General features: G+C 44.4%; 1 protein-coding gene and 1 long non-coding RNA gene across 2 annotated transcripts; both read right to left on the reverse strand.

Moving 5' to 3' along the window:
• Positions 1-15,713: 15,713 nt before the first annotated feature.
• LOC309857762 lies at positions 15,714-25,915 on the reverse strand. Its single transcript, XR_014307897.1, has 3 exons — positions 25,771-25,915; positions 22,707-22,871; positions 15,714-17,306 (listed from the first exon to the last, which is right to left on the reverse strand). It is a non-coding gene; the product is annotated as an uncharacterized lncRNA (long non-coding RNA).
• A 19,636-nt stretch (positions 25,916-45,551) lies between these two features.
• Positions 45,552-58,950, reverse strand: LOC309857763 (KIF-binding protein; the record flags this gene model as incomplete). Its single annotated transcript, XM_082750516.1, has 5 exons — positions 45,552-46,968; positions 51,207-51,322; positions 55,679-55,763; positions 58,374-58,557; positions 58,871-58,950. Coding segments are annotated over 5 exons (1,341 nt in total), but the record flags the coding sequence as incomplete, so codon positions are not given.
• Positions 58,951-61,140: the final 2,190 nt, after the last annotated feature.

Here is a 61,140-nt window from a genome sequence, read left to right on the forward strand (position 1 = left end):
CCAGGTTCTATCTTTTTTAACCGTTCTCAATGACCGTTTTTTGTTGTTGTTGTTTTTTTTTCTTTACCTTTTGCGTAATACTTCCCAAACCTTCCCAAACCGACAGTTGGCTGCTTGCAGCTGTTCCGAACCTGAGCTAAGGCCAGAGCAGCCAAGAGGGGCCCTCTTGGGACGCAGTTCCCACAAAAAGGGAAGATGGTTAAATGCTCATCCGATGAAGCCTTCTGCCTCTTTTACCACATTTTTTCCTCCTGACTAAAGGCCAGGCTCTTACCCCTCTTTTCCTCAGAAACCACAGAAGCCAAATGGTTTTGCTTTTGGTTTTTAAAGGTCTCTATCATAAGAATAATTAACTTATTCATCCCAGAAAGATGCTGCAATGCCCATCTTCTTTGTGACTTTACCGTTATTGCTGTTAGTACCATTAGTACTATTGGTACTACTGAGGGCACTTAGGGACAGAGGAGGCAGGACACCAGAGCGCGGTCAGAGGGTCACTGTCTTCTTTTACAGTCAAGGCCACTAAGGCCCAGGGAGTATACCGCTCATGCAAGGCCGTGTCCCAGCAGTGAAAGAGCCAAGGTCAGAGCTGATTTCCGTTGGCCCGGAGGTTTGGGCAGAGCCGGGTCTCCAGGTCGGATAAACCACCCCACCCAACGGAGCCACCACCATGTGACTAGCACAGGCGCACAAGCCCTCCTTCTTCCCCTTGGCCCCTTTCAGACTTATCTTCCGAGCGGCCCCTTCCTGATGTTTGTTTCTTTGAGATTTTAGCTATTCTGCTGCCTGAAACACTCTATTCCCAGATACCCCAATGACTAAATCTCTCATCTTTTCAAGTCTTGACTCAACTCTGATTTTTTTTTTTTTTTTAAAGATTTTATTTATTTATTTGAGAGAGAGACAGTGAGAGAGAGCATGAGTGAGGAGAGGTCAGAGAGAGAAGCAGATTCCCCGTGGAGCTGGGAGCCCGACGTGGGACTCGATCTTGAGACTCTGGGATCACGATCTCAGCTGAAGGCAGTCGTCCAACTAACTGAGCCACCCAGGCGTCCCTGATTTTTTTTTTTTTTAAGTAAACCCTACACTCAACGTGGGGCTTGAACTCATGACCCCAAGATCAAGAGTTGCATGCTCTTACTGACTGAGCCAGCCAGGTGCCCCAAATATGACCTTAGGAAGGCTAACCCTGACCCCCATTTCATGCGGCAGCCACCTCCCACACACCCCCTACCCCAGCCCACTTCCTTTTCTTTTTTTTTCTATAGCATTTATCAACTCGTGGTCTGCCTGCCCCATTAGAATATAAGCTCCTGAAGATAGCGGTCTTTTGTTTGCTGATGTACACCAAGCCCATAGAAGACTCCCAGGTCACAGCAGGTGCTCTATAAACACTGGTTGAAACGGAAAATGTTGAAAGCTGCTCTCCATGTTCACCAGCTCAGACTGAAAGAATCTCAGGGCAAGGATTGTGTCCCTGCCACAGGCCCCAGCCGTGCCAAGCATACCTGGTAGGCCCTCCCTCAGGTTCAAAGTCAAGTCTAATCCGTATAAAAAGGTCAGGAGAGGAGATCTTGGGGATTATTTTATTCCCCTACTTCTTTACACTTTTATTTCATTTCTAACTGTTCTAGAATATGAAAAATAACAAATTAAGGTAAAATAAAACCCTGAGGAAGGAGAGAGCCTGGAAATCTCTGAATAGGTTTCTTGCGGCTGGGGACCAGAAACCGATCTAGTGGGAAGGGGCCAGGTCCCTCTTGCTTCAGGGAACAGGGTCAGAGAGGTTTTGAGACCTCACAAGACTCTTCTCCAGCACCTGAAAGAATTGACTGATGAGCAGTTTCCCATCTCTACAGGTAACCGAGCCAGAGAAAATGTGCCTCTTTCTGAGTAGAAGCGAGTTTAGCGAAATTTAGCAAGAATGCCTTCCCTAGGAGATGCAACAGAACAGAACAGAACCAGGGAAAATTTGAGACGTCCAACTTGAAAGTCATCTTTTGATTTTTTTAAAAAAGCAAACAAATAAACTCTGACATTCACAGGCCTAAGTCTGTGTTCCTTCTCCCAATTCTCCTGTGGATTCTAAACATTAGGGTCGTGCGGTAGCAGAAAAATGGATGGTTGGAAGTCTGGGCTGGAGACCCTTCCTAGCCATGATGTCAGGCGTGTGGGTTAACCACACATGCCTCAGTTTTTCCATCATTAAATGGGGTGAGGATTGCAAACTCCTGGGAACACTGGGGATCAAACAAGGGTATCCATGTGAAGACTTGCAGGTGACAATAAGGAACAGAGTCAGCACCCAGTAAATAGGCACCCTTACCATTGAGTATAGTTGGAAGTCCCTAGGAGTATACGTGATTTCCCAGAGGCAGAGGGCTGGAAGAGGGACCGAAAGGATTATTTTAGTAGAGACAAAAGCTACAAGGAGAGATACTAGATGTGGGAACTGAAGAAACACGCTGCTCTAAGCACCTTTCACATATGAACACAGTTAATCCTTTGAGACTTGCCCCGAAGAGGAAGCTGAGACTAGAAGTTGATCGGGGGAGGCCATGCTCCAGAGATGCTGAACAGAGCTGACCTCTCCATTCCAGGGCAGGCCTCCAGAACTCAGGCCAAGGTGGGCTCCCATGGTGCTGACCCTTGGGGGGGCCGTAGGGGATGTGGAGGGAGTCCACACTCCTCTCCACCAATCCTGTCACCACTCAGCAGCCAGCTGGCTTGTTACAACCCAAGTCATATCAGATCACAGCCTGCCAGGCCCTCCAAAGCCAGGGCCACCTATGAGGCACGATTCCTTCCCAGCCAAAATGTAATCCTGGCCTCAATATCTCCTTGGGAGGAGCTTCTCTAATACGATCCACTGGCGGCCATCTCTTCTTCTATGGTCTGTCTCCTAGGAAGTACTCATGTTTGCTGCCTGTTAATTAGCATTACTACAGTAAGCTGCCAGATCCTGGGCAAATCACATTTTCTGAGCCTTGGCTTTTGTCCCCATAAAGTAGGAGTGTTCCCTGCCTCAGAGTGGTTGGAGGACTGAGGGTCTACTGTGTGTGGGCAGGGTCCTTAGCGCACAGCTTAGAAAACAACGGGGAAGAAATCAACCATCCGCTGTGCTGGGTTCATGCTCTCAGGGTCTTGCTAGTTGAGGGAGCAACTGGCTGGATAGTTTACTTAATATTAGTAGTCCAGGGAGACTCTCTGGAAAAAAAATAGAATTGCTCTGGGCATCCTTTGCTACAGGCACACCATGAGTATTTTCTTTGCTGTATCTTGGGTGAATCCTTTCACTGCCCATGCCCCCATCCCCCATCCAATAGGGACACCCCACAGCTCCCAGGTACAACATCTCCCAATGTAATCTGGTGGTTAATTATCCTGGAGCTGAGTCACCTTGTCGTTCTTCTTCCCCGGAGAAATGGCTCAGAGTCTCCCTTTCCAAATCCGTGCCTGACCAGGAGCTTTCAAAACCTTACCCTCAAGGAGGAACTAGTGGTTGTATTTTAGATGTGGGGTGGTTAGTGAGGGAATGTTCTAAGGCAGGACCTTCAGTTAGCAAAGGCCAGACCAAACCAAAAACACCCTACTCGTTCTCTGTCTACAAGTCAAGTCCTCCCGTGTGCTGACAAAAAGGCCTCGGTGACAATGACCGAGTCTGACCCTATGCACCAGGACCCCCGGAAGGGAATGGTGGCAGCAAGTGCCCTGCCTCCCAGCTCCACAGAGGCCTCTACTTGGAGCAAGACAGAGGTCAAAGGGAAGACCGAGGGGGAAGTCAATGAGGGAACCACTTCTCCCTGAAGGCAGGTCTTTACCACCCTCACAGGACCCCGAGCCTAGAAAGGGATCCCCATGTGGACAAGGATTTTCTCTCTTTTTTATGTGATTTTATTCACACCCACGAAAAGCTGAAGATCAAAAAAAAAAAAAAAAAAAGTGAAATTTTTTTTTGATTACGTGTGTACTTAAACCACTTTAACTGAAAGGAACAAACTTACATGAACTCAAGACAAAAGTCACGGTATTTAAACTTCCCTTTGGTTGGTAGTTTGTGGATCAGATGTTTTTCTTCTCCCAAGTCCTTCTGCAGTCAAACTACCTCTGGGCGCCTGGAGAAAAAAACCTCAGCCTTTGTTTCGAACTTTCCGCTGAGTCACGAGCTGAAGGAGTATTTACTCACCACCTACTGTGCACCCTGGGGTGAGGCGTGAACAAATGGAATGTGGCCCTTGAGAAGCTCTGTCTGGCCCCGTCAAGTTAAAGGACTTCCAGCCAGCCTCACCCCAGTCAGGCCTATCACGAACACCACCGCTAAAGTGTGGTTTTTATATTATAATAATGTTGCAACAGTTAAATTTTTAAGAAAAACCTTCCCTGGTCACCGCCCATAATCTCACACCATTTGTCTTTCCTTCCTGTGTCATTTGTATTTTTCTGTATTCCTGCCTAGCCTTCAGAATTAGCTTTTCCAAAAGGCTACGTGCTGTTCTATCCTGATGCCCATGCCGGACTCAGTCACTATCCCCTACTGTTGGACTTTCAAGTTTCTGTGGGGTTTTTGGAGTTTTGGAAGATGGCGCTGGGTTCACTGACTTAGCAATAATGTCTGCGGAGGGTCCGAGGTCCTATGTGGACAGCATCGAGGCCCAAGGGGCCACCGGCCAGCCACCGTCCTCACAGAGCTTGCTCAAGGTCCCATTGGCCCTTCAAGTCCTTGGAGGAATACCAGCCAACTATTTCAATAAAAGGTAAAGACTGCTTGGAGGACAGACAAAGGGCATCATGCTAAAAGCCCCACCAGAAGGGACCAGAAGCTGAGGGGCTCTGCATTTTCACAATGACCAAGTGTTTGAGGAAGTCCCAGCAGCTCCCAAGGTTCAGGCCCCCGCAGACCTAAAAGCCCCACAACAGAAACTGTGCTTTGAGATGGCAACTCCTGATTTCACTGGCAGCTGAGGGAAATCCCACCTGTATTTCAGAAGGAATTCCCGAGCCCTGTGGACGGGCCAGGAAAGCCCAGATCCCCTCCTTCACAGCGGAGAGGGAATTCAGGACCGAGTCCAGCCTGCGGGGCTTACTGCACGGTCTGGCCTATCTATGGACCTTTCTTCCTCTCCTGCACTTCTCACTCCTAGCAGGGCGGGGAAGGAACCTAGAAGGAGACCCATGGCTTGGTTCCCGCCCCACCCCCCCACCGACTGACTTTCCCACTCTTTCCTTAGAAATAAACTTTCTAAGAACTTTCACTTATTCTACCCCACCAAGTCCCATAAAATCCCACTCTCGGGTCCCCACCCTGCCCTAGCTGCCAGAAACTGAGGCAGGAAAAAAACTGAAGGTACACGGGTGGGCTGGAAACTCCAGGCTTGAGGCAAACTAGGGTTCAGTTCATATGCTTATAGGTTCCTCCTTTTCTCAAGACCACCATGGAGTGGTGTAGGAGGAGGCATGGTTACTGGTCAAATTTGCCCTTCTGGAAGCTTCTGCCCAGCAGAACTCCTGAGCCTATCTCCACAGTGCTTGGCAAATGTCAGGGGATTTGGCAGATCACTTTCCACACGGGTTTATGCTGTGTTGTGAAGGGCAGTCCCCTCGCCCTACAAAGCCCTGTGGGCAGGCACTAATCCCACAGTGACAGCTTGGTGTCAGAACCCCGGAACAGTGAATGAGGAACCTTCTCTGGAAGCTTCCTCCCCTCCAAGTCTTTGTGAGACAGGGGATCCAGGATGAGTCCCCTCCAGATCCAGGTGGGTCCTGCGGACAGAATGGCAGTAGGACCCTCCCTGCCAGGAGAGGCCCACATACCCAGTCAATAGGCTCCTTGGTCTGAATTCCAGACCCCCTGAATTAGGCCCCAGGAGTCTGTATTTTTTTTTTCCCCCCTTTAAGTAGATTTGACACCCAGCATGGAGTCCATCCCGGGGCTTGAACTCATGACCTTGAGATCATGACCTGAACTGGGATCAAGAGTCTGATGCTCACTAACTGAGCCACCCCAGGGCCCCTGGAGCCATTTCTATAAGCACCCCAGTGATTCTTTATGTTAACCATGGCTTGGGCCCTTCCTCATACCAGCCAGAAGCTAAGGCCCTGGGACGGCTGGCCCTTGGCCATAGCAGCACAGAATCCCAGAGGAGGAGGACTAGGACCAGCGCTCTCGGCTCTGGGCCCCATGCTGCACAGCTGCGCTATGGTGCCTGTTATTTATGCCAATCAGCTATCCTTGTGCGAGCCCGGGCTTCTGAGCTCCCTTCCTCGAGCCTCCTGGAGCTCGAGCTTTGCTGCATTTTGGAATTACCTGGGAGCTTTCAACAACCCAGCAAGCCTTCAGTGGGGTACAAGAAACATCCTCTGGTATCATTCCATCTCTACCGTATCCCCCTTTCTCCAGGCCTGCACCCAGCCTCTGGCAGGTGGTGAGATGAGATTTCTGTGACTGAAAATCGCTCATTTTGCTCCATCTACTTTATGAACCAGCTGCATCTGTGGGATCTAAGCTGGAGAAGGACCAAAGACTCCAGGCGAGGAGAGGGAACACCAGAGTAAGCACTGAAGTCCCCTAAGCCCAGAGCCAGAGCAGGAGGCCTTGAGGTTAGACGGAGAAACAGTAGCCTGCCTGATCCCGAAGCAGTCGGGGGCACGCACTGCCCTCGGGACGATCCAATGGGACATGGAACATTCCCTCCTCCTGAGCATGTCGCCAAATACCAGCGGAAGGCGCTAACGGACTGGTGGGGGCCAAGGAAACAGAGGCTCGGAAAAATGAAGCCGCTTCTCCTAGGTTATACAGCAGGCAAGGAGAGAGCGAGCATTTGAACCCTGCTCTGTCTCCCAAGACCGGCCCTTTCAGTTCCTAAGTAGCCAAGCTAAGACTCAGATCCAAGCTTCCAGACTCCACGTGCAGTCCTCTTCCCTGGTAGCTGCTGTCGGATAAAGCATGAAAGTCTCAGAGCTCCCCATGAGAGTCACCAAGCTCTCATCAGAATAGGTGTGGTGACAGTGATGCCTCCAAGTCAACAGCCACCGGGGCCCCCATGCACTCCCCACCTCTCAGTCTCCCCCGCCCTAGGTCCAGCTCTTTCTTCTTTCTCATTTATCCCAGAAATAGACCTTTTGGGTTCCAAACCAAACCACCGCCAGAAGAATCACTAGTCCACGCTCAGAAAAGGCGAGAAAGTTGGGCCTTCTAGCTACTCACCCCTCTCCGGCTCCTGTCCCTCTCTGTGTCCCAGCCCAAGCTGCAGTAGCCAAGGACCAGAGCTGAGCAAGAGGCTGGGTGGAGTGGGACCTGGAAAGCTTGAGTCTTTTACATACAATAGGACTATCTTCAGGCAGCTGACAGTCTGCCCAACAGAGGGCTCAGAGATTGCTTCTCAAGGTCCCCCCAACCCAGAAAGCACTTGCAGGCAGCCAGTCTGGGAGAGCAGCTTGGAGGGGCACAACAGTCGACAGTCAGGAGGAATCCAAGGTCCTCCATCCTTGTTGGGCTATGGTTAACTTCTTGCACTTGTGACTCGGTCAAAGGAACGCTGGAATTAAATGGAGGAGAAGGGCTCATGTATCAATCCGTTACTCTATTCACTCCTTATCCATTCATTCATTCACTCATTCATTCGTTCAGTAGCTAGTTTGGAGCCATCTGCTGTGAGTCTGGCACTGCTACTTACTAGAAGAACAGTAACAAGACACCCCAGGGAGTTCAGTTCTAGTTTTCTCAAAGCAGTCCATGCCCCTTAAAGTGTTCTTAACTTCTAAGGCATTACAGAAACCCCTTAAGACAATGATGAACCTTCTCAGAAACATGACTAATCAGGACATTATTTATGTAATTTTAGGGGCACCTGGGTGGCTCGGTTGGTTAAGTGGCTGACTTCGGCTTAGGCCATGGTCCCAGGGTCCTGGGATCGAGCCCCACGTCAGGATCCCTGCTCAGTGGGGTCTGCTTCTCCCTCTCCCTCTGCTGCTCTCCCTGCCTGTGCTCTCGCTCTCATTCTCTCAAATACATAGATAAAATCTTTTTTAAAATATTATTTATGTAATGTTAGGGGTATCAGTGGACCCCCAGGGTTGCAACTCCTTGTCTGATGACTTCTCTCCCTGGGATCTGCCACCAATTCTCCTGGACACATTCTTTCCATAGTGAAGGCCTTAGTTTCCCCATCTGTCACATGGATTCTCTGGACTCCTTTGGCCAAATGGTCCCTGAGGACCTCTCAAATCTCAGAAATCACTGATTTCAGAAATGCCACCCCCCACCCTCCCATTCTGAGAGAGAACCAGCCAACTGAAATGATATTAGGAGGAAGAAAGCATGCATGACCTTGGAATCACCTGAGAGTGAACAGAAGGTGGAAGGCACAAAGCATTTCCTTAGAGACAGAAGGAAAGAATGCTCATGTCCCAGCACGACATACAATCAGTCTTCCACTAGGACAGAAGTCATCCAGATGGGGCAATAGTTCAGTCCCTCTGCTAAGACAGTTTAGTCCCAGTGCTAAGATGACTCCCAGAAGCCACCCCTTTAATCAGAGGAATTCCCAGGAAGATGAGGTCACCAAATCCCTCATCCATTCAACAAGTAATTATTGAGGAATGCTCTGGGGAGATCAAGGTGAACAAGCCAGAGGAGGCCCCTGACCTCTTGTGGTTTCCTTTCCGGAGGAGTAGACAGACTACTCATATGTAAACCAAGCGAGATCATTCTAAGTAGTCATGAATGCGTAGAGAACAGAGAGTACAGGGATAATCAAGCAGTGGGGGCTACTTGACAAGGGGTCCACCCAAAAAAGGCTGATTGAGATTAGATCAGAATGTTAATAACAAGCCAGCCAGGAGACGGTGGGGGAGGCGCTTTCCGGGCAGAGGGCATCACAAGGGAAAAGGTCTCGTGGTGGGAAGGAGCTTGGCGAAGCAGTGAGGGGGACAGTGGGAGGCATTGGTGTCTGAGGGGCAGGGGAGGGTCTTAGGGGCCCAGAACTGGAAGCCACTGGAAAGTTTTACAGAAAGGAGAGAACAAATGCCTCCAAGTGTCCTTCTCCCCTTCCCCCTCTAACCTCACTGCGTCCCTCCCTCCCCCTCCTCCCCCAGCCACACTGGCCTCCTTGCTTTTCAAGGGACAGGACAGTTCCAGGCCACTCTTCCCTTGAGTTTTTCTGCAGTGGCTGTTCCGTCCTCCCAAAACACCGCCCCCCCCCACCCCCGGGTACTCACAGGGCTCACTCCCTCTCCTGCGCCAACCTTTGTGCAGATGCAGATGCAGACACCTTCACCTCCAAACTTAAAAATCGTACCTCCTGGGGTGCCTGGGTGGCTAAGTCAGTTAAGCATCTGCCTTCAGCTCAGGTCATGATCTGGGGTCCTGGGATGGAGCCCTGGGCCCTGCGTTCTCCTCTAGCTCCCAGCTTGCCCAGAAACCTGCTTCTCCCTCTCCCTCTGCCCCTCCCCACTGCTCATGCTTGCACCAGCCTGTGCTGGCTCCCTCTCTGAAATAAATCTTAAAAAAAAAAACCCTCCCTCACCACTTTCTTCTGCATACTCACTGTTTTCTCCCATGTGAAATAATCTGCGGATTCCTTTGTTTAGGGCCGTCTCTCTGCCAAAATGTCCCTCCTAAGGGCAGGGAGTTCCTTGTGTTTGGTTCGCTCCTGCTCCCCAGGACCCACAGGGCCGGACACTAGCAGGTGCCCAGTAACTATTTCTGGAATGAATGAAGCGGGGAGGAGGCGGTTGCAGTAGTTCAGACACAGGTGATGGTGGCTTGTAAAAGGATGGCGGCCGAGGAGATGGGGGCAGAGGGCAGCGAGAATTCTGGAAGGCTGAGCAGGGCTGGAGCTGGCTGGTTGGGGGCCCGAACTCTTTTGCTGTGTCCACATAGTAGGGCTGCAGAGCCACAAATGCTGAACCCCATCTCAGACTTGCACTTCGCCTCCCTCCTTCTTGCCTTTTAATTTACCATCAACACCTGAACTAGAGCAGAGGCAAAAACCCAACAAACTCATTTTTGACTCCAGGCCCCTAAATTCCTACAAAATGTCGATAGGGGGCAGCTGGGCGGCTCAGTCGGTTGAGGATCAGATGCTTGGTTTCGGCTGAGATCATGATCTGCTGGATCTGAGATCCAATATCTGCTTATTGGATGGAATGTCGTGAGATCGAGCCCCACATTGGGTTCCGTGCTCAGCGGGGAGTCTGCTTGAGATTCTCTCTCTCTCCCTCTCTCTCTCTAAAATAATCTTTTTTAAAAAATATTTTATTTATTTATTTGACAGACAGAGATCACAAGTAGGCCGAGAGGCAGGCAGAGAGAGAGGAAAGGAAGCAGGCTCCCTGCTGGGCAGAGAGCCCAATGCGGGGCTCCATCCCAGGACCCTGGGATCATGACCTGAGCCAAAGGCAGAGGCTTTAACCCACTGAGCCACCCAGGCGCCCCTAAATCTTTTTTTTTTAATGTAAATAAGAAGGGGCACCTGGGTGGCTCAGTAGGTTAAGCATCTGCCTTCAGCTCTGGTCATGATCCCAGGGTCCTGGGATCAAGTCCTAGGTCAGGCTCCCTACTCAGCAGGGAGCCTGCTTCTCCTTCTCCCTCTGCCAGCAGCTACCCTTGCTTGTGCTCTCTTTCTCTTTCTGTCAAATAAACAAATGAAATCTTTTTTAAAAAATGTAAATAAGAACCTAACCAAAATTTACAACAGAACTTAGTATATTGTTTTCTCTTTTTTTGAGACATAATGTCCATTCCATGATACCCACCCTTTTAAATTCAGTAGGTTTTTTTTTTTTTTTTTTTTTTAAGATTCCATTTATTTATTTGACAGAGAGAGACACAGCAAGAGAGGGAATACAAGCAGGGGGAGTGGGAGAGGGAGAAGCAGGTTTCCCGCTGAGCAGGGAGCCTGATAATGGGGCTCAATTCCAGGACGCTGGGATCATGACCTGAGTCAAAGGCAGAGGCTTTAACCCACTGAGCCACCCAGGCACCCCGGTTTGTGTTTTGTTTTGTTTTCATATATTCACCACTACTAAAAATTCCAGGACATTCGCATCACTCCAGAAAGAAACCTTATACCCATTAGCAATCACTCCCCATGAAAGACTCCTACCCCACCACCCAGCAAGCACTAATCTACTTTCTGCCTCTATGGGTTTGTCTATTCTGGACATTTGTATACAATTGTATACAAATACAAGAGAAAACTCACCCTCCCCAATGAGGAGCACATACCCTCCCCAGTGTCCATTACCCAGCCTCCCCATCCCTCCCACCCCTCTCCCCTTCAGCAGCCCTTGGTTTGTTTCCTGAGATTAAGAGTCTCTTATGGTTTGTCTCCCTCTCTGGTTTTGTCTTGTTTCATTTTTTTCCTCTCTTCCCCTATGGTCCTCTGCTTTGTTTCTCAAATTCCTCATATCAGTGGGATCATATGATTGTCTTTCTCTGATTGACTTATTTTGCTTGGCATAATACCTTCTAGTTCCACCCATGTTGTTGCAAATGGCAAGATTTCAATTTGTGATGGCTGCATAATATTCCATTGTGTATATATTCTAGTGTGTGTGTGTGTGTATGATATACCACATCTTCTTTATCCATTCATCTGTTGATGGACATCTAGGTTCTTTCCATAGTTTGGCTATTGTGGACATTGCTGCTATAAACATTTGGGTGCACATACCCTTCGGATCACTACATTTGTATCTTTGGGTTAAATATCCAGTAGTGAGATTGCTGGGTCATAGGGTAGCTCTATTTTCAACTTTCTGAGAAACCTCCATGCTGTTTTCCAGAGTGGCTATACCAGCTTGCATTCCCACCAACAATGTCTCCACATCCTTGTCATTTCCTGGACTTGTTAATTTTAGCTGTTATAACTGGTGTGACGTGGTATCTCACTGTGGTTTTGATTTGTATTTCCCTGATGCTAAGTGATGTTGAGCACTTTTTCATGTGACTTATGGCCATTTGGATGTCTTCTCTGCAGAAATGTCTGTTCATGTCTTTGCTCGTTTCTTGATTGGATTATTTGTTCTTTGGGTGTTGAGTTTGATAAGCTCTTTATACATTTTGGATACTAGACCTTTATCGTTATGTTATGTTATTTGTTATTTCCAAATATCTTCTCCCATTCTGTAGGTTTTCTTTTGGTTTTGTTGTCTGTTTCCTTTGCCATACAAAAGATTTTTATCTTGATGAAGTCCCAGTATTTCCTTTTTGCCCTTGCTTCCCTTTCCTTTGACGATGTTTCTAGGAAGAAGTTGCTGTGGCTGAGGTCTAAGAGGTTGCTGCCTGTGTTCTCCTCAAGGATTTTGATGCATTCCTGTCTCACATTAAGGTCTTTCATTCATTTTTTTTTTTTTAAGATTTTATTTATTTTTTTGACAGAGAGAAATCACAAGTAGATGAAGAGGCAAGCAGAGAGTGAGAGAGAGGGAAACAGGCTCCCTGCCGAGCAGAGAGCCCGATGCGGGACTCGATCCCAGGACGCTGAGATCATGACCTGAGCCGAAGGCAGCGGTTTAACCCACTGAGCCACCCAGGCACCCCTCTTTCATTCATTTTGAGTCTACTTTTATGCGTGGTGTAAAGAAACGGTCTAGTTTCATTCTTCTACATATGGCTGTCCAAATCTCCCAACACAATTTGTTAAAGAGGCTGTCTTTTTTCCAGTGAATATTCTCTCCTGCTTTGTTGAAGATTAGTTGACCATAGATTTGAGGGTCCATTTCTGGGCTCTCTATTCTGTTCCATTGATCTATGTGTCTGTTTTTGTGCCAGTACCATGCTCTCTTGATGATCACAGCTTTGTAAAAGAGCGTGAAGTCCAGAATTGTGATGCCACCAGCTTTGGTTTTCTTTTTCAATGTTCCTCTGGCTATTTGGGGTCTTTTCTGGTTCCATACAAATGTTAGGATTATTTGTTCCAGCTCTGTGCAAAAAAGTTGACGGTATTTTGATAGGGATTGCATTAGATGTGTAGACTGCTCTTGGTAGCATAGACGTTTAACAATATTTGTTCTTCCAATCCATGAGCATGAAATATTTTTCCATTTCTTTGTGTCTTCCACAATTTCTTTCATGAGTGTTCTATAGTTTTCTGAGTACAGATGCCTTGCCTCTTTGGTTAGGTTTATTCCCAGGTATCTTATGGGTTTGGGTGCAGTCGTAAATGGGATGGACTCCTTAACTTCTCTTTCTTCTATCTTGCTGTTAGTGCATAGAAATACAACTGATTTCTGTGCATTGATTTTATATCCTGCCACTTTGCTGAAATTCCTGTATGAGTTCTAGTAATTTGGGGATGGAGTCTTCTAGGCTTTCCAAATAGAGTACCATGTCATATGTGAAGAATAAGAGTTTCACTTCTTCTTTGCTGATTTGGATACTGTTCATTTCTTTTTGCTAATTGTTGAGGCTAGGACTTCTAGTACTATATTGAATGGTAGTGGTGATAGTGGACATCCCTGCTGTACTCCTGACCTTAGGGGAAAAGCTCTTGGTTTTTCCCCATTGAGAATGATATTCACTGTGGGTTTTTCATAGATGGCTTTTATGATATTGATGTATATGTACCCTTCTATCCCTATACTGTGAAGAGTATTAATCAAGAAAAGATGCTGTACTTTGTCAAATGCTGTACTTTGTCAAATGCGACTATTGAAAGTATCATATGGCTGTTCTTTCTTTTATTAATGTATTGTATCATATTGATTGATTTGCGGATGTTGAACCAAACTTGCAGCCCAGGAAAAAAAAATCCCACTTGGTCGTGGTGAACAATCCTTTTAATGTACTGTTGGATCCTATTGGCTAGTATTTTGGTGAGAATTTTTGCTTCCATGTTCATCAGGGATATTGGTCTGTAATTCTTCTTTTTGATGGGGTCTTTGTCTGGTTTTGGGATCAAGGTAATGCTTGCCTCATAAAATAAGTTTGGAAGTTTTCTTTCCATTTCTATTTTTGGGATAGTTTCAGAGGAATAGGTATTAATTCTTTTTTAAATGTTTGGTAGTATTCCCCTGGGAAGTGGTCTGGCTCTGGGCTCTTATTTCTTGGGAGATTTTTAGTATATGTGCTGCCGAAGCGAGCACTTCTTGGGAGATTTTTGATTACTGTTTCAAATTCCTTGTTGGTAATGGGTCTGTTCAGGTTTTCTATTTCTTCTGGTTCAGTTTTGGTAGTTTATCTGTCTCTAGGAATGCATCCATTTCTTCCAGATTGTATTTCTTCAGTGTTGGTTGTGATCTCTCTGCCTTTTTTTTTTTTTTAAGATGATCTCTCCTCTTTCATTCATGATTTTATTTACTTGGGTCCTTTCTCTTTTCTTTTTGGGAAGTCTGGACAGGGATTTTTCAATCTTATTAATTCTTTCAAAGAACAGCTTCTAGTTTCCTTGATTGGCTCTACCGTTCTTTTGGTTTCTATTTCCTTGATTTCTGCTCTGATCTTTATTATTTCTCTTCTTCTGGTTTTAGGCTTTATTTGCTATTCTTTATCCAGCTCCTTTAGGTATAGAGTTAGGTTGTGTATTTGAGAACTTTCTTCTTTCTTGAGAAGGACTTGTATTGCTATATACTCTCCTCTTAGGACCACCTTGTTGTGTTTTCATTTTCATTTGTTTCCATTAGTTTTTAAAATTCTTTTTAAATTTCCTGGTTGACTCATTCATTCTTTAGTAGGATGCTCTTTAGTCACCACGTATTTGAGTTCTTTCCAACTTTCCTCTTGTAATTGAGTTTGAGTTCCAAAGCATTGTGGTTTGAAAATATGCAGGGAATGATTCCAATCTTTTGGTACCAACTGAGACCTGGTTTGTGACCCATGATGTGATCTATGCTGGAGAATGTACCATGTGCACTAGAGAAGAATGTGTGTTCTGTTGCTTTGAGATGGAATATTCTGAATGTATCTGTGAAGTCCATCTGGTACAGTGGGTCATTTAAAGCCCTTATTTCTTTTCTTTTCTTTTCTTTTTTTTAAAGATTTTATTTATTTATTTGACAGAGAGAAATCACAAGTAGACAGAGAGGCGGGCAGAGAGAGAGAGAGAGGGAAGCAGACTCCCTGCTGAGCAGAGAGCCCAATGCGGGACTCGATCCCAGGACCCTGAGATCATAACCTGAGCCGAAGGCAGCGGCTTAACCCACTGAGCCACCCAGGTGCCCCTAAAGCCCTTATTTCTTTGTTGATATTTTGCTTTGATGATCTGTCCATTTCAGTGAAAGGGGGTGTTAAAGTCCCCTACTATTATTGTATTATTGTCAATGTGTTTCTTTGATCTTGTTATTAATTAGCCTATATAATTAGGTGCTCCCATGTTAGGGGCATAAATATTTACAATTGTTAGATCTTGTGGGATAGACCCTTTAAGTATGATATAGTGTTCTCCCTGATCTCTTATTATAGTCTTTGGTTGAAAATCTAATTTGTCAGATATAAAGACTGCCACCCCAGCTTTCTTTTGATGTCCATTAGCATGATAAATGGTTTTCCATCCCCTCACTTTGAATCTGGAAGTGTCTTGGGGTCTAAAATGAGTCTCTTGCAGACTAGCATAATGTTTTTCAAGTCTTCCCATGCAGCATGTGTCTGTGGCCACATGACATTCACCTGTATGCACCTCACTTTATTGCTCCATCCATCCGAGGATGGACATTTGAGTTGTTTCTGCTTTTATTATGGGAGTGAAGCTCTGAGCATTCTGTGCAAGTTTTTGCATGGACTATATTTCTTTTTTTTTTTTAATATTTTATTTATTTATTTGACAGAGAGAGATCACAAGTAGGCAGAGGGGCAGGCAGAGTGAGAGGGAGGAAGCAGGCTCCCCGCCGAGCAGAGAGCCCGATGTGGGGCTCGATCCCAGGACCCTAAGACCATGACCCAAGCTGAAGGCAGAGGCTCAACCCACTGAGCCACCCAGGTGCCCCACGTGGACTATATCTGTTTTCTTTAGCATATGCCCAAGAATGGAACTGCTGAGTCACAAGGTAGCTCTATGTGGAACTTTTTAAGGAAGGGCAGACTGCTTTGTTAAGTTTCACCTCTGTTACCATCATGTTGCTAAGTTGGGGAGGAAGTGAGGTGACTCGTTCATGTTCACCAGGTACCAAATATGGTGTGGGTGGGGGCGGAGGGGAGTGCTGCTCATACCAAGGAATCCTCTGCTTCTCTGTGATGCATTTCACCCATTCTTCCAAACTTTCGAGCATCTTCTGTGTGTCCATCACTAGTCTGGGTGCTAGAGATACTAGAGGTATCTGAGAACAGGAGAGACATGACCCCTGCCCACTCAGAGACACAGTCTAGTGGGGAAAACAGACGATGAGCCAAGAATTACAGTTCTGACAGTGCAGTGGGGAAGTCCAAGAGAGGGTCTACCTCAACTTACCCTGTCCTTTGCGCAGTAAGAGCTGGGCTCAGAGCCAGCCAGCTTGGGTTTAGATCCCTGTGCCCTCGTGCTAACTGGTGGACCCAGGAAATTCCCAAGCCCCCCTGCCTCTGTTTCTCATGTGGGAAACGGATGGAGTAATGGTATCCACTCTGAATGGGTCAGATGGATTCAGCCCATCAAAGCCTGTAAGGCACTTCAAAGCTAGCCCTGGTTAGCCCCCGGAAGAAGTAACAAGTGTTGACGTTGCTGTTAGGCTCTCTACCCCTTACCCATCATCTAGCAACATGAATCCTGGTTCCTCTATCTTGCACAGTTTCAACTGGCAGTGCTTGCCCCACCCTGTCCACTCGGCCCTGGCGGGAATCAAGGGGAAGCCCCACAGTGCTCTGTTGCAACGTCCTGCCGAGCGGCTCGAGGGGTTTGATGTTCCAGTTAGAACCCCTGACTGCCTGGTTCACTGTGGAACCAGGAGAAGGAGATGCTTTTGATATGTCATCTTTTCTCCTTAGAAAAGATACCTAGATTAGAAGATTACCTAGATTATAAGCTCCTCGAAGCCAGTCTGTCTCACTCCTGCAATGTTAAAATGTGTGGGCCAGAAAAAGAAATGGAGGCAAAGTCTCTGGGTGGGCAGTAGAGGCTTCGGAACATGGGCTCTGGAGCCAGACAGATCTGGGGCACAAGCCCGGCTCTGCCACCTAGAGCTACCTCACCTGGGGTAGGTTGCCGACCCTCGGACCCTCCTTTTGTCCTCTGTGAAATGCAGCCAGGGGCCACTGCCTCTCCCCTTGCTGGGGGCCGGCAGTGAGCCACAGGAGCGCCTTGCCCATGCCCAGTAGGTTCTCCGAAGCAGGTGGTTGCCGCCCCTTGCATCATGGCAGTGCAACCGGGAGACCGAGCCCTGCGGGCCAGCACGTCCTGCAAACGTAGCCAAGTACAGAAAGTACACAAGGTCAAAAGGAGAACCAGCTCTCAGAGATGTCCTCTGATCACTATCAGGTACATTGGGTAGAATGGAATAGAATTCGCTGTTTGGGCTTTTCTCTTCTTCTTACCTTATAGATGCTTCTTTTGCTATTTTTATGACATTCAGACGGCAACAGAAAGTATTCATGTAATCCTACCCAATGAACTATTAAGAAAGGACATGATCAGGAATTGCACAATCCCCAAACTGCCATGCATCCTCAGCAGCCCACCAGCCAGAGAGACAATCTCATTCCTGACCTTTATGCTCTTCCTAAGGAGTGTCCTGGGTTGGCTTTAACACATTACTCAAAAGAGTATGACAGAGGATAGTTAAAAGAGTATGACAGAGGGTAGTAAAAAGAGTATGACAGAGGGTAGTTAAAAAAAAATTTCCTCTCATTAAAAAAGAAGCATAAAAATAAATTCCTCTCATTCCATGGTTTCCTGTGGAACCAGGAGAAGGAGATACCTGCAAAAGTGACCACACCTCAGCAGTATATGTCCCATATTCAAGCTTCAGAAATTTGTGAGGAATAGTGACATGTTGCCACCAGAGCCAAAACCGAGAGTGGGATGCTCAACCGAATAAGCCACCCAGGCACCCCTTTATATATATTATCTTTTAAATGGTTTCTCATTTTTTCCCATGGCAATTCCAAGAGGCAGCACCCATGTGGGGAGGGTTATTGTCCCTGCAATCTCATTGTGGTACCTGAACTACTTGGGTGTCAAAAAGAGACCCCACCAGCCCCAAACTTCATGCCCATTTTATATTCAGAGGCACTTATGAACCAGGAGAATTTTGCACAGAAGGAACTCCCAAATGTAATTCTCAACTCAGAGAAATCTCCCATTTTGGTAGAAATAGACATGAAGTTTACATTTACTTGGCAAACCCCTGAGATAGAGTGAATGAACTGTGCAAACAAGGTCAAGTGTGTGTGCTGGGGGGGGGGGGGCGGGGATGGTGGGGGTGAGATCGGGGGGGGGGGTATGATTTAAGGAGACTTTTTTTTTAAGATTTTATTTACTTATTTGATAGAGAGAAGGGGATCACAAAGTAGGGAGAGAGGCAGGCAGAGAGAGAGGTGGAAGCAGGCTCTCTGCTGAGCAGGGAGCCGGATGTGGGGCTCGATCCCAGGACCCTGGGATCATGACCAGAGCTGAAGGCAGAGGCCTTAACCCATTGAGCCACCCAGGCACCCCTGACTGATGAAAACTTAAGAGAACAAACTCTTCTAAGACCCCAGTATGGTCAAGGCACAGGCCAATTATAAACCATTCTTATCCAGATTCTCTTTTTTTCAAATATTCTCTCAGACTCTTCACTAATCCGTGTTTTGCCCCAAATTGGTCAAATTTGACCATGAAATAAAAAATTGGTTGGAGGCAGGAAAAGGGAATTGGCTTCCCTTTGGCAGTGGCTTGAATTGGGCAACACAAAAAGAAGGAGATAAGGAAGAGAGAAAGCAGAGAAGAGGAATACTGTGGTCCACACTGAGCTGGTATTAAAGGGAAACCAATCAGCCTCAGAGTGAAAGCTGGGGACTGAACTCTGGAATCCATGCTCTCCTGAGCCCTGCCCACACCGTACACCCCAGGGCTTTGCCCCCAGACTTTCTGAACCAATAACCAAAGGAGAACAGCATATCTGAAATGCACACCGACTCGGATCACCAGAGCCTGTGGGCACAGCTCTTTCAAACCCCTGCCTCAGATGTCTGCAGCCTGATTCGCTCTTGATCCCTTTGGGGACAAGGGTCTGCCCTGACTTCAGCTCACTAGAGGTACACTCCCCACGGCTCCTCCTTATTTGTAGGTAGCGGCAGTCGGGAGGTTGTGGGTCATCCTCTACTTATTTCCAGTAGCTTCCTCCTGTCATCAGCAGCCTCTCCACCACTGCCAAGGGGTAACTGGGATGAGGGGTCTGTCCTGGGCGGCTCAGCTCATGCCGGGAAGACACCACTTCCAGGCAGTCTGGATGCAAAAGTCTTTGGCCTACTTTCCTTTCAGATTTCAGCGAGGGTGAACACTCTGGGTTTCTGTGGTTTGGCTCTTTTTTTTTTTTCCCCCTTAAGTATTTTATTTATTTATTTAACAGAGAGCGAGAGTGCAAGCACAAGCAGGGGAGAAGCAGGCAGAGGGAGAGGGAGAAGCAGACTCACTGCTGAACAAGGAGCCCGAAGCTCCATCCCAGAACCCTGAGTTCATGACCAGAGTCGAAGGCAGACGTTTAACCAACTGAGCCACCCAGGCGCCCCTCTGTGGTTTGGTTCTTGTTAAAATCCTGAACCTTCCCTCTGCTTGAGGAGGAAGGTCTTTGATACTGAAGAGGCTAGAAAACTCTGTAACTTCCCTGGGGTATGGCTCAGGGAGGAAAGCTGCTCTTTAGCAGTAGGATCAAGAATTGCGAGGGAGGGTGAGAACTGGAGAGGATCCGAGGCCTCTGCCGCCTTCCGTAGCTGTGGTATCCTGTGCTCTTTTCTACCAATTAGTGTCCCTGGTTTGGTGTGGAACCGGAAGTGTGGCCTACCCTCTGCCCCACTTCCTCCCCTCCAGGGTTGCTGCTGACAAGGAGGGGAGAGGGCCTCCGACTCAGCCAGCAGGGACCTGGGGGCCTGGCTCTGCCACCAGCTGTGCGATGGGTTGTGGAGGATTCATTGCACATTTCTAGCTTTATATTTTTCTCCCCCAAACACAGGGTTTCTACCCTCCGGGTGAGAACTTCTGAAACGGTGTGTAGAATTTCAATGATACACACGCATTCTCCTGGGGAGAAGAGTCTGTGGCTTTTGCCAGTGGCAGAAGGAGTTTCCTGACCCCATGAGGATAAAAGGTCATGTCTGAGGAGCCTGTTCTCTCACCCCGGGCACCAAGGGGGTCATTTCCTGGGCTTGCCCTCTGTCGGGTTTTATGCAGGCTCTTACCTCAGTGACTTCCCACTCAGATGTCTGCCCAGAGCCCTCTGATCCCCTCAGGACTCCTGCCCCCTACAGCCGCTATTCCTTTTGTTTATGGCTGTTGAGTGGGGAGGTCAAGTTCCCCAGTGACAGGGCAATCTCTCACCAGCAGGTCACCAGTGAGTGTGTCCATGGGGTGGGGGCTGGGTCCCAGGGTCACTGCTGAGCTCTGGGCAGCTCACACCCTAGGCTTTGCTCCACCCAAGACTCTCCTCCTCAAGCGGGGAGAAGGTTCCAGGATTTTAACAAGAACCAAACCACCATGACCCGGAGTGTTCGCTCTCACTGAAATCTGAAAGGAAAGTAGGCCAAAGGCTTTTGCATCCAGGCTGCCTGGAACAGGTGTCTTCCCGGCCTGAGCTGAGCCGCCCAGGAAGTGGGCCCCCGACTCCTCGCCCCAGCCCTTCCCTGCATTCCTACTTCCTGTTTCCTCTAAACAGGCTCAACGCTCTGGTCAACCCACCGAGAGCCCAGGAGCAGGTGGGAGAACTAGAAAGCGTTATTTAAAATGAACCCAGTTGTTTCTGATTTGCTCTACACTCCGATACCAGGCCCAGCCCCAAACCTTCCTAAGGTTTTGTTCACTCTCTTCCTCCTCTGAGTTCTAAGCTCTGCTTCCCTCCCCTCAACGGTGAGCTCCCCAGGGCAGGGACCATGTCTGGGCCATGCTGCCATGCCCCTGAGCCTGTCAAGTTGAAGAAGAGGTCTAAAGGAGCACAGATGGGAATCCACCGGTCTCCTCTGTTTCCTTCCTGATAGTGGGGGCAGGGCGGGGGAGATGGGCCAGAAGGCACTGGGAGCCAGTGGCCTGTACCAGCCCCCACAGGCTTCAGCACTGTCACTCCCCCAGTCCCAGCGACACAGGAGGGCCTTCCCCAGGCTGCCAAGGAGCCGAAGGGGCACTTTTGCCAAGAGATGGGAATCAGAGTGAGCGACCCACGGGAGGCTCCCACCACAAAGAGAGGCCAGACAACCCTAACCATAAACGGTGTGACCTTTGTCTGCAGATCACATGGGACAAGAGAGAGTGTTGCTATTTCTACTAGATGCCACTTGTCTTCTCTTGGGGGTCAGCAGGGAACAGCAAGGTATATCTTCACCTCAGTCGGGGACCATTTTGGCCATCAGGGAAAGTCTGTAGACCCCTCCCCAGAATTCTATTTTAAAATACATAAAAGGGGGCTCTTCCCATAGTTGCCTATTGTGGACACTGCTGCTATAAACACTAGGGGGGGGGGCAGGTGCCTGGCATCCTGTTTTGCTTTGGTTGTTAATTCCCCAGAGTCTACCATCAGCCAGGGTGAAGAGCCAGCGGCTAGAGTACAGAATCAGGGGAGTGAACCCCACTGGGTTAAAGAGCTGGGCCTGAGAGAAGCCTGAGCTCTGGCCCCAGGACTCGAGCTGCCCACTCATCAAGTCTGGCATAGAGAACATCATGGCAGCCATCCTGGACTCGTACTCCCCCCAACCTTGGGCGGCTGATGCTCTTTCTTGGGTTGGGCCCTCCCTCTGAGCTACCACACCCTGCATGGTTGTGTCCACTCTCTCTTTAAGCTCCCTACCATGGTCTGTCCACAGTCACTCTCCACCTATCTCACCCCGAGGCCACCACCTTGAATAATCCCAGGGGCATCATATGTTTTCTGTTGTATGAAAATGGCACCCCTTGGAGTTGTGCACAGAGGGAAACTGCGTGCCCGGGTCTGTCCCCAGTTCTATTCCCCGCTGCCTCTCTGTTTCCTGCTCCAAGCCTGGCATACTCTAGAGGTCCTCCAAAGAATTCCGTTCTGGGGGCGCCTGGGTGACTCAGTTAGTTAAACATCTGCCTTCGACTCAAGTCACGATCCCAGGGTCCTGGATTCAAGGTCCTGGGATGGAGCACCATGTTGGGCTCCCTGCTCAACAGGGAGACTGCTGCTCCTATGGGCAGCTCGCGTGCTCTCTTTCTTTCTCTCAAATAAATAAATAAAATCTTAAAAAAAAAAAGAACTCCTTTTTGTTCTCTGCATCTCAGGGCCCATGTCCAGGAGAACACAGAGGAGTAATCAGTCATTCTGGGCTCTCCCAGTTCAACTGTCTAAGATTATTCTCCACAACTACTCGCTTTGGTTCATTCATTTCAGTTTGTAAATACCTGAGTACCTACTATGTGCAAGGCACTATTCCAGGTGCTTGGGCTACCTCAGGGAAGAAAAGGTACAAATCTTTGCCCTTGTGGAGGTTAGGATTTAGTGGGCTGGGGATAGGGTCAGGGAAATCACCGAGCAGTACGTGACGCTTCGGGAACTCCCCCGCGTGCTGTGGGAGGCGGAAGTAGGCAAAAGTGAAGAGGGAGGGCAGCTGGAAGTGGGAGGCTCTCCTCTTAAATAAGGTGGTCAGGCGAGCTCACCGGAGAAGGGCACATCTGAGTGAAGACTTGAAGGAGGGGACAGAGTCAGCCGGATGGACAGCCCACCGACGCCGGGGCCTGGGGGCTACTTGCCCCCCTTTCCGAGAAAAGCAGACACCAGCCTCAAACTCTGGAGAGACAGAGTGAAAAGTCTCGGGCCTGCTGCTGCAACAAACAGGGAAGAAATGGAAGAAGGGGTTTTAGGACCTTGAGCTTCAAGATTAAGTAGCAAAGAAAAAACCAAATTCCATTCTTATTGTCTGGAAAAGAAAATATGACAAGAGCGTGGGATCACTGTGGTCAGGGAAAACCAGCCTCCACCCAGTCAAACAATGGGGGAAGTGGGGCTGGAGGAAGTGAAACCTTTGAACTAGAAGCCTTGGAAGGCCCCTCCCCACTGCCACCCCGACCCAAGGCCGGCAGCTCCGGATGGAGAGGCCGGATGCCCTGCCCTCAGCCAGGCATCTCTGCTTGGCCTGAGCCCCAGCACCTTGGGTGGGTCACCCACATCACTTGTGCCCTCCCTGTGTTCCTTGAACTCATCAAGCACTGTCCTAATTCGGGGGGAGAGGAGGCTTGTGTCTGCTCTTGTCTCTGCCCTGAATCTCTGACCCCACATACTTCTGTAACTTTCTGTTCTGTTCTCAAGTGTTGCCTCAGAATGGTCTTCCCTGCCCATACTATCCAATCAAAAACAGCCCACCACCTCCACCACCCGCTCCCCTCCGTCCCTCACACACTGCTTACCATAACCCAACATTATATCATATACCAATGTACTGATCATCAATGTCCATCACTAGAAAGTGAGTTCCACGGGGACAAAGACTGTGTCATATTCATCATTGTGTGCCTAGAGTCTAGACCAGTGCCTGGCATACACTCAGCACTCCGAGTTTCCTGGCATTACAAGATGTTACGGAAACTACCCCAAAACTAACCAGATTCTTTGGAAATACTTTCCTCACAAAAGATACCCTCCAACTGCACTGGATTGAATAGCGTCACCCCCCCCAAAAAAATTCATGTCCACTGTAAGGTCAGAATGTGACCTTGTTTGAAAATAGGATCTTCGCAGATGTAATCAAGTTCAAATAAAGTCATGCTGGATATGGATGAGCCCTAATCCAACTGTCCCTATAAGAGGAGGAAATTTTGAACACAGAGGAAAGAAGATGTGAGACAGAGGGAGAAGGCCATGTGTTCACGGTGTCAAAGATTGGACTGATGCATCTAGAAGCCAAAGATTGCCAGCCACCGCCAGAACCTAGGGAAAGGGAAAGCAGGATCCTCTCCTAGAGCCTTCAAAGGGAGCAGGCCCTGCCGACACCTGATTTCTGACTTCAGGTCTTCAGAACGGTGAAAGGATACACTTGTTTTAGCCAACCAGCTCTTGGAGCTTTGGAAAATGAGTACACCAATGTTACCTGGAGCTCTGATCTCAAAAGTGGCACTCCGTTTGCTGGGTGTCCATCCCTGGAGGGATCCAGAAGTATTACACGTGCCCCTGCCCTCAAAGAGCTTTCAGTCTAGTTTTGGGAAGACACGACTTATAGCTTGTTCTTGCCGAGATTCCCCTGCCCGTTCTGGTAACTGCTTCCTACAGAAAGAGGAAGGGCTGGGCTTGCAGTGAACCACACGGGGAGTTGTAAAGAGCTCCTGCCCGCTGGCTGACTGAGGGGAGAGGTCGGTGAGTCTCCGCCAACAGGACCTCATCACAAAGCAGCGCTGTCCAATAGATACATCGCTCCAGCCACATATGTCATTTCAAATGTTCTGGCTGCATTTTGATTTTATTTATTAATTTTTTAACTAGGCTCCACCCCGACGGTGGAGCCCAACCAGGGTGTGAGCTCACAAACCTGAGATCAAGACCTGAGCTGAGACCACGGGGCAGCCACTTAACCCACTGAGCCACCCAGGTGCCTGTCTAACCACAGTTTCACAAAACAGAAAGAAACAGGTAAAAGCAATTTTCATCAAATATTCTATTTTGCCCCAAATATCCAACATATGTTTTAATACATAATCAACATAAAAATTACTAATGAGAGATTTTCTTTCACTCATACTCAATCCAGGGTGCATTTCTCACTGAGAACCCATCTGAATTTAGACCGGCCACAGTTCCAGTGCTCAGTGACCACAAGTGGCCAGCAGTTGCCTCAGCCTAGCCGAACAATGGCCAGCACAGTCACAGAAGCCCCAGACTGACCAGCGGTGTTTCACGTGGAGCCCACGAACCCCTAGGGCTTCATGAATGCACTTTGGGAAGTCCATTCATTTCCCTGAAACCGTCAGCAAAAATCTGCGTGTCTGTGCTTCTCTCCAATCCCCCTCCCCGCCCTCGCCACCGCCCCTCACCAGCTCAGCATTGCAAAGGGGCCCCAAGCCGGTTAGGAAGCCCCGTAGTTTGTGCTGACCTCAAGGCCCGAGCCCAGGCCAGCCCTTTCCTGCAGCCTCGGAGTGTGCGGGCGGGAAAGGGGCGTCTCAGCCCAGGCAGCCACGCTGCCCCGGCTGGCGGGACCGGCTGACAGCCCCCCACCCGGGCTCTCGCCCCCGGCCCTCGTCCCCGTGACGTCAGAGCGGGGGTGGGGCGCGGGCAGGAGCTTAAGTCAGCAGGCGGCAGTTTCCCGGTCTCTTGCGACAACTGTGACACAGTCCTCCGTGCTCGTCCTAGTTCTCACACAACTTTCCACGGAAAGAACGGCTTCCTCTTTCTTTGCTCTGGCCTCCCCTTCCTCCTTAAGAGCCTGTCCTCCGTTTCCACCCCGAAGGGACCCCACCCCACCACCCCCAGGCCTACCTAACAAGGAGGGTTCTTTACAGTGCGGGGTCGGTCCCTAAATCATAATCACCTTGGGGGGGGGGGTTGGGGAGGGGAATGTCGGTGCCTGGCCCGTGGCCCCATCAAAGCCGGTGTGTGGAGAAAGGGGCCAGGGAAGGGTCCTCTGCCGATGCGGACTTGTGCCAGGGCCGCTGCTTCTGTTTGCCTTTGGCCTTGCTTCTTTCTGCTGAGGAAGGTGGCCTGGCAGGGTGAGAGCCGGCCTTTGCAGACACCTACTTGAGTTTTGAAGCGGGAGGCCTGCTGTTGTCCAGCTCCGCGAATTTCCGCAAGCGATTTCTAACCTCTCTGCCTCTCTATGTACTTACACGAAGAAGGAAGATACCAGGAGCCCTGCCCAGTCCTGCGATGCCAGCTTCCAGGGTGCCGCTCTCCACCCCTGGCCCCCCCACCCCCACCTCACCCCTGTCTTCACCCCAGACGTCCTGCTCTTCCCCACCTAACTGGGAAGTTAATTTCAAGCTCAGTGGCTTGAAGAAGAACCAAATGTTTCAGACACCAGCACATTTACGGTCAAGCTACTTCCTCAAGTTCCTCCAAAGATGCCGAAAGAAAGATAACCGTACTTATTTCCCCCCCAAAGGATGGGAAAAGAATATTCTTGTGACCAACATCATAGTCTTGACATGACCCCAAACAACACCACACTACAGATTTCCCACAAAGCCAAGGTCTGGGATCCTACCATTTCCATCAACAGAAATGTTACCTTTGACCATCAGCCACAATTAGGGATGATTTCTTTTTAAAGTTCAATAAATTCCCAAGTTTCAGAAAGATCCTCTGAGGGGGTTTATATGAGGGATAAGCATGGATTCCGCCCTTGCTGGGTGGAGGATGAGGGGACAGGGAACAGCTCTAGCAGGCTTGGCCTCCTGGAACATCCTGACATGCCCACTCTCTTCCCTTTCCCCCTTTGTGGACCTCCACTCCAAGCAGGCTGGGCTCTTCCTGGTGCCCAAGCACTGCTAGACTATCCTAGCCTGAGCCCTCATCACCACCCATCCCCCTTTTCCTCTTTGTCCTGTCTCAGCCTCCAGTCCCATCTCCTCCAGGAAGTTTTCAGGCTTCTCCAGCTCCTAAGTTTGTAGGCTCCCTCCTTAGACTTTCCAAAGCCTAGAATACCTACCTACCTGTACCTCCTCCTTGGCTTCTGTGCAGGAAGCTAGAAGCCTGGGTTCCCATGCAGGGCCAGTGGAGGTGGAGGTGTTGCACAAAAGAAATACCTAACATGGTTTTATTTATCACTACTCGATATGCTGCCTCAAGGGCTAGAAGTGAACATTCAAATAACATGGGGTCTAGACATAAATTATATCAGCCTAAGAACTGGGCCTGCATGACTCATGTTTACATCCAGTCCTACTGAACTTGAAGTTGCAAAAGAGAGGAAACAGGTTACTACAAAACAGCCTAACCACAGCGTGCACTCATCTTGTTTGTAATCTGCATGTGACGCCTTTGGTTTCAGAAACACAGGCCTACTGCAAGATTGGTTCTCTGGGCCAGGAACTAGGTCTTCTCTATTGGATCAGCTGGGGGCAGTGAGGGGTGGGCCTCGCTAAGGGTTAGGACATTTGTCACACTCAGAAACACTTTTCCATAAAAGGGCTTCCCTTTAGTAAAATGTATCACAAAGTCAAGGAGGAAACATAATGAGAAGGGAAAAATCCTACCCACGGCATGTTTTTCCTGAGTTATCAGTTTGTTTCACTTCTAGGACCTGGTATGGAACTGTGTAATTGATCTAGTTTCCCTTTTCTCATTGGGTCCTAGGAAGCTCAGGATCCATCACATGACCCACCAAAGTGAGGATGTCCATTTCTATATTAGTCTCTTCTCTGGCTCCTTTTCATGTTTCCACATTCATTTTTCCTCCATTTTTCTCATTAACCTGCTGAAAATTGCCTTCAGTCCTATTTAGAATAAGGAGGAGGGTAAGGTGGGGGGAATAGTCCTTACCCTTGAGGAATCAAGAATAAAAACATAAGTAACAATAATGAAAGTATTACAGAAACTAACATTTATGTAGCATGTATGCAAGGCATTATGGTACATATCATCTCGCTAAATACCCAGATAGAACCAGCAGGTAAGTATAGAAGTATTATTTTCCCTAAATTAGTATGGATGAGGAATGGGCAACTGAGAGAGGTCAGGATCAGATCACTGGGGAAGTGTGTGATGTCAAAGCTTGGGCTCATAGGCACCAAGTCTACAAATCACACGTAAGTGAAGGAGCCATAGGGTGTTCACAGAGAGTCTGTGGAATTAAGGGTTAGGAAAATTGCTTCCAGCCCGCCCACTCTAAAAACTGCCAGGATCTTTTACTCTCGTGGAGAATATCACTAGGTTCTTGGTACCAGCATTCTAATGACGAATACCTAAGATCAAAAGAGCCTGTGGGTCCCACCTCTAACGCCACACATTCCTCCCAAATCCAGACCTGGGGGTGACTGGGACTGCACAGCCCCTGAGGGCAAGACCTGCGTCTTGTTCCTAAGGGGCCCCAGAGCCCTGCATGGTGCCTGGCCCAAAGAAGGCCCTCCTGATAGGTGTTAAATTAATAAACAAATAAGCAAGTTCACAGATGCTCCGCAAGCAAGCGAAGACAACTACACCCGAACCCACACAAATGTATTCTGATCACGTACTTAACACAGACACACACACTTTCAGACCCCACAGGTTCCAACAGAGCCCCTACCTTTTCCAATAGAGCCGTGCTTATATAGTGCTACACAGTTTTTCAAAATTCAGCGAAAAGGGAAAAAATAGTCAGCTGACCACTTTATATCCAGGATGAAGTAGAAGATTCACACTTAGGTGACTGGAACATTGGACTCCGCCAGCAGGGAGAGCTGGAGCCTCCATGGAATCAAGTCACGGGGGTCAGCCCCCAGGGTGCCTCTCACCAGGCAAGGCCATGGGAGTCTCTAGACTTTTTACTCCCAGCATTTTTGATCAGTTGAGGCCTAGATTACTCTTTCAGTCAATAAGCACTATCAGCAATTGGAAGGCGGAATGGGATAGTGAGTAAACTCCAGGGCACTGGCATCCACACTGTGCTCGGGTCCCTTCTCAGGCGCCGTACTAGTCAAGGTTCTCCAGAGAAACAAATTCCTTCCTCCTAGTGGACCTTGGTTTTTTGCTCTTAAGACCTGAACTGGTTGGTTGAGACCCATGCACATTATGGAAGGGAATCTGCTTTCTGCAAAGTCTACTGATTTAACTATTAATCTCATCTGCAATCAGCCAATTATGTACCCCTCAAAAGTCAGATGTTGAAACCCTAATCCCAGTGTGATTCGGAGGGGGATACTTTGGGAGATAGGAAATCATGATGGCGAAGCCAGAAAATGGCTGCCTGCAACCTGGAAGAAGGTTCTCACTGGAATCCAACCGTGTGTGCTGACAACCCCCTCTCAGACTTCCAGCCTCCAGACCTTTGCGAAATCAATTTCTATTGTCTCAAACCCCTCCAGTGCTGTGCTACTTTGTTACAGCAGCCCCAGGAGACTAAAGCATCATCTAAAAAGTACTATCCCAGGCGCCTGGGTGACTCAGCCATTAATCATCTGCCTTCAGCTCAGGTAGTGATCCCACAGTCCTGGGATGGAGCCCCGCCTTGGGCTCCCTGCTTGGCAGGGAGTCTCCTTCTCCCTTTGCCCCTCCTCCAGCTTGTGCTCTTTCTCTCTCTCACAAAAGTAATAAATAAAATCTTTTTAAAAAAACAAACATTAGGGGCGCCTGGGTGGCTCAGTGGGTTAAATAAAGCCTCTGCCTTCAGCTCAGGTCATGATTCCAGGGTCCTGGGATCAAGCCCCACATCGGGCTCTCTGCTTGGCAGGAGCCTGCTTCCCCCTCTTTCTCTCTGCCTGCCTCTCTGCCTCCTTGTGATCTCTGTCAAATAAATAAATAAAATCTTTTTAAAAAAATAATAAATAAATAAATAAAAACCCAAACATTTTATATCCCCTGAAAATCCAAAGTTAAATTTATTTGTTCAAAGTGAATCATGTGTAAGGGACCCCGGAGAGCTACACAACAAAGAACCCTATAAAAGACTGCGGTTCTCAGATCTGAGCTGGCATTAGAGTCCCCTAGGGGGCTGGTGAAAATTGACATTGCGGGCCCCCTTCCGCCCCTAGAGTTTCTGATTAAGCAGACCTGGGTGAGGCCTAGGAGTCTGCATTTCCAAGTTCCCGGAGCTCCTGCTGCTGCTGATCCAGGGAATACATTTTGAGAAACCAATGTTTTTAGGACCTAACACCCAATTTTTTAAAATGACTTTATTTATTTATTTATTTATTTGAGAGGGAGAGAGAGTGTGTGTGCGCAAGTAGGCAGAGGAGCAAAGGGAAAGAGAGAAGCAGACTCCCCACTGAGCTGGGAGCCCAATGTGGGGCTCTATCCCAGGACCCTGGGACTGTGACCTGAGCTGAAGGCAAATGCTTAACAACTGAGCCACGTAAGCGCCCTGATATCCAACTTATATTTTCTATTAAGTTGAATCTCCCCATTCAGAGTTTGCTTCACATGAGCTTCATGTGCACAGCGATTCACATCTTTCCATTCAAGGTGGGCATGGGGACCTGGAAAGCTTAGCAAGAACTCTTGGGCAGCTCAGATAGGTCAGTGACTGAGAGTTGATGTCCTCCTCTGTGGGCGTGGTGTAAGAGAGTCCTTTTGTGGGGAGGCAGGAGAGGGGCAGAGGGAGAGAGAGTCTCAAGCAGACTCCATATTAAGCGAGCAGCCCGATGTGGGGCTCGATCTTACAACCCTGAGATCAAGACCTGAGCCAAAACCAAGTCAGATGCTTAACCGATAGAGCCACCCAGGTGCCCCTAAAGTCTGAACTCTTAATTGTCAATGACAGATACTCGAATAATCTAAGCAGAAGAGGTGATGTGTTGGGTGAGTCAGGGTTTCAGGAACACCTGGGTCCAGGTGTTACCACCACCATCAGGAATCTGACTGCGTCTTTGGGCTCCGCTTTCCTCCTGCCACCTCTGCCCTCTGGAAGTTTCTCTAACCACAAGGGGACAGGGCAGCCCCAGCAGCTCCACGTGAGGCTCAGACCAGCCTAGCAATTTCTGTGGAGACCAAGCTCATCTGTGCCCCCAAACTGGCCGAGTCCACGAAATCACAGGTTTGCCCAGAACAGGGTATGTCTTCCAGGCCCAAGAGTAAAATGAGGTGTGCGCATATCCTCTTCCCCTGCACCCTTTATTGCTTGAGTGACAGATGCCTAAGGAACTTTGCAAACTGGGGGTGATCTTTCTTTCCTCCTGAGTCCCACACCACCACTGACCCAGAACAAAGCCGGAGTGAGAGTGACTTGGGAGGACCGGAGCTCTTCCCTGGGCCTGGGTTTTCCCATCTGTAGAGTAAGGAGCTTGTACTGCTGTGCTCAACCTCACAGCTTTGTCAGAAAAATGCAAATTAAATTAACAATGAGATCCCCTTTTGATCCATCAGGTAAGCAAAAAGTTGCAAAAGTGACCTCTAAAGCTAGAGAGGACGTGGGGATACTAATAAGGCATTTGTGCATTTCCTGTGGGAATGTGAATTGCTACAACTCTTGTAGTGAGAGCTGGCAATATCTTAAAATGAAAGTATGTGCCTTGTTAGAAATCAGGATAGAGGTAGCTTTGGGTGGGTACCCCAGGGGCATGAGGCAGGCTCCTCCTGGGCTGGCCATGTTCTGGGGGTTTGTTTTATTTTTGAAGTACAGTTGACACAATGTTACATTAGTTTCAGGAGTACAACCTAGTGATTCCACAAGTTCAAACCTTCTGCTGTGCTCGCCACAAGCGTAGCTACTACCCTCTGTCATCAAACAATATTGTTATAATATGACTGACTGTATTCCCTATCTGCACCTTCCATTCCTGTGACTTACTCATTCCCCAGCTGGAAGCCTATACCTCCCACTCCCCTTCACCCATTTCGCCCCTCCTCCCACCCATCAGTGTGTTCTCTGTATTTACAGGTCTGATCCTGCTGTCTGTTATTGCTGTCCTTCATTTGTTTTTGTTTTTGATCCAGCCTATAAGTGAAATCATATTGTATTTGTCTTTTTCTGATTTATTTCACTTAGCATAATAACCTCTAGGTTCATCCATGTTACAAACAGCAAGATCTCCTTCTTTTTATGGTATGTGTATGTATATATATATATACATATATACATATATACATATATATATATACATACACACCCATCTCATACCTTCCTTGTCCATCCCTCTATCCATGAACACTTAGGTTGCTCCCATGTCCTGGCTACTATAAATAGCGCCACAATGAACACAGGGGTGCATTTATCCTGTTTTTCTTTTCTTCAGGTAAATACTCAGTAGTGGAATTACTGGATCGTATGGCATTTCTATTTTTAATTTCTTGAGGGACCTCCAAACTGTTTTCCACAGTGGCTGCACCAATTTACATTCCTACCTACAGTGCACAAAGATTCCTTTTTATTCATCCTTGCCAATACTTGTTATTTCTTGGCTTTTTGATACTAACCATTCTGACAGGTGTGAGGCGATATCTTGTTGTGGTTTTGATTTGCATTTCCCTGATGGTTAGTGATGTTGAACATTTTTTCATGTGTCTCTTGGCTACCTGTATGTCTTCTTTGGAAAATGTCTGTTCAGGTTCTCTGCCTGTTTTAAATTGGATTATTTGCTTTTTTTGGTGGTGACTTCTTTATATATTTTGGATATTAACCCCTGATTGGATATATCACTTGCAAATATCTTCTCCCATTCAGTAGGTTGCATTTTTATTTTGTTGATGGTTTCTTTCACTATGTAAAAGCTTTTTATTTTGGTAAAGTCCCAATAGCTTATTTCTGCTGTTTTTCCTCCCTGCCTAAGGCGACCTATCTAGAAAAATGTTGCTAAGGCTGATGTCAAAGAGATTACTTTCTATGTTTTCTTCCAGAAGCTTTATGGTTTCAGGTCTTACATTCAAGTCTCACATATGTTGATTTAATATTTGTGTATGATGGGGGCGCCTGGGTGGCTCAGTGGGTTAAGCCGCTGCCTTCGGCTCAGGTCATGATCTCAGGGTCCTGGGATCGAGTCCCACATCGGGCTCTCTGCTCAGCAGGGAGCCTGCTTCCCTTCCTCTCTCTGCCTGCCTCTCTGCCTACTTGTGATCTCTCTCTGTCAAATAAATAAATAAAAATCTTTAAAAAAAATTTGTGTATGATGTAAGATTAGTGATGTTTGTGATACCTGATGTAATATTTGTGTATGATGTAAGATGTAAGATTGTGTATGATGTAAGTTTCATTCTCTTGCACGTGACTGTCCAGTTTTCCCAACACCATTTGTTGAAGAGACTCCATTTTCCCCATTGAATGTTCTTACCTCCTTTGTCATAGATTAGTTGACCACACAAACAGAAGTTTATTTCTGGGCCCTATTCCATTACATTAGTGTATATGTCCATTTTTGTGTTGGTACTATACTGTGTTGATTATTATAGCTTTGTAGTATATCTTGAAATCTGAGGTAGTGATACCTGCAGTTTTATTCTTCTTTCCTAACATTTGCTTTGGCTAACCGGATCTTTTGTGGTTCCATACAAATTTTAAGATTATTTATTCCAGTTGTGTAAAAAATACTACTGGTATTTTGAAAGGGATTGTATTGAATCAATGTTCTGTTTCTTGATCTGAGTTCTGATCACACTTTTGTGTTCTATTTGTGAGAATTTATTAAACAGTACATTTTTAAAATTAACGTATAATGTATTATTTGTTTCAGGGGTACAGATCTGTGAGTCATCAGTCTTACACAATTCACTGCATTCACCATAGCAGATACCCTCCCCAGTGTCCAACCCCCAGCCACCGCATCCCTCCCGCCCCCCTCCAAAACAGTACATTTTTTATGATGCACCTTTTGATCCATATGTTGTATTACGTTAAAATTATATATGCAATTCCTTTGATCTGGTCATTTTAGTTTTAGCAGTCTATCCTATAAAAGTAAAAGCAACATTATGTATCGGTATGTAAGGATTTATTCACAAGCATGTTTATTCGTTTATAGTCACATAAAAACTGAAAATAACTTGACTGTTCAACAGTGGAAATAAGCAAATAGGCTATAGCGTCAGAAGCTGCTTAGAAAAAAAGTTGTATCAGGGATGCCTGGGCGGCTCAGTTGGTCAGGTGTCTGCCTCTTGGTTTCGGCGGGGGTCATGATCTCATGTGCAATCCATCCCCGCATTCCGCTGCCGGCTCAGTGGAGAACTGGCTTGGGATTCTCTCTTTCTCCCTCTGCCCCTTCCCCTGCTCGCTTTCTAAAATAAATAAATCTCTTAAAAAAAAAAAAAATAGTCATACCAATCTGTATTGAGCTGGAGAAAGGCTTATGATAAATTATTAAATTGGGGAGAGAAGCAAGTTGCAGAGTAAGATTTCGAGTCCATTTTTGTAGAACAAAAAAAAGCTCTGTGTTCACATGTTTAAATATATGTATTTAAGCATAGATAAAGGTGAAGAAGGGCACCTCCCATACAGTTTACTTAGATTCTGCAGTGCAAGGCTGGAGAAAAATCAGGGGAGATTTTCGTATGTCTCCATACTTGACTGGTTATAACAAGCATCTATTACTTTAATTTAAAAATTTAATAAACCAAGAAAAAGGCAGATATGGGACCTAAGAAAGAAAGATTTTCATCCACCCTGAAAATGCACCAAAAGGAAGTCCTGGGCAGAGACCTGCGCATGACAGCTGGAGAAGCATCTGTGCGGACTGAAGCAGGAAGAAGGGCTCCTGGATGGAGGGCTTGGAGGGGGAAGAGGAGGAATATGGGATCATGAAAGTGAGTTTGACAAGCAGAATAATAAGGGCAGATACCGAAGGAGGGACAAGGCAGTTAGAAACTCCAAAAAGGACAGAAATCTGCAACCCCCAAAATGAATATTATCATGGTCTATTTTACTTAATTCTGCAGTGGATGATACTTACATAATCACTGCAATGTAGTTTATTTACCAGCTTTCAGTGTCTTACAAAGATAGGGGCGCGTGTGTGGCTCAGTTGGTTAAGCATCCGACTCTTGGTTTCAGCTCAAGTGATCATCTGAGGGTCTTGGGATCTAGCCCCATGTTGGGCTCCTCACTCAGGGGGAGTCTGTTTAAGATTCTCTCTCTCTCCCTCTGCCCCTCCTCCCACTTGTTCTCTCAATCTCTCAGTCTCTCTCTCTCTTTCTCAAATAAAAAATAAATAAAATCTTAAAAAAATACATTTCTTAAGGCTGTAGCTGCCATAATAGTGATTTCTCTGATGGATCTGGGCAAAGTCAATTGAAAAGTACTGGAAAGGATTCGCCATTCTAGATGCTATTAAGAACATTCATGATGAAGAACTGGCTGGCTCAGTCGGTAGAGCATGTGACTCTCGACCTCGGGGTTTGTAAGTTCGAGCCCCACGTTGGATGTAGAGGTCATTTAAATTTTTTTTTAAATCTCAAAAATAAAAAAGAATATTCACAGGGCACCTGGGTGGCTCAGTGGGTTAAGCCTCTGCCTTTGGCTCAGGTCATGATCTCAGGGTCCTGGGATCGAGCCTCGCATTGGGCTCTCGCTCAGTAAGAAGCCTGCTTCCCCCTCTCTCTCTGCCTGTCTCTCTGCCTACTTGTGATCTCTGTCAAATAAATAATAAAACCTTTGGAAAAAAAAAAGAATATTCATGACTCATGGGAAGTGGTCAAAATATCAACAAGAACAGGAGTGTGGAAGAAGTTGATGCCAGCCCTCATGGAGGACTTCATGGGGTTGGAGACCTCGGTGGAGGAAGTAACTGCAGATGCAGTGGAAACAGCAAGAGAACTAGAACGAGACTAGAACTAGAACTAGAACCAGAACTAGAACCAAAACTAGAACTGGAACTAGAAGGAGAGCCTGGAGCTGGGGCTTCGTGGCTACAAACTCATGACCAAACCTGAAAAGCTGGGGAGTTGCTTCTTCTGGATCAGCAGAGAAAGTGGTTTCTGGGGACAGGAACTAGTCCTGGTGAAGATGCGGTGAAGACGGCTGAAATGACAACTAAGGACTTAGAATATCACATCCACTCAGAGTAGGGGCAGGGCTTGAGAGGACAGACCCCAGTTTTGAAAGAAGTTCTAATGTGGACAAAATGCTACCCAACAGCATCCCATGTGACAGAGACATCATCCATGAAAGGGACAGTCAATCAGTGAGGCAACATGCATTGTGTCTTCAGAAATCCCTACAGCCGCCCCAACCTTCAGCAGCCACCATCCCCGTCGGTCGGCTGCCATTGATACTGAAGCAAGACCTTCCACCAGCAGAAAGATGATGACTCGAAGAAAGCTCAGCTGATGGCTAGATTTTTTTTTTTAAGCAATCAAATATTGTTCAATTAAGGTGTGGACATTTTTTTTTTACATAATGCTACTGCACACTTAACAGACTATGGGACAGTATAAGCATCACTCTTACATACACTGGGAAACCAAAAAATTCATTTGGCTCACTTGATGGCTACATTCACTTTATTGTGGGGGTCTGGAACCAAACCCATGAAATGTCTGAGCTTTATCTGTACTACATATATAGTCTAACCAAAAACAGTATCAGTATTGAGACATATTAAAGAGGCAAGGAGGGGAAGTAGGGGACTGTAAGTGGAAGAAGCCGAGTTGATGCTAAAAATTGATAAATCAAGAAACAGTGATATGAAGGTATTAGTATCACATATCTGAGTAGCCACCAAAAGACAGTTACACAGGTTCCCTCTTGGGAGTTTTTGAAGGGGTGTGTGGGGAAGACCCAGTACCACGGACTGCTACTTTCCATTTTAAACTCCTTGAAACTATTTTTGTTAGATTTTATTTATTTGAGAGAGAGAGCACATGTAGGGTGCGGGGGGTGGCAGTGGGAGAGGGAGAAGCAGGCTCCCTACTGAGCAGGGAGCAGGGAGCCCAATGCAGGACTCAAACCCAGAACCCTGAGATCATGACCTGAACCGAAGGCAGAGACTTAACGACTGAGCCAACCAGACAACCCCCCTTGAAACCATTTTTAAGTGAAGCATGTTTCTTACATAGATTTTTTAAAAATAGTATTTAAAATAACTTTTAAAAAATACTAATTCAAATGCATCTGGTGTTTATTGCAGTATTATTTATAGTAGCCAAATTACGGAAACAGCCCAAGTGTCCATCAACCGACCAATGGATAAATGGCATATATACAAATGGAATATTACTCAGTCATAAAAAGAATGACATCTTGCCATTTGCAACAACGTGGATGGAGCTGGAGAGTATTATGCTAAGCGAAATAAGTCAGAGAAAGACAAATACCATATGATTTCACTCATCTCTGGAATTTAAGAAACATGACAAATAAGGAAAAAAGAAAAAGAGAAAAAGGCAAACCAAGAAATGGGCTCTTAACTATAAAGAACAAACTGATGGTCACCACAGGGGAGGTGAGTGAAACAGGTGGTGGGGATTAAGGAGGGCACTTGTGATGAGCACTGGGTGTTGTATGGAAGTGATGAATCACTAAATTCTATTCCTGAAACTAATATTGCACTGTATGTTAACTAACTGGAATTTATTTATTTATTTTTTTTTAAAATTTATTTGACAGACAAAGATCACAAGTAGGCAGAGAGGCAGGCAGAGAGAGAGAGGAAGGAAAGCAGGCTCCTCTGTGGAGCAGGGAGCCCGATGCGGGGCTCGATCCCAGGACCCTGGGATCATGACCTGAGCCGAAAGCAGAGGCTTTAACCCACTGAGCCACCCAGGCGCCCCAACTAACTGGAATTTAAATAAACACTTGAAAAAGAAAATAAATTAACTTTTAAAAAATTTAAAAAATATGTATTTATCAGAGAGAGAGAGAGAGCACAAGGAGAGGGAGCTGCAGGCCCGAGAAGCAGGGTCCCTGCTGAGCAGAGAGCCCGATGTGGGACTCAGATCCCAGGACCCCGGGATCATGACCTCAGCCAAATGAAGATGCTTAACCGACTGAGCCACCCAAGTGTCCCTAATTTTTTTTTTTTTAAAGGAAATGAATGCAATTGTGTGTGTGTCTAAGTAACATTTGGCAATTAGTGAACTTATACACTGATGATAATCAGTACCTTAGAAATGGATGACATTGCCCCAGGGATCCTGGAGAGACTGAGAACCTAGGTCAAATCCCAAGTATCATCATATTTAAGTGACAGATTGAAAAGGCTATTAAAGAAAACATAAGAAGAGGCTGGCAAGGTAGAAGTAGTGCAGTGTGGTGGAAGGATGGGCAGGAGTGACGAGGGACTGACAAATTTCCACTGTGCATGGAACCTCCTTAGCTGCATGGAGGTCCCAGGGCTTCCGGGCAGTGGCTCAGTCGATATGCACATGTACCGGTACATTAGATTATATGCCCTATATGTATGTATACTGGTATCTTGGACTGACTACAGAAGTATGAGGGGATGACTGTATTTTTCTCATTCACAGAGTTCAAGTTCTCGTCCACACAGCATGCAACTCTCCTCCCCTCCAAAAAGAAGACAGTATTAATGGCAGGTCCAAGTACAAACCTGTCTCCATTCTGCAAGCTGGGGGTTTCCCAAGGGAAGGGCCACAATCTCTACTACTGGAGGAAGGACTGCATCCTCATAAGCATGCACTCAATTTTTCTTCTAACCAGAAGTTGCCAGAACACAGTCTTTCTTAGGGTGTGAGAGCGAAGAAACCTGTGTATTTGTTTCACCCTAAACTTGTCAGTTTCCTGAGCCACAGGCCTGGCTCTATATGCAGAGTAGCTAGTACCACACCACTGGGGAAATGATTTGGGTATTTCCATTCAAATCTTCTAAGAACTGCTGCTTGGCAAACAACCTTTCCTTTTTCTTGCCACCCTTGAGGCATTCTAGAATATTCTTGAGGGGTCATTAGAAAGTCCCTAACTCTTATCCTGGAGGCTTCCCCTTGGGCCCCAAGAGACCTGCAGCTGTGGTTACCAGGCTGGGTACCTCACTGGCATGCACCCGGCAGAATTCTGCTGGCGAAGGGGGATGCTTAGGGAAGCTGGAAGAGACAGTCACAGCTTCTTGGCCACCTAAAACTGCTGAGAATGTTCATTTTGTCCCTCTATCCCCAGGCTGGGTTTTCTTGGCAATTAAAGGCACAGAGTAGTTCTCTGGTTCTGGAACCTTCTTTCTAAAAAGCTGTTCCAGTACATTCTAGCTCACCTTCCTTCTCTTAATTCTAAGAGCAGGGGTTCTTGTATATATTATATATAAGAATCACACTGGGGTTGTATTAAAATGTAGATTCCTGGATCCCATCCCCAGAGTTTCTAATTAGTTGTGGGCCAGAGCCTGGGAATCTGCATTTTACTAGGTGCCTATAAATGATGCGGATGCAGGTTGTCCTATAGCTTGTGCTAATGCAACCAGTTATTAAAAACATGATCTTGGGCGCCTGGGTGGCTCAGTGGGTTAAGCCGCTGCCTTCGGCTCAGGTCATGATCTCAGGGTCCTGGGATCAAGACCCCGCATCGGGCTCTCTGCTCAGCAGGGAGCCTGCTTCCTCCTCTCTCTCTCTCTCTGCCTGCCTTTCTGCCTACTTGTGATCTCTCTCTGTCAAATAAATAAATAAAATCTTTTTAAAAAAAAAAATAAAAACATGATCTTAAGTATAATTACCCTAATTATCCAATAGTCATGAACCATCATTAAAAATTAAATTCCCGCTGCTGACCCTGGAACAACACAGTAGCCCATGTAAGAAGCAGTTTAATTACCAATCAGTACCTGAATTTGGAGTTCTTATTTGAAACCTAGTAATTTTGTCTCTGGCAGCTTAGACCCATCTCTGCCGAACAGCTTCACCCAAGCCTCTCCTACCTTATCCACTGCCCTGATGGGCGTCTGCCTAGTTCTTGAAGCATCCCCAAGGACTCCCAAAGTGACATTTATAACACATAATCATAGATCATTCCAATCATACCTTCCATGTTTGGTATACATGCTCCATTAACTTCACATGGTAAGATAATGCGTATTATTTTCAAATTAAGGAGGTAAAAGCGGGCCCATTAATTACAAGTTAGAACACTCTGGCACATACTCAGGGAATGAAACTTAAGCTCTCTTACAGAGGAGACTGGGAATCATCTCTCCGTACTTGTTAATGAGAGGTAATGAGATTCTGTGGTCTCTGTGCACAGAAAATCATATGAAGGATTAAATACTCAGAAGCAGTGTTTAAAACTCTTGGGTCTAAAAGGACAATAAGTTCCTAATGTAAAGCCAGCCCACAGTTTTGCATAATCAGTAGAGCAGATTGAAATTATTCTGTTCTCTTTGTTAGGATTTCTTACGTGACTGTACCACTTTCTCAGTGTCCAAACAATAGGTTTCAGCTGAAAATTAAAAGCATAAAAAGCATCCAAATGAGATAATAGATGACTTTCAAGGGTGATGAGTCTCTTGATAATCAAATCTGCCTGAGGAAAGGCAAAGTGATTAAGATAACCAGTGGAGAAAAAGTAAGTGAGATAATTCAGAAGGAAGTCAGGGGAAAGAGCTCTGTGCTGATAGCTGTATGTGGCTGTGTGGGCCATGCCAGACTGAGAAACTCATTATTATCCAGCAGGTTCTTTGGCTTTCTTTTTTTAAAGACATTTATTTATTTATTTATTTATTTATTTATTTATTTATTTATTTATTTATTTGAGAGAGGACAAGCATGAACACACAAGTGGGGGGAGGGGCAGCAGGGAAGGGAGAGGGAGAGAGAGAATCCCAAGCAGACTCCTCACAGGGTGCATAGCCCAAAGTGCAGCTTGATCTCACAACTCTGACATCATGACCTGAGCTGAAACCGAGAGTTGAATGGATGCTTGACAGACTGAACCACCCAGGGTCCCCTTAAAGACTTGCAGTCACCTCTATGCCCAACATGGGGCTTGAACCTAAATCCCGAGATCGAGAGTCATATGCTCTACCAGCTGAGTCAGCCAGGCACCCTGTTTTTTAAAAATTTTCTTAACTGTAATTTTGAACCCTATTTTCATATAGGCATGATCAAGGCCTTCTTGTTACTTCCTGTAGATAAAAAATTAATATTAGGTCATGGCCTTTCTGAAAAAGAAGTTACTGCTTTAGAGTCTGGTTGGATTACATGTGTCGTCTGGGTTATCTGGGTGAGTTCATGAGAACTATATTTTTTCTGAGATTCCTCCTTGACACATAGTTCCTGACTGCCTTCTTGAATTTTTTCCCATTCTAGGTTTTCCCCGTCTAATAATAATAAAAAGTCATGATAAAAACAATTTGAATGGATATTATGGCTTCCAATTTTTTTTTTCTTCCTCCCTAAGATTCTGTGTCTCTAGAGTACAAAATGACCAAAGGCCCATTTATGTATGGCCTCCTACAACATGGGTACATCTATACCTACTGCGCCATTTAGAAAATATTGCTGTCCTGACATCTTTTGAGTTTTCTCTCTTCATATCTAACTAGTAGCTAACTGTGATAATCGAAAGCAGACATGCAGTGTGGGTAGCTATGAAAAGTTTGGGTACAAAATAATCCTTTAAAAATATATATAGATATAATTATGGTTTGGACAATATGTGATTTTTGGTTAATCTAGCTAACTTGATGGCTTGTCAGCAATTTTACTCAAAGTGTAGTTTTCCACTGAAACTAAAAGTCCTAGAACTAGCGGCTTGTGAACTTTGTAAAAGATGTGAATATTGACTTTAGTTCAAGTAATAGTTCTGCCACTGGCAAGTCATGTGACCTTGGGTACATCACGGAAGCTTACTCTCCAAGCCTGTTTCACATTCTGGAAAAGGGGTGTACTTGTACATATGTCCTAAAGTTTTTGAGGCAAATACATGAAATTACGTATGTAAAGTACTTAGTAGAGTGCCTGGAGTAGATTAGTGTTACGTAACACTAGCTTCTGTAGGTATGTTATATATAACATAAGAAGAAACTCCAAAAGTAAACAGTAAAAGCAAGAGTTGGCAAACCACGCTCACCTGGTTGCCCCATTTCTGTGAGTGAGGGTTTATTAGAGCAGAGCTCCACTTATTCTTGTCTTGTCTACAGCAGGATCGAAGAGTTGCAACCGATCATATGGTCCAGAAAGTCTAAAATAATGATAGCCCTTTACAGAAAGCCCTTTACAGGAAGCTTGCCAACCCCTGAGTAGAAAAAATTTAATTGTCCAAAACAAATAGCCTTGGGAGTGTGGACAGGTTGGGGCGCCTGGCCAGCTGCTTATGGGACATGCGACTCTTTATCTCGAGGTCGTGGAATTCAAGCTCCACGCTGGGTGTAGACAGTACTTAAATAATTAAATCATTTTTTGAAGTGTGGGCAGGCCTATTTTCTAGTCAAAAACCAAAAAGAAAAATACACATCAAGCCCCTCCTCTCACATCATCATGGGAGAAACTGAAAGCATCGACTCAAGCTGTGACTGAGAAGCAGAGATGAAGGACAGGTGCATGACCCAGAAAACTCCACTAGGTTACAGAAAACTGCGAAAACTTTCTCTGAGGACTCGTAAGGGAAGAGGAAGAGTCTCCCTGAGAGTAACAGCAAAGGAGTAAGAACAGCATTTAAACAAACCTGTTTCCATGCTTAGCATCACTCGCCTTCACGGAGATGCCAATTGAAATCACAGTGAGACATCACCTCACAGCCGTCAGAATGGCTACAACTCAGAAACTGAAGAAACAAGTGTTGGCAAGGATGTGGAGAAGGAACCCTCTCGCACTGTTGGGAATGCAAACTGGTGCAGCCACTGTGGAAAAGTGTATGGATGTTCCTCAAAAAACTAGAATTATTGTATGAGCCACTTATTCCACTGCTGGGTATTTACCCAAAGAATTTGAAAATTTACACACCTGTATGTTTACTGCAGCACTGTCGACAACAGCCATGGGAGGAAGTGGCCCAAGTGTCCATCGGTTGATGAATGAGAAAGATGTGACAGAGAAAGAAAGAGAGAGAGAGAGAATATGGAATATTACTCAGCCATTAAAAAGGGTGACGTTGGGGGAACATGACTGATCTGTCAGTGGAGCGTGCAACTCTTGATCTTGTAGTCTTGAGTTTGGGCCCCACACTAGGTGTGGAGATTACTTAAAAATAATTTTTAAAATCTTAAAAAAAAAAACCAAAAACAGGTGAAGTTTTGCCTTTTGCAAGAGTATGGATGGATCTGGAGAGTATAATGCTGAGTAGAATAAGTTGGTCAGAGGACAGGTGCCCTATGATTACATGCATACGTGGAATGTAAGAAACAAAACACTCAAACAAATTAAAGAGAAACCAAGAAACAGACCCTTAAGTCTAGTGAACAAACACAGCTGCCAGAGGGCAGGTGTATGGAGGCGTGAAAAAGGTGAAGGGGATTTAAAGCACGCTCATCTTGATGAGCACTGGCTATACAGAACTGCTGAATCACTGTACTGTACACCTGAAACGAATGTAACACTATGTTAAGGATACTGGAATTAAAAAGATATTTGCGAAAATATAAAATATGCCACTTTTGGGGGGGAGAAACTTCAATTTTCATAAAAGTTTGTTTAAATCCAATAGGTTTAATTGCCATTTTAACATAAACTGCTAACACCTTTTTTTTTCTTTTTAAAGATTTTATTTATTTATTTGACAGACAGATCACATAGGCAGAGAGGTAGGCAGAGAGAGAGGAGGAAGCAGGCTCCCTGCTGAGCAGAGAGCCTGATGTGACGCTCGATCCCAGGATCTGGGATCATGACCTGAGCCGAAAGCAGAGGCCTCAACCCACTGAGCCACTCAGGCGCCCCAACTGCTAACATCTTAACTTGAATTTTCAGTGGGACAAATACAGAAAGTTATATTATACATAAACAAAAGCCTTTTGGCGTCCTCAATAATTTTAAGTGCAAAGGGGTCTTGAGACCACAAAGTTTGAGAACTACTAATTTAGAGAAGCAATGTAGTGTTGGAGGACAGCTGTCTCTGGGAAGCAAGGCTCAAGAAAAGCCGTCTGTAAAGTCAGGTATGCAAACAGAATGCAGGACTGCGAGACAGCCGGTCAGCTGCTCTGCTGATAACCAAAGACACAGTCTTAAAATATGAACAGTCACCACAGACAGCAAACGATAAACAACCGAGTATGTGGACAGTTCTAAGGATAAAGACTGGTTTCAAGACCAGTGTCTATGATACCTGAATATTATCGTTTGAACTCAAGTTGAATAGCACAGTTGGGAGGAAAAAAGTGTTCAAGGCTCACGAGGCTGTGTGACCATCTTCTCAGAGATTAAAACAACGATTAGCACACAGAAGGAGCTCAGCAGTTGTTAAAGGAATAGTGAATGACTAGATAAATGCAGTTATGAAACTGAGTCAGTTGGTAGCAGAACAGGACAGGGGGATTTGTTCTAGAATCAGTTTTCAAAAGACAGCTGAAAAAATGAGAGCAGCTGAGATGCAGTCGTTATCACTGTCCCCAAGAACACTCCCTCCCATCTCGAGCCCCTTCACTTTCCTTTTAAAGTCAGATTAGTGGATTTATTAGCCATCATTCATCTCAAGCACCTTAACATCCTAAACAAAACTCTTAACTCGAACTCCTCATTCCTTCGTAGCAACACATTTCTCCTGCACACTCCAACTTAATATGGTTCCTGATTCTTCTCTTCCGCTCATGCCTTCCATTTAATCCTTTAACATGTCCTGTCATTCTGTTTGCAAAGCACAAAACGGCATTTATCCACTCCTGTCCATCCCTCCTCTATCACTCGAGTCCAAACCACTCAGATTAATCTTAATGGAACCAGCTTGTCTCCCTGTTACCTTCCCCGGAGCCCTGTGCCTGCCCCTTCCCTTCCAATCTACCCTCTCCCTCGGAGCCAGAGTGGTTTCTTATAAATGCCAATCAGATCATGCCACTCTCCTTTTAAAACTCTACAAAGGTTTCCCACTGTATGTAGAATAAAATGCAAACTCCTTTTCCTCCTCTACAAAACCTTCTCCGTCTGGACTCTCTGTCCGTGCCTGACCGACCCCATTCCACAATCCTCATCTGCTGCAGCCACACCGGCCTTTCCTATCTTCTAAAGCCAAATGGCTTCCACCACTTCTTCCAGCCTGAGCGCCCAGCACGCTCCGGAATCCGCCACCACAGGATCTTGACCGCCTTTTTCCTCCGTTTGGTTCTCAATGTCACCTTCTACATTTTCAGAGGCCTCTCCAGATGACCGTAGCTAAATCAGGCACCGCTTCCTATTAAATGTTTACCGTATCACTCTGGTTCCTTCCTTAACAACACTCCTGACCCGACATCACTCTGCTCGTTGGTTCAGTTGCTCCGTGACAGCAGGACCTTGTTGGTCTTGTTTATCATGGTGTCCTCTATGCTTACAGCAGCGAGAACAGTACCTGACCCACAGCCAACACTTAACAATCAATATTAAATGTGGAGTGAGTTATACATGGCTGTCATGCTTATTTTTTTTTCTTCCTGAAATACTGATGTCAGAGGAAAAGCAGGGTGTTTATCACACATATAGTCGACCGAGTCCCAGGTTTTCTGAAGCAAATTAATAGGCAAGCCAATAGACACAGCGATTCTCTGCATCAAACCTTACAACTGATCTTGATTTTTGTGCTTCACAGGGACTCCATTTCAATTCTTCATTTCTTGAAATGACTAACGTATATTAACCATGTTATTTTGAAGTACATATTCTTTTTCAAAAGTGCTTCAAGGTTTATAAATACACCAAAATGCTCTTGTAAGAGACTCAGCCAGTAGATTTTTCCAGCACAGAGATTATCTGTGCTGGTTTGGAATGAGGTTTTAATGTTTTCTAACTGTGAGATGAGGCACAAGAAATATTATTCTCTGGCTTCAAGTAGAGCAATACACTCAAAGTGCCAAAAACAAAACGAATTCTTACAAGAAAACAAAAGAGTAAATGGAAGCTTTTATTAGTGAAACAAGTCAATTTATTTCCAACAAGGCCTTTTCCTCTATAAATGAGACAAAACTACTTTACAGTACTTTACAACAATATAACTTAGTTTTTTGATGTTTTCAGAAAAGGAGCGATTTCTCTGGGAATTAGGAAAGTAAGTATTTGGGAAGAATAACAAGAAGTTACTTTTTAATTAACAGGCTTATCTACCAGGTATGTAACTCCAGAGTTGTTCTTCTTAACAAATCTATCAAGTACTAGCCAACAAAGAACCTACCTTTAGAAACGGAGGCAGAAAAGGTTTCTATTTAAATAGGAAACAAGCAATCTAACATACCAATCACATGTCACCTTAACAAGGCAATTTACATAATTAGGTATAAATTATCTTTATGTTGATTAAGGTCCTAGCATAGACAACTGGTCTGTTATATCAAGTTCAAACTGCACTCATCTGGCTAGAAAGGTAAACATCACAATGGAATGGGGTTTGTTTGACTAAGGGGAGATCTCTCTTTAATATTGCACTTTCATTAAAAACAAGGATTATTAAGTCAAGGCCATCTTGGTTCTAAATCTCTCCATTTTTGTTGGAAGAAGACTCACCATCTCTTTACTAAGTTCTAACTCAACTTCTATTTCCTGGGCAGCCTCAGGGTGCTTTTCACAGTAATCAACAATAAATTTGTAATGTTCCAATGATGTTGCCAAATTTTCTAGCTCTTTCTTGGGATCTGCAGTGATGATTTTACCATACAGACGGGCAACTCGAAACTTAGCTAACATGGCAGGACGAAGAACATCTTCCCCTATGTGCTCAGGAAAGACTTTATTTGGGTCTCTCAAGGAGTCTAGGAAGAGCTGGTAGTACTTCAATGCTGATTTATTGAGATTATTTATTTTTTTTACAATGTGTGAATCGGGGTCCCTCAGCTTGTCGGCAATGGCAACCTTCAAATCCATCATGTCATAGTACGCATGTGCAATCTCAAACTGAATCTGCCTGTTGACCAACAGGTAATACTGTGGATTCAGGTCCACAATGAGGGGCTCTAGCATGGCTATTCTCCGTTTATGCATCTTGCACCGTCTCTCCATATCGGTTTCAAAGAAGGCGAGCACCTTAAACAGAGCACTGTGGTCTTGGACCACTTCGATATGGTCAGTGACATAACCATCAATCTGAAAAAACTCTTTTGCCTCAAAGACATAGTGTTGACCCAGTAAGAAGAGTTCTCTGGCTTCTTCAAAATCTAAAGGTCTCAGATAGCTCACTTTCTCTTCCACCGCGGAGATGGCGTCACACAGCTCACCGGTTCCAAACTGTACAGCTTTCTTCCTCACCCTTTCTTCCTCATCTAATTCTTTTTTCCTTAAAGCTCTAAGTTCAGATTGTTTATCAAGATCAAGCTCTCCTATGTTGTCCTGAAAGAAAAAAATACATTATGGTGAGACACGACACTGATCTCCTGCTGTCAAACAATATTATGGCAAACTAAAGAAGAAAAGAAAGCCCTCTTTCTCAGCTGGGTTTATGGAGGTACCATAATCTTACACATCTTTTAAAACTTTCTTCTAATTATATTTCAATTGTAAAAAATATAAGAACAAGATTTTTATTTTTTATTTTTTTTAAGATTTTATTTGTTTATTTGACAGACAGAGATCACAAGTAGGCAGAGAGGCAAACAGAGAGATAGAGAGAGGAGGAAGCAGGCTCCACGCTGAGCAGAGAGCCCGATGTGGGGCTCCATCCCAGGACCCTGAGATCATGACCTGAGCCTAAGGCAGAGGCTTTAATCCACTGAGCCACCCAGGCGCCCCAAGAAAAAGATTTTTAAATCAAATAAGCTGCTTATACAGGACTTTCCTCTTTAGGGAGCTAAAACCCATTTATGGTTTCTCTTTTCAGGTAAGATAAAGACATATGAAAGAACCTTAGAGACTGTGAAACATTATACACATGCAATATTAATATTTTAAAATTAGAATGCAACTGTAATCTATATCCTAAAAATACTGCACCGAGATGCCATTAAGATTAATGATATGATGTCTATGCTAGAAGTTATTTAGAGAAATACAGAGAAATGTCCTAGGTCTCAAAGACACTCAAGTGAAGACACAGTTAAATCTGTCAAAGATATCTCCCGCTACCTCTCAGGACAGGAAGCAAAAAAAAAAAAAAAAAAAAGGTAAAATGGTTTAAAAAATAGACTAAGCAGAGTGCCTTGCTGGCTCAACTGGTTAAGTGTCTACCTTCAGCAGGGGTCATTATCCCAGGGTCCTGGGATCAAGCCCCACATCTGACTCCTTGCTCAGTAGGAAGCCTGCTTCTCTCCCTCTCACTCTGCCTGTTGCTCTCCTGCTTGTGTGTACATGCTTTCTCTCTCATTCTCACTCAAATAAATAAAATCTTTAAAAAAAGAGAGAGAGAGAGAGAGAGAGATTAAGCTCAGGGTGTCAGCGTGGTTCAGTCGGTGAAGTGTCCTGCTCTTGGTTTCAGCTGAGGTCATTATCTCATGTGTCCTGGGATCAACCCCTGGGGTAGGTTCCTCACTCAGCACAGAATCTGCTTGAGATTCTCTCTCTCTCCCTCCCTTTTTGCCCCTCCTCCCACTCATACTTCCACCACTCTTTCTCTCTCAAATAAATCTTAAAAAAAAGGAAAAAAAAATACTAAACTCATCTTCCTCTTCCTGGCCAATAAAACTGAACATCAGATCCCTCTATGCTTCACCCCCCCCCCAAAGCCTTTTCTTCCTGTCACTCAACACTGTCTCTTGATCTGCACTGCAAAACAACAGCCAGTGGCCACACATGGATGACTCCTGGGCACTGGTAATGTGGCAAGTTCAAACTGAAATGTGGGCTGTATCCATGATATACCCAATTCTAAGACTTAATTCAAAAGTAATTTTAAATCTCTTTAATATCAATGACAATTTTTAAAATATAATCTGGGTATAAAAGGTATAAAGTTGATTCACCGTTCCTCCTTTTCTAATGTGGCCATTAGAAAACTGAAAATTACATACACAGCTGGTATTCTATTTCTACTGGATGGCACTGCCCTCCAGGTGACTCTGTACGCACCCACGGCTGCAACCGTTACCCATGTGAGGATGCCTCACAGTCCTACGGCTACAGCCCACACCTCTTCACAAGCTGCAGCCCCATAGCCGAAGCCCCCCACAGACGTCTCCTGTCAGAACACCCGAAGGCTCCTCATCCGCAGGATTTCCACAGCAGAACTCCTATTCTTCTTCCACTGCTTCCTACCGTAGTACTGAGTGAAGAAGCCTCCATCTACCCGGACAGCCAACAGCCCGCAAATCATCCTAGAGCTGTCCCTCCCTGCTCCCCTTTACCCCACACTTTCAGTCTGTCTCCAAGTCCTTTACATTTGCTTCCCGAAGAGCTCTGGAATCCATTCTTTCCTCTTCCACCTGTCCTGACACCACCCCAGACCAAGTTCCCTTCACCTCCCACCTGGACGGTCACTGTGCTCTTCTACCTAATCTCCCTCCTCTCCTGGTACTTCCCCTCAATTCGCCCCCCAAGCGACTGTTCCAAAACCCTTTAAGCCTCCACTCCTCAAAGGCCCTGCTTATGCCAGCCCCCTTCTGACTCTGTCTTAGCTCACATGCTCTCCCACTCTGCCAGCCTCACAGGCCTTTGTCCACTCCATCTAATACTACGCTCCCTGTGCTGCTTCTGCTGGCAGGAATGCTGAACTTCCGTTTCTCCAGTCCAGCTAATTCCGACTCATTCCCAGAGCATCCTTCACATGCTACTTCCCCTTGCATGTCCTCTGGCATGGTGTCTCTCCTTTGTGGAACTGACCCAAGGTGCACTTCTACGTGAAGGAAAACCCCAAGTCTACTCTTCCTCCTTGGACATCGACCAGCACAAAGCTGGCTAAGTACGTTTGTGTAGGTCTTAAACTTGAGTTGAAGAAAGTTTTTCAGGTGAACAGATAATCAAAGGAAGAAGTTAAAGTAGCAAAGTCAGACTAAGAAGAATCTGAGTCATTTCAGAGCAGGTGACTATTTAAAGTAGTTTCAAGGGCGCCTGGGTGGCTCAGTGGGTTTGGCCGCTGCCTTCGGCTCAGGTCATGACTTGAGTCCAGCATCGGGCTCTCTGCTCGGCGGGGAGCCTGCTTCCTCCTCTCTCTCTCTGCCTGCCTCTCTGCCTACTTGTAATCTCTCTCTGTCAAATAAATAAATAAAATCTTTAAAAAAAATAAAATAAAGTAGTTTTAAGCAACCAGGTGGTAAGTTCTGGTGCCCAGTCTGGAAAACATCAAGTAAGTGATGGGTAGGAGTTAAATGGCAGTCTATTTCACCATTTAAGACCCCTTTACTTCAAATGCAGGCCCTTAGTCTCCCAAATTTTATTTACTTACTTGCTCCCCAGCTGTTTGCTTATTTACATGCTTTCCTGGCTGCTTTCTGAGCAGAAGCAAGTTGATGGCTTTTCCTAGCTCCAGCTTCTCTAGACATAAAACTATCTAGCTCTCCTATTTCCTTTCTTTCCCAAATATGCCTCACCTTTACCCTCTACCTCTAAAATGTTCTCATCCTTGCACAATGTATGCTTCTGGGGTTTTGTGGTTTGTCTGGTTTTCTTTTGTTTAGTAGTTTCATAAGTTCTATATTATCACTAGTAAAAATTATTGTATTTTAATGCATGCAAAAAAAAAAAAAAAAAAAAAAAAAAAAAAAGCCTAACTCCTCCAGGAAAGTTTTCTATGTATCTATGTTTAGTATACTGCATCCAAATGATTTCCTTTCTTCCTTAGTGGTTAGAAAATAGGATTCAGGGGCACCCGGGTGGCTTAGTGGGTTAAAGCTTCTGCCTGCTTCCTCCTCTCTCTTTCTCTCTCTCTGCCTGCCTCTCTGCCTACCTGTGATCTCTGATAAATGAATAAAATCTTTATTAAAAATTAAAAAAAGAAAGTAGGATTCAGTATGGATTAGCATATATATGTTCATTTAACTCTGATAACAATAACAACATTATTAGGTTAAGTACTGTTATCAACTCCACCCCTTTGTGAGAAAATTGAGACAAAGAGAGATTAAGTAAAATGCCATAAACATACAACTACCATAAACTGGCAGGGCTATTTCCAGATACAGATTTTTATAAAATAGATATAAATATATGTACTGTATAAAGTATATAAAGATTAGTTGCTTATCGTCTAAAAAGACGTAAAGGAAAAAGATAAGAATATGAAGAGATAATACAAAGCAAAATCTAAGCAATTTAGGATGGGCAAGGAAAGTTTTATGGTGTTTAAAGAAAGGAAATGGTACATCTAGGCCATGAAAAATTACACACTGAACAATTAATATAATATATTGAGAATCTACTGTGCCTGGTGATAATAATATGAATACAATGAAGCTCCTACCTCTCCAGGAATTTATAGTCTATCCAAAGGAAAGTCTTTAAGGAAGAAGTGGTATTTGGGATAGACCTTAAACAAGTAAGATTCTAAAAGGCAGATGGGAGAGCAAGAAATATTTGAGAGCATTCTGCACGCTGTGCATAATAAACATGCAGTGAGCCCAACGAATATAACTACGATTTTAAGCTTTTACTTCCTTCCTGCTTATTTAAGGAAAAAAAAAGGCAACTTCTGACTACATTACCTGCATGGAAAGCTGGGCATTCTGCAGGAGAGTCAAACAATATTTGATCCAGCATCGTGCTATCTCTCCTTTTCTTTGATGGTAAAGCTCTGGTACATCTCCTTCAGCTTCAGTAGCTAAAATCACAGAACGTTATTTATTTAATGGTCACCATCACAATTTTCATTGTGTACTACATTCTTCTTAAAGCACTTTTTCCTGAATTTAAGAGTAACAGATTCTCACCGAAGCAGTGGGGGGGGGAACCCACCCAAAATTCCAACCACCCAGAGGCACCCAATTATTATTTTTGTAGATTTCTTTCTAGTTTTTTTCTTGTGTGTTGTCGGTAAAAACTAAGGTCACAATGTATATTCAATTTTTAATATAGGTTTTTCTTTTACATATTCTACCACTAACACTTCACCCGTATCATTATCAACTCTTAAACATTTTTTTTAAGTATAGCATTACATACAATTAAATAGATGTTCCCTGGGTTATATAACCATTCTTGTAATATAACCATCTTCTAATTCTGTTGTTTCCACTTCTTCTATAAGAAACAAATCTACACAAAGTCAGGTCATGATCTCGAGGTTGTGGGATTAAGCCCGACATCAGGCTCTGTGTGGAGTCTGATTCAGATTCTCTCTACCTCTCCCTCTTGCTCATTTTCTCTCTCTCCAAATAAATAAATAAAATCTAAAATAAAGAGAAACATTCTTTCTCTCTGCCTCTGCCCCTCCCCTAAGTTTGTGCACACATACATGGTCTCTCTCTCTCAAGAAAAGAAGAGAAATATGTCACACAAGGTGAAAGTTAGCTTAACTATTAATCAATTTGTCAAAAATTCCAATTTGAATTTAGTGAAATTCAAAATGAAATGGAGTTCTCATGAATTAAAAGTTAGTTCTGGGTGCAAAGCTTCCCCCAAACTAACGTTCAGAATGATGGAGACAGTTTAGTGAAGGCCCAATTATTTCATTTTGTAATGCAAGTCCCATATCCAGTTTTACCAAAATACTTAAGTTACACCTGTGGAGGGCATTCCTTTTTGCAAAAAAAATTTATTTTAAGAATTTGCATGATTTGGGGCACCTGGGTAGCTCAGTCTGTTAAGCATCCAACTCTCGATCTCAGCTCAGGTCTTGATCTCCAGGTCGTGAGTTCAAGCCCCACATTGGTCTCCACAATAGGGATGGAGAGTACTTAAAAAATAAATAAAATGACAATGTAAATAAGTAAATAACTTTTATCATTTAAATTATTTTGGTTTTCACTATTTGAGAAAAAATCCTTAGTAACATGAAATAACACCTTCCATCACCATATCAGATTTAATGAAGTATTGCTATTAATTCATGTAAACCTTTCTCTGTAGGCTACCTTTTCCATCATCATGGGTGTACCACCAACACCAAGTATAACAGTCACAGTGCCCAGCTCTACAGGGAGAGAATCAAGTCACTAGCCTCCCAAACAACACAGAAGCATGGCACTGAAGCAAGTCACTGGTGGATTCGATGGTCTCCTTTAGATGAACATTTGTTTCAGCAGAAAAAGTGGGTTTGTTATTCCTTCTTAAGATTTATTTATTTATTTATTTGAGAGAGAAAGTGAGGGGGGCGCAGAACGGGGACGGGAGAGAGAATCTCAAGCAGACGTTCCACTGAGCAGGGAGCCCAACATTGGGCTCAATCCCACAACCTTGAGATCATGACTTCAGGTGAAATCAAGAGTCAAACACTTGACCAACTAAGCCACCTCAGTGCCCCCAAAAGGTGGTTTTTATCTCCAACAGTAAAACTAAAGAAACAACATACAGTTGATTCTCATTATCCGTGATAGTTATGTTCTTTCTATAGTCACTGCGAACACGGAATTATCAGCAAATGCTGAAACATCGCCTCTCGGAAAAATACAGGGTTAGACTGCCATGAGCTTCTGGTCACATTTTCATCAACTGATCAATATGTATAACTTAATTTCATGTGTGTTTCTATTTAACGATCCCTTATTTAGTATCTACTGTTGGCTTATTAACACTGAACTCAGAACCAACAGCACTATAACCTGTGCCTGAACGAAGCATATCCAGCACTGTCATTTCTCCATGAGGCACGTCACGGCCGTGTCACCTGTTTACACTGGACAACACTTCGGCACTACACTCGGGGGCCATTTTAAACCATGAAATTGCCAACAAAAAACACAAAAATGTGAAGAATAGTGTACTAAATAAACCACAAAAAGGGCACTTATTCACTCTATGGGAGCTGAAACAAGAAGGCGAGTGTTGCATCGTTCGACTTCAGCTGGAAACGTGCACCTCAGGTGACCCAACTTCTTTGCTGTTCTGAACAAATGACCACAGAAGTACCTAGAATACTAAGTTTGGGGTCACAAGTAAATGGTAGCAATGGGTGAATTCACAAATAATGGACTCTAATTTGGAACCTGTACTTAGATATAAAGTCCTTTTTTTTCTCTTTCAGAAATAGCTGGTGGAACTGGGTACTTGACCTCCTTAAGGTTTAGAAGCAAAAGTTATTGGGTTGATACCTTTGTAAAGTGTGTTCAGGGACCCTATGTAGATATGTTACTGAGTTGATAATAATAAAAAGCTCCAACTGTTTTTTATTTTATTTTTTTTTATTTTTTTTTTTTTAAAGATTTTATTTATTTATTTGACAGAGAAAGATCACAAGTAGGCAGAGAGGCAGGCAGAGAGAGGGGAAGGGAAGCAGGCCCCCTGCTGAGCAGAGAGCCCGATGCGGGACTTGATCCCAGGACCCTGAGATCATGACCTGAGCCGAAGGCAGCGGCTTAATCCACTGAGCCACCCAGGCGCCCCTCCAACTGTTTTTTAAAATTGAGGTACAACTGACATTACAGTTGACTCTGAACAACATGGGTTTAAACTGTACAGGTTCACTTACACATGAATTTTTTAGAGTACAGCACTGTAAACGTATTTTCTCTTCCTCATGATTTTCCCAACATTGTCTTTTATCTGGTTTATTTCATTGTAAGGATAGAGTATTAATACATATAACATACAAAATATGCGTTGTTTGTTATGGTAAGGCATCTGATCCACAGTAAGCTCTTGGTAATTAGGTTTTAGGGAGTCAAAATTTATACATGGACTTTTAACTACACAGGGGATAGTGACCCCTAACCCCACCACATTACTAAGGATCAACTATACACTAGTCTCATATGCACAACATAATGAGTTGATATTTGTATATATTACAAAATGATCATCACGGGAAGTCTAGTTAATATTTATGACCATATGCAGTTCAATTTTTCTTGCAATGAGCTTTAAAGATATACCCTCTTAGCAACTTTCAAATATGCAATACAGTATTTACTACAATCACCATGCTGTACATTACATCCCACAACTTAATTATAACTGCAAGTTTATACCTCCCCTAAAAAAGATTTCTCTTTTTCTCCTTTTTTTCCTGCATAATAATCCATTGACATATATACCATATTTTCTTTATCAACTCACCCAGCAATGGACACTTAAGTTGTTTTCATATCTTGGTGACTGTAAATAATACTGCAATGAACATGGGGATGCATTTATCTTTTGGTTCAGTGTTTTCTTTTTCTCTGGGCAAATACCCAGAAGTGGAATTACTGAACTATATATTATTTCTATTTTTAATTTTTGAGGAACCTCCATACTGTTTTCCACAGTGGCTGTGAGATAATTTACATTCTCACCAACATGCATGAGGGTGCCCTTTTCTTCACATCCTCACCAACACTTGTTATTTCTTGTCTTTTCCATAAAAGCCATGAGAATGAGATGATACCTCACTGTGGTCAAATATACATGTTAACTGTGATTTTTAAAACCAAATAAAACACAGTAATTAAAAACTAATCATTTGGACAAACCACTTATGCAGTATTCCAACCAAAAATATATCATCTGATTCTTAGCTTAAGGAAACATTAAACACCAACTGATGGAAATCTAATTTAATAACTGGCTTAGATTTTTCAAAAATGTCTATGTGGTGAAAGAGAAAGAATGGCTGGGGAACTGTTCCAGATTAAAGGACAGTAAAGAGATGTGACAAGTAAATGCAGTAGGAAATCATGAACTGGATACTCTAGTACTAGAAAAGACATTATGGGAATAATTAATGAAACAGAAATATGCATTATAGATAAAGAATTGTATCAATGCTATATTTCCTGTTCTATGATTATGTAAGAAAATATTCTTGGGAAATATGCACTGAAAGTACTAAAGGGGTAAAGGAATCAAGTGTTCACAATCTTCTCTCAAATGCTCCTGAAGAACAATTAAATGTGATTGCAAATGAGGCAATTATTAAAAGCTGGTGAATTGAAAAGGGCTATGGTAGTTCCTTGTTCTGTTTGTGAATTTTCCAAAATTTAAAAGGATTTGAAAATGTTTTCTAAAAGCTGTGTAATAAAACATGCACATATGAACTTACTGTCTTCTGTTGTTGAGATCTTTCCAGTTTGACCAAAAATGACATTAGCAGCAGATAAACAGTGCCTGGCCTCCATAAAACATAGCTGTGGAGGAAATAAACAAGAGTAAGTGCAATCATCACTAGCCTTATTTGCAGTCAACACTTTTACATAAAGACTTCTAGTATGAGAAAAGCTATAAAACTGGGTAAAAACCACTAAGGAGACCCTGTATGGTTGCTGAACATTAAGAAGGTATACGACACGTATACTCTAGTTAAAAAGCTACCTCACAGATTAAAATAACAATCCCCCAAACTCTTCATAATAATCCAAACTGGTTGAGAGACAACTGCTGACTGAACTGAAAGTTAGCTCTCTTCGGGTTATCACTCAGGATGCTTCAAGAACGGTGATCATCCTAGACTGAGAGCGCTTCCCATAGGCCTTTAGGTTCAGTTCACATAGCCAAAATGCCATCTGGGATAAATGTGTCCCCTGTCCGAGGACTTGAAGATTTAATTTTCAGAGATCTATTATCCTACTTCAAAGGCAAAGAGGGTAAATATAGATAGGAAGAGATTCCTGTCTTCTGTAATTTGGGGAATTTACGTATCATGAATGAGGATTCCCATCAACTTTTGAAGCTAACAGATTTTCACAGATTAACTTTATGGAACTGCTTTACCGACACACTCGAAGACTTCCTAATTCAAATTTGGGGATGGCAAAGTTCTCGCAAACACTTCGCGTTTATCACATAAGTCATAGGACCAACCCAGCAGAGATACAAAGTTAAAGTCCAACTTTTAGTTGGAAGCCACCCTCATTAGTAGTTAAATGTCTAGTTCATATTAATAATACCTCATTTTGTTGAGAAGATTTTTCATGGTTGGCTATGACTTCAAAATCTCAGCACTAAATGTATCTCTCCATGACAGCAAATTCAGAAGCCACCTCAAGACTAGCTGGGTACTGTGTACAGTATTAGCCCAGCAACATCTACAGATCAGAATGTTGGTATTAAACCTCAGAAGCCCAAAGAAAGTTACAGTTTACATAAAGAAGCTTTACCTGTCCCCCTGCAATCCCTAACCCATCATTATCTTTCAGTTTTATTAGGCTTTGTTGCCCGCAAGCAGCCACCGCTACAGCAGTGAGTGCCCTGTGCCCTTTAGGTGGCTGGTAAATGTGGGACTTTAGCATCTGCCAGGTAGGGACACATCAAGTAGCAAAACCTCATCATTGGAACCAGATGGAAGATGAGAATGATATAAAAATGACAACTGCATTGCTTAAAAAAAAAAAAAGGTTCAAATCTCTGTTTGCAATGCAACTCAGCTAGTTGTAACAAAAACTTAGAAAACATTTCAGTTAAAAAAAAAAGGCACAAGGGGGGGAGATACTCATGAAAATTACTGCATGCTCCACATAAGCAATGCTTAACAACTTTAAATTTTTAATTATACTTTAAATTAATATCTAAATATCTTAGTACTATTAATATCGATGGAGTTTTAAGTGTTAGTTAAAATCACAGTGAATACGTGGCTTTAAAGTTGCTAAACAAAACAAATAAGGGGCCTCTGGAAGCTATAAAAAAAGGTGCCACAAGCAGAGGCACCAAGTAACACTTCTGATGACGACCACAATGGAATGGATTCATGAGTCAGGTTTAACTGAATGCTCCAAGAGACGCGACAGCGTTACTTACAAGCTTGATCTTAGACCAAAGTCCTAGAAGCGATGCTGCAGTCACCACAGCCCTTTCTCGCCTGCTAATAGCTTTTCTGAATGAAATTCTGTGGGACAATACTTTAAACATAGGGCGCATTTACAGAACCAGCACTAACAAAAAGCTTAGAAAGGATAAAGGCCCAGGAAGGATACAGCAGCAGGTAACCAAAGAGATTTAAAGAAGGAACTCTGATCAGCAAAGAATTACTAAAATTTCAGAGCAAATCAGAAATACAAATAGAAGTAATTTCTATTGCTGAGTATCTTATTGAGGATTAATAGAAAATCTGGCCAAGAAAGGTGGCTGAAAGGGTTTAAGCATTAAAACTCTTAGGAACTAAAGGAATAAACGGGTTAATTAAAAATATACCAACGTGATTCTGAATAATTATTATCAACAACTGAGAAGCTCAAGGTTGTTCTGGGTAATCCTCCAGAAGAAGTGTATCATAGAGAGTCAAACTCAGGAACTGAGCAGACATTTCTAACAGAGAAAAATTACTATGGAGGAGTTAATTCTAAAGAATAACTGAAATGCATCACATGCTTTTATCAAAGCCCACATTTAACAGTCAACTTCCTCAGACAAATCCTCATAGTTACAGATTACCACTGTATAAAGATAAAGCTGTGTCTACAAGATAAACTCCGCAATTTAAGGTAACATCTCCCTAGAATGAATGATTGTGTTCTGTATTAAAAACGAATTGGTGTTAGGTAACTAACATGTAATTTTAGGGGCGAGCAGCATGTAAGACAAGGACGAAATTCAGCATCTTACCATTCTAAAGGATTAATGCAATAAAAAGCTACGTAAGTCTAGTATACTGGCAAAATGGGCTGCATTTTTCTGTCCAGTTTACATCATAAAATATAAGCTACCTGTTTTTAAAAGATGACATTTTCAAGGTACTCCTGGTTCTATATTTATACACATGTACAGTAACTTTTTGTTAGACAACTATTTGAGAAGCTTACCTTATTGATGTAAAACTGCGACAAGGTAGCAGCATTAATAGCCCACTCTATAGGATGGTAGGCATTGTGTTCAAGCTGGCGTTTTAGGGTACTGTGACAATAATGAGCAGCTTTCTCAAACATTTCCATATGCTGGTAGACTTGAGCCAAGTAATAGAGGTTATGAGTATAAACCTTCTCAAATCTGTGAAGAAGTGAATATCTGTATAAGTTTACAATTGATATGGAACCTTCATATAGCTCGGTCCTCTCACCAGCCCTTGGAGTTGGGTATGGCTACAGTAGCTATCTGAGAGATGAGGAAAACAGAGCCTCAGATTTGAACAGGGTAACATTTCTAGTAAGTGGCAAACGGACATTTTTAATTCTATGTCAGAATCCACATTCTACAACTTTAGGAGCATCTCAAAAGAGAAAATATTGTGCCTTTTCGAACAGTCATCTTATCTACACTACATGGAATTTACCTGTGAGAGCAGATTTCTGTACCTACTCACCTTTTTGATCTCTCCTGTTCAGCAAGCTTCTCTTCTTCAGGAAGAAAATGCTCAGTAGGATCAAGAGGAGGACTCCCAATCTACAATTAAAGAAAAACAGACCTCTAATTTAACAGATTTAACAGAACTCTAAAATTTTAAACTGTAAACACCAAGCGCCCTCCTCTGGAGAAACTGGACAAAGCAAAATTTTAAAGCTCACTATACCTCATTTTTTTTTTTTTTTTTTTAAAGAAGCATCTTTTTTTTTTTTTTTTTTCTTTTTAAGATTTTATTTATTTATTTGACAGAGAGAAATCACAAGTAGTCAGAGAGACAGGCAGAGAGAGAGGAGGAAGCAGGCTCCCTGCTGAGCAGAGAGCCCCATGTGGGACTTGATCCCAGGACCCTGAGATCATGACCTGAGCCGAAGGCAGTGGCTTAACCCACTGAGCCACCCAGGCGCCCCACTATACCTCATTTTTTACTAGCTCATTTTCATGTTACCCAAGAAATAATTTTCTCTTCTTTTTTTTAAATTTTTATTTATTTGTCAGAGAGAGCGAGTACAAGTAGGGGAAGCTGCAGGCAGAGGAAGAAGCAGATTCCCCACTGAGAAAGGAGCCTGACATGGGGCTCAGTCCCAGGGTCCTTGGATCATGACCTAAGCCAAAGGCAGACACTTAACCAACTGAGCCACCCACTCATCCCAAGAAGTAATTTTCTTAACCATAAGTTTTTAAAGAGTCAAACAATGAAAGGAGATTGCCTAGAAACTGACAATTTTAACTGCTGTGGAAAGTGAACCTCAAATACACTAAAAAAAAAAAAAAAAAAAAAAAAAATCTACCAGTTTGCCTTTAAGTCTTAATTTTATCCAGTAAAAAAAAAAAAAAAAAAAAATTCAAAACCTACATAAGTGGGGCACCTGGCTGGTTCAGTTGGTAGAGCACTCAACTCTTGATCTGGGGGTTGTGAGTTTGAGCCCCATGTTGAGTGTAGATATTACTTAAAAATAAAATCTTACAGGGAGCCCTGCCTCCCCACCCCCTGCCTGCTTCTCTGCCTACTTGTGATTTCTGTCTGTCAAATAAATAAAAGAAATCCTTAAAAATAAATAAATAATAAAATCTTAGGGGCGCCTGGGTGGCTCAGTGGGTTAAGCCTCTGCCTTCAGCTCAGGTCATGATCTCAGGGTCCTGGGATCAAGCCCCGCATCGGGCTCTCTGCTACGTGGGAAGCCTGCTTCCCCCTCCCCCTCTGTCTGCCTCTCTGCCTATTTGTGAATTCTCTATCAATAAATAAATAAAACCTTTTAAAAAAATACATAAAATAAAAATAAAATCTTTTTTCCCCCCAAAGATTGCATTTATTTATTTGTCAGAGAGAGAGAAAAAGAGTGCACAAGTAGGGGGGAGCATAAGAGGAGAGAGAGAGAAGCAGCAGCAGGGGAGAGAGAAGGAGAAACAGGCTCCCTGCTGAGCAGGGAGCTCGATGTGGGACTTGATCCCAGGACCCTGGGATCATGACCTGAGCCAAAGGTAGACATTTAACCGAGCCACTCAGGCATCCCTTAAAAATAAAATCTTAAAAAATAAAAAAACCTACATAATTATGACAAATAAAAAGGTATGTTCATCCTTAGAGTGATATTATTCTAAACTGACCACTAATGAAAATCAAATCAAAGTTTTAAATATTAAATATTTAAATTTAAAATATTTAAAACATTTAAAATATTTAAATATTTGCTCCAATACTTTTTTTTTTAAAGATTTTATTTATTTATTTGATCGAGAGAGAGAGTGCGAATACAGGCAGACAGAGTGGTAGACAGAGGCAAAGGGAGAAGCAGGCTCCCTGCCGAGCAAGCTTAACCAACTGAGCCACCCAGGCATCCCTGCTCCAATACTTTTTTTTTCTCAAGGTAACGAGAAAAGCATATAGATTACCCCCTTTTAATACAGAGGCAATAAAATCAGTGATTCTATTGCGCATTACTTTGGCCAAGTCACCCAATTTCTTGCACTTCTGTTTTCTCATTGATAAAATTACTTCGTAAGATTGTTAATGAGGAATCAGTGAGTTAAAATTACTTCGTAAGATTTTAATGAGGAATCAGTTACATGTAAATCACTTATAATACCATCTTCAGCCCTCCAAAACAGCACCACTGCCCATCTACTTCTACAAGGACAGACACATCTGCAAGACCAGCCTTGCTTTAAAGTGAATTTGCTAAACTTCAAATAGCAAAAATCCCTCTTCCGTTTTTAAAAATGTGATCTTAC

The sequence above is a fragment of the Mustela nivalis genome (genome assembly GCF_964662115.1).
Source record: "Mustela nivalis genome assembly, contig: HAP1_SCAFFOLD_2442, whole genome shotgun sequence".
In the NCBI taxonomy this organism is placed as follows: domain Eukaryota; kingdom Metazoa; phylum Chordata; class Mammalia; order Carnivora; family Mustelidae; genus Mustela; species Mustela nivalis.